Source organism: Bos indicus, chromosome 16 (assembly GCF_029378745.1).
Source record: "Bos indicus isolate NIAB-ARS_2022 breed Sahiwal x Tharparkar chromosome 16, NIAB-ARS_B.indTharparkar_mat_pri_1.0, whole genome shotgun sequence".
In the NCBI taxonomy this organism is placed as follows: domain Eukaryota; kingdom Metazoa; phylum Chordata; class Mammalia; order Artiodactyla; family Bovidae; genus Bos; species Bos indicus.
The window spans coordinates 586,356-647,303 of record NC_091775.1 but is presented as its reverse complement, the minus strand read 5'-3'; the positions used below and the strand labels follow the sequence as shown (position 1 = coordinate 647,303).

General features: G+C 38.0%; 2 protein-coding genes and 2 pseudogenes across 2 annotated transcripts; all 4 read left to right on the top strand.

The window, feature by feature from the left end:
- Positions 1 to 12,560: 12,560 nt before the first annotated feature.
- LOC139176513 (olfactory receptor 8U9-like) lies at positions 12,561 to 13,507 on the top strand (annotated as a pseudogene).
- A 9,468-nt stretch (positions 13,508 to 22,975) lies between these two features.
- Positions 22,976 to 23,976, top strand: LOC109563630 (olfactory receptor-like protein OLF2). Its single transcript, XM_070768836.1, has one exon. It carries the CDS (start codon positions 22,999 to 23,001, stop codon positions 23,974 to 23,976), a length of 978 nt encoding a protein of 325 aa, XP_070624937.1. The 5' UTR covers positions 22,976 to 22,998.
- A 3,064-nt stretch (positions 23,977 to 27,040) lies between these two features.
- Positions 27,041 to 27,980, top strand: LOC139176512 (olfactory receptor 5W2-like; annotated as a pseudogene).
- A 19,499-nt stretch (positions 27,981 to 47,479) lies between these two features.
- Positions 47,480 to 48,418, top strand: LOC139176511 (olfactory receptor 5W2-like). The gene has a single exon (XM_070768835.1). The coding sequence runs from the start codon at positions 47,480 to 47,482 to the stop codon at positions 48,416 to 48,418; it is 939 nt and encodes a 312-aa protein (XP_070624936.1).
- Positions 48,419 to 60,948: the final 12,530 nt, after the last annotated feature.

The following is a 60,948-nucleotide window of genomic DNA, read 5'->3' as shown; positions in this document are numbered from 1 at the left end:
AATGTGAAAGTGAAGTCACTCAGTTGTGTCTGACTTTTTGCTACCCCATGGACTGTAGCCTACCAGTCTCCTCTGTCCATGAGATTTTCCAGGCAAGAGTACTGGAGGAGTTGGCATTTCCTTCTCCTGAAATGTTTATCTACCTTCTAGATACTATATTGAACAGCAGCATGGCAGAAGTGAGACTGATTCAGAATGAAGCCTGACACAAAGATGGGTGTCAATCTCAGAAGTATAAAGATTATACAATTAGCACATTACTCTCCTATAAAAAATGCTAATGTGTCTAAAATCAGATTTCATCTGCATTTAGCTCTTAAGAGCAAATCTAAGGCTAATGAGTGAACTGAAGAAAATAAAATGTTGCATATTAAATGAAGAATTTTAATCTCAAAAAAGGGTGTCTTAAATTGATTGGCTTGTACAATGTGTGAGGTCCCTGGCCCTAAATAGAATGTGGAGGATAAATAGTCATTTAATGTGAACACCCCACAGAATTTGTGATTCAAATAGGGGCTTGAGCTAAGGACCTGTAAGAGATTTCTGGCTTGATTTTCCATAGAAAGGGAAAGCTAGCCTCAAAATATTTTGTCTTGCATGATATAATTCCAATTCTAACCATTTTCTTCACTTTCTATATATTTAATTCATATGCTTTTCATAGTATACTCACTTACCAATTGGTGGCAAATATGATTGTTCATCAACATTAAAGTAGATAAATGATGCATATGCACAAAGAATTAAGATATTTCAATGACAATGAATGTACTGAAACTGCATGCAACAGCAGGGATGGATTGCATGTAATTGAACAAAATAGTGCATGCTATAGACATCTAATTATGTCTGGTTCAAAAAAATACAAAGCTGATCTGTTACAGTAAAAGTCAAGAAAGTATCTACTCTTTGGAGGTAAGAGATTAGCCATTTAGGAGGGAGTTTATAGAAGGCTTTGTTAATTGTAGAAATTGTTACTTCTTGGTCTTACTTACCTAGCTATACAGGTAACATTTTGGAAAAATGTTTATCTATATAGTTATTATTTAAGTGTTCTCTATATAGCATAAGTTTAAGCAAGCTCCAGGAATTGGTGATGGACTAGGAAGCCTGGCATGCTGTAGTCCATGGGATTGCAAAGAGTTGGACACGACTGAGTGACTGAACTGATTTGTTCATGGCACATCAAAAACATTTTCCAAAAGTAAAGTCTGTTTGCCATTACCAGAAACTTCGGAATTATTATAAATTTTTATCCCTAGAAATTCTTTTTTTTTTAAATTTTATTTTATTTTATTTTTTTCATTTTAGCAATTTTATTAGTGTTGTCACTCGGCTAAGTTAATTTTAATTGATGCAAAATGATCAGTCAGATGATACTGGGATATATCTACACAATGCTCACTCCCCACTTCCCCCCACCACCTACCCTCGTTCCCTGGACTGGATTCCTCAGTGGTGTAGGAGACTATGAGACAGCCCAAGAGGGATTGAACTCTTGTACCTGGAAGCAAGAAAAGCTTAAGAAATGCTCTAAATACACTCTGTAGCATGCCTTAAAATAATAAGGTAAGCCTGAAGATGCCTGAGATTGAAATAGCAGACCTTTTAGCCTGGTGGGTGACAGTTATATTTCTTTTTTTTTTTTTTCTTCTTCCCACCCTCTCCCTCTCCCACAGAGTCCATAAGCCTGTTCTATACATCAGTGTCTCTTTTGCTGTCTCGTATACAGGGTTATCGTTACCATCTTTCTAAATTCCATATATATGCGTTAGTGTACTGTATTGGTGTTTTTCTTTCTGGCTTACTTCACTCTGTATAATAGGCTCCAGTTTCATCCACCTCATTAGAACTGATTCAAATGTATTCTTTTTAATGGCTGAGTAATACTCCATTGTGTATATGTACCACCGCTTTCTTATCCATTCATCTGCTGATGGACATCTAGGTTGCTTCCATGTCCTGGCTATTATAAACAGTGCTGCGATGAACATTGGGGTACACGTGTCTCTTTCCCTTCTGGTTTCCTCAGGGTGTATGCCCAGCAGTGGGATTGCTGGGTCATAAGGCAGTTCTATTTCCAGTTTTTTAAGGAATCTCCACACTGTTCTCCATAGTGGCTGTACTAGTTTGCATTCCCACCAACAGTGTAAGAGGGTTCCCTTTTCTCCACACCCTCTCCAGCATTTATTATTTGTAGACTTTTGGATTGCAGCCATTCTGACTGGTGTGAAATGGTATCTCATAGTGGTTTTGATTTGCATTTCTCTGACAATGAGTGATGTTGAGCATCTTTTCATGTGTTTGTTAGCCCTCTGTATGTCTTCTTTGGAGAAATGTCTATTTAGTTCTTTGACCCATTTTTTGATTGGGTCATTTATTTTTCTGGAGTTGAGCTGTAGGAGTTGCTTGTATATTTTTGAGATTAGTTGTTTGTCGGTTGCTTCATTTGCTATTATTTTCTCCCATTCTGAAGGCTGTCTTTTCACCTTGCTAATAGTTTCCTTTGATGTGCAGAAGCTTTTAAGGTTAATTAGGTCCCATTTGTTTATTTTTGCTTTTATTTCCAATATTCTGGGAGGTGGGTCATAGAGGATCCTGCTGTGATGTATGTCAGAGTGTTTTGCCTATGTTCTCCTCTAGGAGTTTTATAGTTTCTGGTCTTACGTTGAGATCTTTAATCCATTTTGAGTTTATTTTTGTATATGGTGTTAGAAAGTGTTCTAGTTTCATTCTTTTACAAGTGGTTGACCAGATTTCCCAGCACCACTTGTTAAAGAGATTGTCTTTAATCCATTGTATATTCTTGCCTCCTTTGTCAAAGATAAGGTGTCCATATGTGCGTGGATTTATCTCTGGGCTTTCTATTTTGTTCCATTGATCTATATTTCTGTCTTTGTGCCAGTACCATACTCTCTTGATGACTGTGGCTTTGTAGTAAAGCCTGAAGTCAGGTAGGTTGATTCCTCCAGTTCCATTCTTCTTTCTCAAGATCACTTTGGCTATTCGAGGTTTTTTGTATTTCCATACAAATTGTGAAATTATTTGTTCTAGTTCTGTGAAGAATACTGTTGGTAGCTTGATAGGGATTGCATTGAATCTATAAATTGCTTTGGATAGTATACTCATTTTCACTATATTGATTCTTCCAATCCATGAACATGGTATATTTCTCCATCTATTAGTGTCCTCTTTGATTTCTTTCACCAGTGTTTTATAGTTTTCTATATATAGGTCTTTAGTTTCTTTAGGTAGATATATTCCTAAGAATTCTACCAAAAATTTAGAGAAGAGCTAACACCTATCCTGCTCAAACTCTTCCAGAAAATTGCAGAGGAAGGTAAACTTCCAAACTCATTCTATGAGGCCACCATCACCCTAATACCAAAACCTGACAAAGATCCCACACAAAAAAAAGAAAACTACAGGCCAATATCACTGATGAATATAGATGCAAAAATCCTAAACAAAATCCTAGCAATCAGAATCCAACAACATATTAAAAAGATCATACACCATGACCAAGTGGGCTTTATCCCAGGGATGCAAGGATTCTTCAATATCCGCAAATCAATCAATGTAATACACCACATTAACAAATTGAAAAACAAAAACCATATGATTATCTCAATAGATGCAGAGAAAGCCTTTGACAAAATTCAACACCCATTTATGATAAAAACTCTCCAGAAAGCAGGAATAGAAGGAACATACCTCAACATAATAAAAGCTATATATGGCAAACCCACAGCAAACATTATCCTCAATGGTGAAAAATTGAAAGCATTTCCTCTAAAGTCAGGAACAAGACAAGGGTGCCCACTTTCACCATTACTATTCAACATAGTTTTGGAAGTTTTGGCCACAGCAATCAGAGCAGAAAAAGAAATAAAAGGAATCCAAATTGGAAAAGAAGAAGTAAAACTCTCACTATTTGCAGATGACATGATCCTCTACATAGAAAACCCTAAAGACTCCACCAGAAAATTACTAGAACTAATCAATGATTATAGTAAAGTTGCAGGATATAAAATCAACACACAGAAATCCCTTGCATTCCTATACACTAATAATGAGAAAACAGAAAGAGAAATTAAGGAAACAATTCCATTCACCATTGCAACGAAAAGAATAAAATACTTATTTTATTTTTAAACTTTACAATATTGTATTAGTTTTGCCAAATATCGAAATGAATCTGCCACAGGTACACCCACGTTCCCCATCCTGAACCCTCCACCCTCCTCCCTTTCCTCCCCTCCCTCTGGGTCGTCCCAGTGCACCAGCCCCAAGCATCCAGTACCGTGCATCGAACCTGGACTGGTGACTCATTTCATACATGATATTATACGTTTCAATGCTATTCTCCCAAATCTCCCCACCCTCTCCCTCTCCCATAGAGTCCATAAGATATACATAGTAGTGTAGTATATTTTTGTGAAATAAATAGTGCAACCTTCATAGATTATTTAGTAATGCAAAAATGTCTTATTTAACCCCCTTTTTAACCCATGTGTACTTCTAATACTCTTCCCAGCAACAAAGAGATTTAATGAATCTTGTACTCCTTGGTACCCCTGTTGGTACACTGAACTTACACACATTGGCCCATGACTCAGTGGCACACAATTATTTTCTAAAGGCAAGTGTTTATATTAATAAATAAACTGTTGCCTATAGAGTATTACAAATAGATGCATAGTGGCACAAGGGAATCATGTAGATATTTCTTTCTCAATTGCTTGTCTCTGATGTATTAAATTTTAACTACATGATTTTCTTCTGTAATGTAAGAAAGTCAACTTCAATTAAATGTAAAACCATTTGTTAAGCTAATTATCCAATTTTTAATAATAATATAGCCACAGCAGCTCATTCCCTCATAATGGCAGGAAGTTATACTAAATGGTCTGCAGAGATGGCCATGTTTAGGAAGCTAAATTTAAATCCTATTTCAACGGAGTGAGATCCTAAGAGATTTTTTATCCCGGGAAATAGAGAAGTGTCTTATGGAAAAAGTGATTTTGCAAAGGAATCATAATGAAGTGAACAAGGACAAACTCCAACCTTCAAATATGTAACTAGATAATGGTAGTAAAGCTCTTGAGTGACACAAACACATTCAGTTTAGTATGTAGCAAATTATTATAATTACTTTGCTTGCACTTGGCCTCAGCAATATCTCCTGTAATGTAAATTAAGTATATTTATATAGACATCATCACTCTAATAATTCCAATAAGGTAACAATTAATATATCATTCAGGTATTCTTTATCACATATCAAGAATATTTTATTTTAATGATTTTAGTCTACAGTGGGTTCTAGGTTTATAGGACCCTAAAAATAAAACTAGGTCTCTATCTAGTTCTCAGTGAGATTTCAGAGGAAAATATTCCCTGGAGCATTTGTAAACATATACTGGCTTGTATTTCTCTTCATAAATTACTTCCCATACACAAAAATTTTGCATTTATCTTTTCTGTGGTAAAGAAATAAATTGTGGTAAGCAAAACTCACAGTAAGAAGACTTTATGTTACATTCAGGAGAAGGATTTAATGAATACATAGAATTTATGCTTGTCAGCATCCTGAAATGATTCATATATTATAAATTATCACTCTGAACACAAAAAATAAAGAGCATATCCCCTAAGGCTGCTATGCTGCACAACTTCAGGGACAATATTTTAGCTATTTCCTTTGCTTCATGAAATTGTGTAGTACAGTATTTATTTAGTAATCTATGAATTAGAACAGGATTACCATTATACCTTTAGCTAACACCTGCATCAGTCATATAATTATTGTTTATTTTTGTTGATATGATCTAGTATCCTAGTAACTTTAAAATATATAATACAGTATTGTAGCTTTAATCCCAATGCTGTACATGAGATAAAGAACTAATTTCTCTTACAATGCAATTGTGTACAATCCCCCACCCCCATCTCCTGGTAACCATCATTCTCTCTGTTCCTATGAGTAACACACAAAGGATATTTTAGAAACAAATGGACATTAGATTTTTTTTGATAGAAGTATCCCAACACATGTTTTTAATAAAATATTATCTTTGTTCATATGAACTGTATTAGTAGAAAAAACTTTCAAATGCTGTTTATTCTTAGTTGTTGTTGAACATCTACAAGCCTTATATCACCAGAGATAAAGAACATTCACCAGCATAGCAACAGGAAAATATTTAAAAACACACATTCATGGAGCAATTACTTATGGAAATCTTCTTATGGATTGTAGGAATGTACACCTACAGACAGACCTTGGAGATACTGTGGGTTGAGTTCCAGCCTACCACAATAAAGTGAATATCACAGTAAAGAGAGTCAAAAGAAATGCTTGGTTTCCCAGTGTATGTTAAAGGAACATTCACATAATATCATAGTCTATTAAATGTTCAGTTGCCTTATGTCTTAAAAAAGCAAATACCATAATTTAAAAGTACTTGATCACTTTGAAAAAAAGAAGAAATGCTAATCATCATCTGAGTTTTCAATGAGCTGTAATAGTAACATCAAAAATCACTGATCACAGATCAACAGAACAAATAGATTAATGATGAGACAGTTCAAAAACTGTGAGAATTATCAACATGTGACATGGAGATATGAGGTGAATAAATTCTGTTGGAAAACGTGTGCTGACAGACTTGGTTGATGCAGAGTGACCACAAACCTTCATCTTGTTAAAAAAAAATAAATAAAAATACAGCTAACCACAAAACAATAAAATGAAGCATGATAAAATGAGATTTATTTGTATATAAACAGAATAGGAAATTAAATAAAGAGTGAACTATGTGTGATAGATATTATGCCATTGAAGGAGAGCAGACTATATCACCCCCAAATATGCTGCTTTGGCATATTAATACTTTGAATTAAAGTTACTTAAGAAAGAGCAGTGGGAAAAGGACACTCTGATTCTCCTTTGTAGCCCTGAAAGCAGGAAATAAATCTCTCATGTGAAAGTTCCCCTCTCTGTACCAGAGGGTAGAAGGCAATTATGTCACAAGAAACAGGGAATTTATGGGCCAAGAAGGCTGCGTGACCAAACCTTGTTACTTTTTTATTGATTGCTTGCTGCTGTTGTTCAGTCTCTCAGTCCTGTCCAATTCCTTGCGACCCCATGGACTGAAGCATGCCAGGCAACCCCGTCCTTCATCGTCTCCCTGAGTTTGTTCAAACTCATGTCCATAGAGTCGGTGATGCCATCCAACCATCTCATCTTCTGTCATCCCCTTCTGCCCTCAGTCTTTCCCAGCATGAGGCTTTTTTACAGTGAGTTGACTCTTCATATCAGGTGGGCAAAGTATTGGAGCTTCAGCTTTGACATCAGTCCTTCCAGTGAATATTCAAGGTTGATTTCCTTTAGGATTGACTGGTTTAATCTCTTTGCTATACAAGGAACTCTCAAGAGTCTCCAAAGAAGACATACAGATGGCTAACAAACACATGAAAAGATGCTCAACATCACTCATTATCAGAGAAATGCAAATCAAAACCACTATGAGGTACCATTTCACGCCAGTAAGAATGGCTGCCATCCAAAAGTCTACAAATAATAAATGCTGGAGAGGGTGTGGAGAAAAGGGAACCCTCTTACACTGTTGGTGGGAATGCAAACTAGTACAGCCACTATGGAGAACAGTGTGGAGAGTCCTTAAAAAACTGGAAATAGAACTGCCTTATGAACCAGCAATCCCACTGCTGGGCATACACCCTGAGGAAACCAGAAGGGAAAGAGACACGTGTACCCCAGTGTTCATCGCAGCACTGTTTATAATAGCCAGGACATGGAAACAACCTAGATGTCCATCAGCAGATGAATGGATAAGAAAGCGGTGGTACATATACACAATGGAGTATTACTCAGCCATTAAAAAGAATACATTTGAATCAGTTCTAATGAGATGGATGAAACTGGAGCCTATTATACAGAGTGAAGTAAGCCAGAAAGAAAAACACCAATACAGTATACTAACGCATACATAAGGAATTTAGAAAGATGGTAACAATAACCCTGTATACGAGACAGCAAAAGAGACACTGATGTATAGAACAGTCTTTTGGACTCTGTGGGAGAGGAAGAGGGTGGGTGATTTGGGAGAATGGCATTGAAATATGTATAATATCATATATGAAACGAGTTGCCAGTCCAGGTTCGATGCACGATACTGGATGCTTGGGGCTGGTGCACTGGGACGACCCAGAGGGATGGCATGGGGAGGGAGGAGGGAGGAGGGTTCAGGATGGGGAACACATGTAAACCTGTGGCGGATTCATTTTGGTATATGGCAAAACCAATACAATATTGTAAAGTTAAAAAAAAAAAAAAAGAGTCTTCTTCAGCACCACATTTCTAAAGCATCAGTTTGGTACTCAACCTTCTTTTTAGTCCAACTGTCACATCCATATGCGGCTCCTGGAAAAACTACAGCTTTGACTGTACAGACCTTTTCGACAAAGTGAAGTCTCTGCTTTTTAACATGCTGTCTAGAGCGTCTGTCTACTGTGAGGGAAACCTGGGTTTGATTCCTGGGTTGGGAAGATCCCCTGAAGAAGGAAATGGCAACCCACTCTAGTACTCTTGCCTGGAAAATCCCATGGACAGAGGAGCCTGGTTGGCTACAGTCCATGGGGTCACACAGAGTCAGACATGACTGAGTGACTTCACTTTTCTTTCACTTTCTAGATTTGTCATAGCTTTTCTTCCAAGAAGCAAGCATATTTTAATTTCATACTTTAGTCACTGTCCACACTGATTTTGGAGCCCAAGAAAATAAACTCTGCCACTGTTTCCATTTTTGCCCCATCTATTTGTCATGAAGTGGTGGGACCAGATGCTTACTAATTACTGTCCTAAGCCTAAACACCTTTGTCTCATCAACCCCTCACAAATTACCACTTTCTTGCCTAAAATGAATAAAAGCTTTCTGCTTTGGTCACTTTGAATCTCATCATTTTTTAGGGGACTTCCATATGTAGAAAAGTAAATTTGTTTTTCTCCCATTACTCTGTCTTATGTTCATTTAACTATTAGGCTAGTCATAACTTAGAAGAAAGGAAAATTATTCTGAAGCCATACACACACACACACACAAAATTATTGAAATAAGGGTGACTGACATGTCCTTGAGGAAAAGGTCTCAGACCATGACTAATGAATAAAGCAATATGTAAGATTGTCATATCTATAAATGAGAAATGAAGGGAATCTTTAAAAATGGAAGAAACTAGATCAGCAATGAGAAAGAGATGAAAATTGTTAGTGAAAAAATCTATTTTAATTTCATTAAGTATCTCTTTTCATGGGAGAAGAATGTAGATTTTTTTGTATCCATAAAGCATAGTACTAAAACAAATTCTGATAAATTTCTGACAGTGATCAATTTTGTGGAAAGAAGGAAGTGTTAAAAGCTCAACCCTTGCTAAAGCTGTTGTGCATCCACAAGGGAAAATACAGAACTAGAGCTCTAATTAACCATGTTCTTATAACATAAAAATATAAAAGCTGAAGCTTTAGAGACTTAAGTCCCAACAGTCGCCAGACAGAAATAAAAAGCAACCTGCCTATGGTACATGTACCAGAGTGAAAAGACTGAAGACTTGTTCATTGCAGGTAGGTTTCTAAATGGATAAATTTAAAGAATACAGAAAGTGGCAGAGAGACTTGCTTTTGTAGAAAAGTGAAGAAGTACTGAAAATTTTCAAATGAGTCATTTTATACTTGCTTGCTCAGTTATATAAACACTGTAATGTAATAACTTAACAAAGATACTTGTTAAACCTGTGTGATTTTGACAAACCTCATTTATAATTTGTAGAAGAATATTAAATATTTTAGTTTTTTTCTATTTTAATCAAGTGTTTTTTTTTTTTTTCTGGGCTCCAAAATCACTGCAGATGGTGATTGCAGCCATGAAATTAAAAGACGCTTATTCCTTGGAAGGAAAGTTATGACCAACCTAGACAACATATTCAAAAGCAGAGACATTACTTTGCCAACAAAGTTCCATCTACTCAAAGCTATGGTTTTTCCAGTAGTCATGTATGGATGTGATAGCTAGACTATAAAGAAAGCTGAGCACCGAAGAATTGATGCTTTTGAACTGTGGTGTTGGACAAGACTCTTGAGAGTCCCTTGGACTGCAAGGAGTTCCAACAAGTCCATCCTAAAGAGATCAGTCCCGAGTGTTCATTGGAAAGACTGATGTTGAAGCTGAAACTCCAATACCTTGGCCACCTGATGTGAAGAGCTGACTCATTGGAAAAGACCCTGATGCTGGGAAAGATTGAGGACAGGAGGAGAAGGGGATGACAGAGGATGAGATGGTTGGATGGCATCACTGACTCGATGGACATGGGTTTGAGTGGACTCCAGGAGTTGGTGATGGATAGGGAGACCTGGTGTGCTGCAGTTCATGGGATTGCAAAGAGTTGGACACGTCTGAGTGACTGAACTGACTGAACTGAACTGAATCAAGGTCGATATGCAAACCATTTTTCACTGTTGCAAATAATATCATTGTACAGGTAAACTTGCTCTTGTCTTTTTAAAATAATAGTAGAGATAACATATTACAACTACCAATATGTATAAATCCAAGTCCATAACACAATATTTATGATATCCAAATGCTATAATTCTTTATTGTTATTTAGTCTCTAAGTCATGTCCAACTCTTTGCCACCCCATGGGTTGTAGCCCACAAGGCTCCTCTGTCCATGGAATTTTCCTGGCAAAAATACTGGAGTGGGTTGCCATTTCCTTCTCCAAGAGATCTTTCCCACCCAAGATTCTTTACCTCTGAACCACCTGGGAAATCCACCAGAATACTTAAGTCTGCTGCTGCTGCTAAGTCACTTTAGTCGTGTCTGGCTCTGTGTGACCCCATAGATAGCAGCCCACTAAGCTCCCCTGTCCCTGAGATTCTCCAGGCAAGAACACTGGAGTGGGTTGTCATTTCCTTCTCCAATGCATGAAAGTGAAAAGTGAAAGTGAAGTCGCTCAGTTGTATCTGACTCTTAGCGACCCCATGGACTGCAGCCTACCAGGTTCCTCTGTCCATGCGATTTCCCAGACTGGAGTGGGTTGCCATTGCCTTCTCCGAATACTTAAGCCTAGAAAGAATAAAAGTCAGACCACATCCCAATTTTCTTATATCAACAGTGCATACACATGCAACTCTACTCTTTGAATATTCTAAAAGAACAGAGGAGAATATTTGTGACATTGTATATAACATAATTTATTGTGTAGAATGTAAGACTGGGGCAGGGAATTCAAGAAACATCAACTCCTTTAAACCAGAGAGAGGCAGATTTCAGAAATACTGAAGAATAGGGATCAAAGAAAACAATAAACCAATATTACAGTTTCCGGGGGATTGGGATGGAGACATCATTAATATGTAAATATTTCTGCATATGTGGGACTGAGGGACATAGGAGAAATTTTACCAAACATCTTACATATCTGATCTATTGGTGAGTAGATTATGTAGATTCTAGTTAATTACGGCCAAACGACTCATGCAGGAAACCATACTGCCTTTTCTGCCTCAGAGTCACCTGTCTTACCAGGAGCTCTACGTTAAGTCCCAAACATTCTTCATAATGTCCCCTGAGCAATAGCTCAGTGTTAGGGGAGTGCTGTCCAGCATGTAACTTATGGAGACACCTCCACCTTCTTCAGTTCCCTCCCTGCTCTGGTTAACTGATACTTGTTAGTGGATACTGGACTTCCCCAGTGGTTCAGTGGTAAAGGATCTGCCTGCCAATGCAGGAGACTGAGGTTCAATGCCTGGATAGGGAAGATCCCCTGAGAAGGAAATGGCAACCCACTTCAGTATTCTTACCTGGAAAATCCCATGGACAGGGAAGCCTGGTCCATGGGATCACAAAAGAGTCAGACATGACTTAGCAACTAAATGACAACAACAGTAAGAATGTACACTGGATACAGGAAAAAAAAAAAGACCTATGGGGACACAAGAGCATGTTATATCCAGGAAAATGGAATAGCTCTGCCTGTTCCATAGTTGTGCATGATGAGAAATAACAAAAGGGACACATCCATTATTTACACCGCTCATTAACTATTCTTCTCTATTTCAGGATAAAACAATATTTCTGCAATACTGAAAAGAGCAACAATCTCAGAATATGTGGGTTATCTGGACAAATTAATTTAAGAATTACTGCCTCAAATCTGAGGACATCAATTTCTTAATATAAGTAAAAGTAGCAAAAATTGTCATACACACTAATAAGGCTGACATGGAAATAATTTAGATGAAAGAATGCCACAAATAGTACAGTGCTATGTAAGTGATATCATTATTATTATTATTGATTTATACTAAAATAGATAAATTTTCAGGGAGTCAGTTTGTCTCACATAGTCCTAGCATTATCTCTTTTCTTAATTACTGAAATACAGAAAGGACCAGCAACTAAAATACTAAGGTAGTAAGATGATAACATCCTCCACTTCCATCTCCTCTTTCATAACCAGGGATTCCCAGATGTGAGTGATGGCTGCAGAGAACTGAACTCTGTTTCCAGAGTTCGTACTGCTAGGACTTTCTGGCAGATGGGATGTGCAGCAGGCGCTCTTCATTCTCTTACTGCTGGTTTTCAGCATAGCTGTGGTTGCCAGTGTAGGGATGGTCCTGCTGCTCAAGGTGGACCCTAGGCTCCACACATCCATGTCTTATTTCCTGAGCAGTGTGTGCTCCTGTGATGTTTGCTGCTCCTCCACTGTCTATCCCAGTATGCTGGCTGATTTCTCGTCTGAGCTAAAGAAGATTTCATTTAATTTGTGTGCTGTTCAGATGTATTGTTTTGGGACCTTTGCAGATGTGGAATGTCTCATGTTGACTATCATGGCTTATGATCACTATGTAGCCATTTGTAATCCACTTCTTTATGCAGTTGTCATGTCCAGGAGATTCTGTACCCAGCTTGTAGTTTTTGTGTACTTAGAACCTTTGATCTATCCAGCAGTTTTTTACCTGTTGCACAATTCAGTTGTCATTCTGCAATTCCAATGTCATCAATCATTTTTTTCTGTAACTTCCCACCCTTATTAGTCCTGTTTTCCTCAGATACAACCATCAGTGAGATTGTGATGTTCCCTTATAGCAGCTGTGTTCTGGGTTGCAGTATCATCATTGTCTTCGTCTCCTGCAGCTACATCATAACAACCATCCTTAGAATGAACTCAGCCAAGGGGAGATGCAAAGCCTTCTCTACATGCGCCTCCCAGTTAACCACTGTGGCTATATTTCTTGGCATGCTCCTGCTCATGTATCTCAGACCCAGCTCCAGTTACTCTATGGACACAGACAAAACCGCCTCTGTCTTCCACACTGTTTTCATCCCAGTGTTAAATCCACTGATCTACAGTTTAAGAAACAAGGATGTGAAAACTGCACTGAAAAGAGCAATTGTCACTAAATTACATTTTTACCCAAAATGATTTATTTAAAGATTTTGATAGCTAATGTTCAGGTACTTTGACTGAGTCTGGTAGTCTCACCAATACAACTTTTAGATATTTTCCATCGCTTATCTTTATATCTAAAATGAATGTGGGGGTCAGAAATTATTTGTCTTCATTGTCTCTCTAAACTAAGGAAGAATAGTAATGGATTCACTTTGCTGTTTTTTAGAAAAGATATATTATATCTCTTCTCTGTTCATGTGTATGCTTCAGAGAGATATCATGGGCAGAGCAATCCTTCTTCCCACACCAACTCAATTTGTGGTCCAAATATTCCAATAATTTTTTAAAAACAATGGGATTAATAAACTTTCTCCCTCAAAAGTGAGAGTTAGTGGGTTAAAAGGTTTGTTTTTGCCTTTCTTGTGTAATAGTAACACATGTTCCATCATGATACTTAGTAGTACTTAACTAATAAAAATAAAGAAAGAAAGAAAGAAAAGAAAAACCTCCTACCTTAACTCAAAGTTTCATTGATGTAAAAATGAGTTTTGCCAATTTTTGAAATTAAAAAAAAATCTATTTTTAATAGGTTATTCCAGAATATCTATTTTAGACAAAATTCACTTATGCTTTTATCTTTTGGCATAGATTAAATATATATCAGAGGCAGGGGTCATTGGATGTAGAGAATTTCTCAATCTTCTATTCTTTGTCATTCTGCCCTGATTACATCAGTGGGAACAACTTTATAGTAACTACATGAATGGGAGTTGGGGGCAATGTACCAGGACCTTCTCTAAAGTTCACTAGAAAAGAAGACTCCATCTCTTTTCATGTGCTCATAGCATTATTCTTCTTAAAATTAGGGGAAAAAACCTGGTTAATATAGTTGCAGTTGTAAAGGAATGGTTATTAAAAAATTTGTGTTCAATGGGGAAAAAAGTAGTATTTGCATTAGTACTCTATTTGTAAGTACTTATATTCTCTCTCTGTATTCATGAAGTAAACAGGAACTGTATCGTTAACAATTTAAATAGTGGTGATTGCCAAGTAGATGGATACTAAGTAATCCTCACTTTGTAACACTAAATTAAGTACTTCAGGTTGTTCTCACAGTAATAAATTAGCAGTTAATCCATTTATGAAACACTTAACATTATATCAGGTTGTCATGACCACTCATTTTATTTTACATCACCAAAAATGAACATGGAATCACTCTTTTCTGATTCCAAGAGGATGGGATAATGAGTTATACAAGGTTTTCAATTTAATTTCTTTTCTAATTCTATATATCTCATTAGGCATAAAAAGTGCTGAATATTATGTACTTTAATATATCATAAGAATAAAGCAACACATTAAAACATAATTATCAGCAGGTTATTTGCTTTCAATTACTGATTGAATTGAGTTTTAACACAAAAGTATATATTACTCTAAGATATTTTATTTTATATTCCAGATAATATATTTGCTGTTCATAGAATATTTCACATATCAGGAAATTAATTACAGTCCAACTCCTTCCACATTCAATTTACTTTAATAAAAACATACTAAACATATTCATGTCTATAAAAATTAAACCTTTCTGTTTCATAAAATTAGATTCAATGACTATATTTCACATATATGTATAAGATAAAGAGACATCTCTTAATCTCTTTACCATTGTATTTTTAACTCTTTTCTTTAAAGACTGCTTTAATAGGATTTTCTGGTTCTATTTGTGTTTAATCTTAAGAAAATTATCAGGCAGTAAACACTCAATGTTCTGTCTGATTGACATTTTTAAAGTATGAAAATATAGTGTGCATATCTGTGCCTGTGTATGTGTGATACTTCTTCTGGGTGTATTAATACTCACTACATCAATAAGTGTGTGGCTTGATCTTAAGAGGCAGCAAATTTAACCTAGTTTGAAGTCATCTTCTTCAGCATTCTATGAACTGAAAAAACCATAACGGAATTGGGTCTGAATTTATATTTCAGCTCGCTAGCAAAGTGACCTACAACAAATCATTTTTTCTCTTTGGGATATAGTGTCTACTCTGCTAAAAGATGGGCTTAGACAGAATAATCTTTCTTGTCTATTCCTGCTACCACATTCTGTAGCTACATTGGTATGAACCTATCAAGACAATAGCCAATTCTTTTGGTGTGCGTGTTTTTTCTCTTTAAGCATATTCATTACAATAGACCTTGGATGAAAGTGGCAATCATAAGACAGCATGTGTTTCAGGAGTCCTAATGCCATCAAGCTGGACCCATTAAACCATTATTTCATTCTGCCTTTTTAAAATGGGTAATCAAATGTATTAGTCATGAGAAAAAAACTACACAGTAGCTAAAATTAAAGTGAAAGACATCACTGGTATTGATGTTTAATAACCAGAGGATTCACAATGATAGTGTGTTAGTGGAGGTGGGTATTGACATATTTCATATAAAATTATATGATGATATAAAAACACTGTTGATATTTATTAACAGAGCAACTATTTATGATAATACCTGAAGACTGGAAGAAAAGATTTCCACACCTAAAGATACAGAGAAGGACCACTGTGAAATGGGGAGGAGGGACGGAGACATGGCATGGTCAGACCCACACCCCAGGCGGGCAGCTCACAAATGGAGGGATGGAGACAACTGCAGAGTCTCTCCCCAAGGGAGTGAAGGGGCTGAGCTCCCATTGGACTGCCTCGCCCAGGGCCCCTCCACTGCAAAACAAGCCCAGAAGGTCTGGCTTTGAAAGCTGGAAAGGCGTGCCTATGAGAGAGCTGGATGGCTGTAGGAAACAGACTCAATTCTTAAAGGGTCTGCACATGATCTCATGCATTCTGAGTGTGAGTGTAAAGGCCTTAATTTTAAGGGAGCCCAGATCAGATCCATTTGCTGATCTTGGAGAGCCTTTTGTAGAAGCAGCAGCCAAGTGGAACTCCTGTGGAAACACAGATGCTGGCAGCAGCCACTTCTGAGATCTCATTTGGGCACTAGGACACTCTTATGACAACCAGCATTGCCTAGTCCTCACTCTGCTCTGTTAGTGCAAAGTGCTTACTCATCCACTAGATAGTTGCCATCAGACCCAGAAGCCCCAGGTGCTGCAGCTAGATGCTCAGGGACCAGAACTCTCCCAGCAATGGGCTGAAATGAACCCCAACCTCTCCAAGCCTCTGACCAGCCACAGGGACCCCAGTCCTGTCCACTAGCAGGCCTGGAACAGTCCTAGCCCCTCCATGCCTGTAGCCAGTCACCTCAGGACCTAAGCCTGTACAACAATGGGCCAGGAGCCACTGTATCAGGCAGAACATTTTAGCCAAACTGGCCAGAGGGCAATTCACCTAGGAGTACTTCCACAGTAGCTGGCTCCATCACAACACAAAGGCTCACACAGCTCACATACAGGAACCCTATGTGGTGGAAAGATAGGAAACATAACTGACTTACCTAGTACATATACATAGCTCAGCTGGTAAAGAAGCTGCCTGCAATTCAGGAGACCCTGGTTCAACTCCTGGATCAGAAAGATCCCCTGGAGAAGGGATAGGCTATCCGCTCCAGTATTCTTGGGCTTCCCTGGTGGCTCAGCTGGTAAAGAATCCACCTGCAAAGTGAGAGACCTGGGTTCAATCCCTGAGTTGGGAAGCTCCTCTGGAGAAGGGAATGGCTACCCACTCCAGTATTCTGGCTTAGAGAATCCCATGGACTGTGTATCCATCGGGTTGCAAAGAGTCAGACATGATTGAGTGACTTTCACTTCACCTCACTTCATGTAAAGTGAGGAAGCAGAGAAATAAATTCCAAACAAAAGGACAAAATAAAACCTCAGAAGAATAACTAACCTAACTGGTGATAAGCAACTATGATAAAATTTCAAAGCAGTCATCATGAGGATGATTCAATTTTCAAATTAATCAGTGTGATACATCACATTAACAAGTTAAAAAAATAATCTCATATGTTCATCTTAATAGATGAAAATAAAGCTAATGACAAAATTCAACATATGATGTTGAAGTTGATATAAAGAGAGCATAGCTCAAAAAACAATAAAGGATATATATGACAAACCTATAATCAGCATCAAACTCAACAATGAAAAGCTGACAGCATTTTATCTAAGATCAGGAGCAAGACAAGGATGCTCATTTTCATCAATTTTATTCAGTATAGTGCTGAAAATCCCAGTTTCAGCAAGAAGACAAGGTAAAAAATAAAAGAAATCAAAATGGAAAAGGAGACAGTTTTAATAAAACTATCATTACCTGACCTGGAGAAGGAAATGGCAGCCCACTCCAGTGTTCTTGCCTGGAGAATCCCATGGACAGAGGAACTTGCCAGGCTACAGTCCATGGGGTCACAAAGAGTCAGACACGACTGAGTGCACACGCGTGTGCACGCGCGCGCACACACACACACACACCATTACTTGAAGATTCATGATATAGTATCTAGAAAATCCTAAAAACATTGGCAACAAATAAAACTATTAGGACCCATCAATAAATTCAATAAAGCTGCAGAATAAAAGTCATATACAGAAATCTGCCCTACCTTCAGCTATATATTGAGTACTATATATGTTTCTGAACAGCTATTGTTGTATCACCCTTTGATGTAGAGATTAATAAAATGATTAAGGGAACTTAAATGCACATCACTTCATCAACATTTTTATTTATAAAAATATTTTGGTTTTGCTTCGCTAAACATAGTGGAAACTATAAGATGAAATATGATAACTCTTTAATACCATCATAATTATAAACTGAAGATAAACCTCTGGTGTAAGATCATCAAAGAAACTAAGTAACTGAGGATTTCAATGCTGTCCTGATGAATCAAATTAGTTTAGAACTGGATCTAAAAATTCACTTTTTTTGTTCCTGCAGAATCCATTTAGAGGGAAAAAAAATAAATGATTTTGTATGTGTGAAATTATACAAATAACTGAAATCTTGTTGGATAACATGTGACTTCAGAAATGAAATCACAGACAGTTAATGAGGAAAAAAAGGTATTGGTTAGTAACATATCATTGAAAAACTGTTATATTCCAAAGTAGGAAGGTGAAGGAGATTGTTTCAGCAGTAAAGAAACATTAAAAATAATTAAGGGTAAACAAACAAACAAATAAATAGTCACTATATTTAATAAATCTATTAATTTCAAGGGAAATAACAGATAAAATAATTAAGTGGAGAGTCCATTTCAGTTTCATTATATGTCTGATTTGACTGGAGGAAGATGATGTAGACTCGGGGTCACAATAAATCATACTGAAAAATCATTTAACCTTCCTGATATGATCAATTTTCTTCAAGTGTGAAGAATTAAAGTTCAGCCTTTTCTAAAGTTGTTGCAGCATTCATGGGGGAAAATACAAAACTAGATATCTAATTAATCACATGCTTGCATAACACAGAAGAGTGAGGGCAAATGCCTTAGAGATTTAACTCCCAACTGTCACTAAGTAAAAATTAAGTGTGATCTGTCTATATTGTTCACCTGCCAGAGGCAAGCTCAGCAGAACTTGCTCATCGTAGGTAGGTTTCTGAGTTGCCAAATTTGAAGAATGAAGAATAAGAGCCTTAAATTTCAAAAACTAAGGAATCAAATATTTGGAGACTTGTAAATGAACACTTTATTTAGTTATTTCCTTTGGTTAATAACCTGTAATCTAATGGAAAAAACATTGTATTTTTTAAAATAATTTGTTTAATTGGAGGCTAATTATAATATTGTGGTGGTTTTGCCATACATTGATATGAGTCAGCCATGGGTGTACGTCTGTCCTCCACTGTATTTCTTATTAAAGCAAGACAAATCAGATTTATTTTGATTAGCAAACAATTTTACATATGTATATCTTAAACAAAATTAAGGGGAAAAGCTGGATTTTTTTTTTTAATTTTTTAAAAAATTTTATTTTATTTTTAAACTTTACATAATTGTATTAGTTTTGCCAAATATCAAAATGAATCCGTCACAGGTATACATGTGTTCCCCATCCTGAACCCTCCTCCCTCCTCCCTCCCCATACCATCCCTCTGGGTTGTCCCAGTGCACCAGCCCCAAGCATCCAGTATCGTGCATCGAACCTGGACTGGCATCTCATTTCATACATGATATTTTACATGTTTCAATGCCATTCTCCCAAATCTTCCCACCCTCTCCCTCTCCCATAGAGTCCATGAGACTGTTCTATACATCAGTGTCTCGTACACAGGGTTATTGTTACCATCTTTCTAAATTCCATATATATGCGTTAGTATACTGTATTGGTGTTTTTCCTTCTGGCTTACTTCATCCACCCCATTAGAACTGATTCAAATGTTTTCTTTTTAATGGCTGAGTAATACTCCATTGTGTATATGTACCACAGCTTTCTTATCCATTCATCTGCTGATGGACATCTAGGTTGCTTCCATGTCCTGGCTATTATAAACAGTGCTGTGATGAACATTGGGGTACATGTGTCTCTTTCCCTTCTGGTTTCCTCAGTGTGTATGCCCAGCAGTGGGATTGCTGGTTCATAAGGCAGTTCTATTTCCAGTTTTTAAAGGAATCTCCACACTGTTCTCCATAGTGGCTGTACTAGTTTGCATTCCCACCAACAGTGTAAGAGGGTTCCCTTTTCTCCACACCCTCTCCAGCATTTATTATTTGTAGACTTTTGGATCGCAGCCATTCTGACTGGTGTGAAATGGTACCTCATATGGTTTTGATTTGCATTTCTCTGATAATGAGTGATGTTGAGCATCTTTTCATGTGTTTGTTAGCCCTCTGTATGTCTTCTTTGGAGAAATGTCTATTTAGTTCTTTGACCCATTTTTTGATTGGGTCATTTATTTTTCTGGAGTTGAGCTGTAGGAGTTGCTTGTATATTTCTGAGATTAGTTGATTGTCAGTTGCTTCATTTGCTATTATTTTCTCCCATTCTGAAGGCTGTCTTTTCACCTTGCTAATAGTTTCCTTTGATATGCAGAAGCTTTTAAGGTTAATTAGGTCCCATTTGTTTATTTTTGCTTTTATTTCCAATATTCTGGGAGGTGGGTCATAGAGGATCCTGCTGTGATGTATGTCAGAGAGTGTTTTGCCTATGTTCTCCTCTAGGAGTTTTATAGTTTCTGGTCTTACGTTTAGATCTTTAATTCATTTTGAGTTTATTTTTGTGTATGGTGTTAGAAAGTGTTCTAGTTTCATTCTTTTACAAGTGGTTGACCAGATTTCCCAGCACCACTTGTTAAAGAGATTGTCTTTAATCCATTGTATATTCTTGCCTCCTTTGTCAAAGATAAGGTGTCCATATGTGCGTGGATTTATCTCTGGGCTTTCTATTTTGTTCCATTGATCAATATTTCTGTCTTTGTGCCAGTACCATACTGTCTTGATAACTGTGGCTTTGTAGTAGAGCCTGAAGTCAGGTAGGTTGATTCCTCCAGTTCCATTCTTCTTTCTCAAGATCGCTTTGGCTATTCGAGGTTTTTTGTATTTCCATACAAATTGTGAAATTATTTGTTCTAGCTCTGTGAAGAATACTGTTGGCAGCTTGATAGGGATTGCATTGAATCTATAAATTGCTTTGGGTAGTATACTGATTTTCACTATATTGATTCTTCCAATCCATGAACATGGTATATTTCTCCATCTATTAGTGTCCTCTTTGATTTTTTTCACCAGTGTTTTATAGTTTTCTATGTCTAGGTCTTTAGTTTCTTTAGGTAGATGTATTCCTAAGTATTTTATTCTTTCCATTGCAATGGTGAATGGAATTGTTTCCTTAATTTCTCTTTCTGTTTTCTCATTATTAGTGTATAGGAATGCAAGGGATTTCTATGTGTTGATTTTATATCCTGCAATTTTACTATAGTCATTGATTAGTTCTAGTAATTTTCTAGTGGAGTCTTTAGGGTTTTCTATGTAGAGGATCATGTCATCTGCAAATAGTGAGAGTTTTACTTCTTCTTTTCCAGTTTGGATTCCTTTTATTTCTTTTTCTGCTCTGATTGCTGTGGCCAAAACTATATTGATCTTTTTAAGCAGTATGAAAAGGTATAACTAAGATTTAAGATTTTTTTTGAATATTTTAACAGTAAAAAGTATCATATTGTTCATGTTGTGTGTGCTCAATTACTCAGTCATGTCTGACTCTTTGTGACTGCAAGGACCATAGCCCAATAGTCTCCTCTGTCCATGGGATTTTCCCAGCAAGAATACTAGAGTAGGTTGCTATTTCCTTCTCCAGGGCACCTTCCTGAGCTCCAGATTGAAGCCGTGTCTCCTGCATTGCAGGCAAATTCTTTGCCACTGTGCATAATGACTTGTTACAATACTAATACTATTAATAAATTGTGCAAATTCAATTCCATAAAAACCACATACCATATTTACTCAAGTCTAAAGCAAAATCAGTTCATCATTCATACTCCAATTCTCATATATCAACAGAGTGCATGCACATACAAGCACACACGTGCACATACATATAAACATACACACAAATAGAAGCTTATATCAAATATATGTTTGTTACTTTTGTCCCATCTATTTTTAATGAACAAGCCAGGTTAAAATCTAAAGGGTTGAAAATGCATTAGCTAAAGTTTCTTGTTTCTGCTTGTTTCCAGAATTTTTCTTTATCTGGTCAAGAGACATGTCTTTTGGCACCAGACTGCTCCTGCACATGAGTAATAATAATGTGGCAAAGCAGTAAAATATTTCTAGAGACAATTTTACTAAAATATATCTAATGCTCAATATCTACATTAAAAAGTAGAGCAGAGACAGTAACCATATTGTTCATTCTGCAGAGATAAGTTCATTCTGTCATTATTTAATACATAATAATAAGCAAACTAGGCTCCCCAGGTGGGTCAGTGGTAAGGAATCCACCTGCAGTTCAGGAGATGGGGGTTTGATCCCTGATTCAGGAAGACACCCTGAAGAAGGAAATGGCAACCCACTCCAGTGTCCTTACCTGGTAAATCCCATGGACAGAGGAGCCTGGTAGGCTTCAACACTGAGTTGAAAGAGCCAGACATGTCTTAGCGATTGAACAAGCAAACAAACAAATAAACACATTACGATTCTTAAGTACTCAAGAAGTGCAATCACTTGTATTCTTAGTTGGATAGGTATCTGTAAAATATAAGGTTGAATACTCCAACCTTGTCTTTAATTAAGGTGTTACTTTCATATTATGTTTGACATGCAATGAGCTTTCAGTAAAGAACTGATTGCTGAGATAAAGCAGTGAATGTTCCAACTAGTCACATACATCATAGATGACATCCAAATTTAGAGTCAGACTTTCTCAAAACTCCTATCCTACACTTAACCTTTTAAAATCAAATAGTGGGGAAATTTGTATGGGCTATTTTCTCAGAATAAAATGTACTGGAATTAATTTTATCTGATTTACAGGTAATATTTTGTCTCAAAAAGAGTGAAAACATTGATCTGTCATTGTCTCAGTCATTTCTGGAGCATTTTTACAAGAAGAATAAAGAAGAATGGATGGGGAAAATTGCACTTCCTTGAAAGAATTCCTTCTCTTGGGAATTAGTAGTAGCCCTATAATCAAAGTGACTCTATTTACCACGTTTCTGGTTGTTTATCTCATTGTTCTTGTTGCAAATCTCGGGATGATCGTTTTAGTTAGAACAGAGCCCCAGCTGCACACACCCATGTACTTTTTCCTCAGCTATCTCTCCTTCAGTGACTTCTGCTATTCCACAGCCATTGGACCTAGGATGCTGGCAAGCTTCCTCATCAAGAACAAATCCATCCCCTGCTATGGCTGTGCTCTACAATTCCTGATCTTCTGTACCTTTGCAGATTCTGAGTGTCTACTGTTGGCAGTCATGGTCTACGATCGGTACATGGCTATTAGCAACCCCTTGCTTTATACAGTCAAGATGTCTGGCAAGGTGTGCTCCCTGCTGATGGCGGGGGTTTATATGGTGGGAATTATGGATGCTTCGATAAATACAATATTAACCTTCCACTTATGTTTCTGTGGGTCAAACGAAATTAACCATTTCTTATGTGACGTCCCTCCTCTCCTCTTGCTATCTTTCTCAGATACACAGGTCAATGAGTTAGTGATATTTATCATTTTTGGCTTCACTGAACTGAACACCCTCTCAGGTCTTTTTGTGTCTTACTGTTACATCATCCTAGCAGTGATAAAGATCCACTCTGCTGAGGGGAGGTTCAAGGCTTTCTCTACCTGCACCTCCCACCTAACTGCTGTGGCAATTTTTCAGGGAACTCTGCTCTTCATGTATTTCAGGCCAAGTGCTTCCTACTCTCTAGATGAAGACAAAATGACCTCCTTGTTTTATATCCTTGTGATTCCCATGCTAAATCCTCTGATTTACAGCCTATGGAACAAAGATGTGAAACAGGCTCTCATGAAATGTGAAAATAAAAAACGGTTCCATCGAAAATTTGCTCGTATACATTTTCCTCCCAATGTTACACAATGATTTATGAAAATCAAAATTGGTTTGACTAATGTTGTATGATTCCATTTGTATTTATACTATCTTCCAATCCTAGCAATATGTATGATTTCCTAAATGCCACAGGTTTCATTTTATATCTTAAACTTCTGTTTAATATTCCTTATTTGTGGAAAATTTTCAGAGTCTTCATTTGTCAAATTTGTGTTTCTTAAGTCTTTATATGTGTTAAATTTTTTTTTAAATTTTCTGAAAATTAGTGTTTTCTAAGTTGCTGTTGCACTCTATGTGGGCTTTATTTCATCACAACTCCATCTGCTTTTATACTAATGAATCTTGCCATATAATGGAAGTGACTAATGTCAATTAAATAATTATTAAAATTATTTCTAACAGACTGTAATTATGATATAATATAAAAAGCCTTGTTGTTGGTCAGTCATTGTGTCCAACTGTTTGTGATTCCATGAATTTAAGCACATCAGGCTTCCCTGTATACACACATAATCCTAATATCATTTTTATTTAAAAACTAAAAGCCAAATAGTGTAGAAAACAGCTAGTTGTCCCTATGGAATGTAAATATGTTGAGATTTTTGATGTTTTTACAAAATCTTTGTTTCATGAATGTGTTTAATGGAGAGTGTTTGTGTTTGTGTGTCTGTGTAAGTGTGTGAGGGTGAATGGGCATGCATTTGTTTTCTAATGTATTGAATGATAACAAAGTGGCTACATAAGGATTGGTGAACTGGAAATTAGGAATGCTTGCAGATCAGAGGCATTCACTGTTTCTGAATAAGTATAATATTGGGCATTAAGGTACAGGGGGACCAAAGGCAAACTATTCTAAAAGTCTATATTCCATGTGCAATCAGCTTACTTGTATGAATTATCAGATGATAAATTACATCATATCTGTTACTTATTCCTGAGAGACTAGGGGTTCACCACCCAGGGACCAGACACAGGGATGATTATATAATCCGGGTCAGGCAGGAGGCAATGCTGAATCCTCCTGCAGACAGAACTGCGTGCAACGAACAAGCCAGGAGTTCTGGGACAGGCACTGATATCTTTGCTGTTCCTTTGATTTATATTTGAGATTTCCTTATGTTTTAATGCTTTTTTGAAAGAAGGTATTTTATATAAACAAAGGAACGTATGAAATAGTACACACATTTTTATTGTAGTTAGTTGTAGTTGTTTATTTTAAATACATATAAATAGGGAATATAAAAGGAGCAAACATACATTATGGAAATGGTCAGATGTTTTTTAATATTTTAAATATTTATCAGTTATACTATGCATTATGTGTAACATACATATTAGATTTCTATAAATGCTTTAAGTTTTAAAGGAAAGTATTTTTTCTTAATTATGTCTTTCTAAGCAGATATACAAGTTAAGTTCTAGGGTTGAAACTCTGCACAGTGATCACTAGACCACTGTTCCAATGCTCTTCTGTATCCCTCATCTGCATTCAATTCCTGTGTTTTAAATTCTCCTAGAACATAAGAGGACAAGTGGAGGAGAAGGGAATGACAGAGGATGAGATGGTTGGATGTCATCTCTGACTCAATGGACATGAGTTTGAGCAAGCTCTGGGAGTTGGTGATGGACAGGGAAGGCTGGTGTGCTGCAGTCCATGAGGTCACAAAGAGTCAGACCCAACTGAGTGACTCAACTGACTAACTGATGACATTATGTATCACATAATTGGTTTGGGTAAAATATAACAGGGGGACATAGAATTCCATTGTCCTTCCAAAGACAAGTAATTCTTAAACCAAAGAAAGGCAGAACTCAGAGATACTGAAGAGAAATCTGGCTCAAATAAAACATTCAAACAATGTTAAAATGTTTAGAGAATTGGAGTGGGGCCACAGCTCAGATGTGAATGTCTCTGAGGTTACAGAAGTGTGACCATGAGAGTATTTATGTTATGTGTCTTATGAAACCGTTATGGCAGAATACAAAGTGTGGAAGAGAGTAGGTTAGGGCAGAAAGGACTCATGCAGCAAACCAGGCCTTCTTCCTTGCCTCTATGACCCTTGCTACCAGCATCTCTGCAACTGGATCTCAAATGCTCTTCATCATCTCCCTGGTATAACTGCAACTTCCAAGCAGAAGAATGGTCAGCACTGGCATGTTACTCTATGTGCATCTCAGCATTAAGTTCATAGAGCCCCTTCCACCCTCTTATCCAAAAATCACCAACCTCTCTGTCCCAGCGGGTCCTGAAACATGAACCATCTATCCCTCCTATGATGAGGTTGGAGGGACTTGAGAGGTTAATGGGGAAGTGAGGACTTCTTATATTCAGAACTGGCTATAGTTCTGCCCTCTCCACAGGGGGAATAAGAAAGCAATATATTCATCACTTGTGCTTCTTATTTACTACTCTTCTCTAACACAGGGTATAACAACATTTCTACATCATTGAAAAACAAAACAAACCAAAAAACACAGCAATCTTGTCAAAAGACAAGTTATGTGAACCACCCAATTATCAGACCCTTGCTTCACCCAGAGTATATCATTTTGTTAGTGTTAGACAGAAGTAGCAAAGTGTTAGTCACTCAGTTGTGCCTGACTCTGCGACCCCATGGACTGTAGAGCCCACCAGGATCTTCTGTTTATGGAATTCTCCAGGCAAGAATACTGGAGTGGATAGCCGTTCCCTTTTCCAGGGTATCTTCCTGACCCAGGTATCAAACCCAGGTATCCTGCATTGCAGGTTAATTCTTTACCATCTCAGCCATCAAGAAAGCCACAAACATGGTCATAAATACTACACAAGTTGGATTGAAAACAGTCTGATTTAGTTCGATGAAAGGGCACTGCAAAACTATATAGTGCTTTGCAAATGTATTGTTGTCAATTTTTTTTTCATTTAAACAAAATTGGAGAATATTTCTCAGAGTCTGTTGGCCTCATGCAGTCCTAGGAAGGTTTGTCTCTTTTCTTGATTACTTACATCTACAAAAGGACCAGGGGGTTAACTATAACGATAGTAAATTGACATATTTACCCTCCATTTCCATTTCCTCTTTCACAACCAAGAATTTCCCAACAGATCTGAGTGATGACTGCTGAGAACTGCAGTGTGGCTGCTAACTTCACATTCCTAGGACTTTCAGACAGAAAGCACGTGCAGCAGGGGCTCTTTGTGCTCTTCATGCTGGTTTATGGGGTAACTGTGGTTGCCAGTGTCGGGATGACCCTGCTGATCAAGGTGGACCCAAGACTGCACACACCCATGTATCATTTCCTGAGCAATCTTTCCTCCTGTGATGTCTGCTACTCCTCTGCTGTCTCTCCCAAGATGCTGGCTGATTTCCTATCTGAGCATAAAAGGATTCCATTTGACTTGTGTGCTATGCAGATGTATTTCTGGGGGGCCTTTGCAGATGTAGAAAGTCTCATTGTTGGCTGTCATGGCTTATGACCATTATGTAGCCACTTGAAATCCACTTCTTTATAGAGTTTCCATGTCCAGAAGACTCTGTACCCAGCTAATATCTGTTGTCTACGTGGAAGGTTTGGTAGATTCAGCAATCCACACCTGTTGTACATTTCGACTATCATTTTGCAGTTCTAATGTCATCAATCACTTTTTCTGTGACTTCCCGGCCTTGCTAGCCCTCTCCTCCTCAGATACATCCATCAATGAGATAATGCTGTTCATATCCAGTAATTGTGTTGTGGGGACCAGCATTATCACTGTCCTCCTCTCCTACAGCTACATCATAGCAACCATCCTTAGGATGAATTCAGCCGAGGGGAGACGCAAAGCTTTCTCTACATGTGCCTCCCATTTAACTGCTGTGGCTATATTTCATGGCACGCTCCTGTTCATGCATTTCAGACCCAGCTCAAGTTACTCCATGGACACAGACAAAATAACCTCTGCCTTCTACACAGTTGTCATCCCCATGTTAAACCCACTCATCTACAGCTTAAGGAATAAGGATGTGAAAGTTGCCATTAAAAAAGTAATCAGTACTAAATTGTGTTCTGAGTGATATAGTGTTTTCAACCAAAACTACATATGTAAAGATTCTGAGAGCTGAAGTTCAGGTACTGATAGATTCTTGTAGTCTCATCATTACAGTCTTCTGGATATTACCCATTAGTTACCTTTGTGCATAAATTGAGTGTTGAAAGTAGTCATTGGTGATCTTAATTTGTCTCCAGACTAAGAAAGGGGAGCAATATGCTGTTTTGCAGAGAGGATCTTTTTTAAACCTCTTTCCTTGGGTAAGCCTCCTGTGAGATAGCATTCACCAAGCTATCCCTCCACCTATGTCAATTCAACTTACCATCCTATGATTCCAGTACATTTTTTAAACAATAGGTTTAATAAAGGTGCTCAGCAATAAGAGAATATTAGTGAGTAAAATAGCATGTAAAATTGTAGAGGCAGTGAATAAATACTTTCATATACAAAATAAATTCATAAATAAATAAGAATAAACATAAAACCATGTGTTGTAATTAAAACCTCGATAGATGCAAGTTCCTTTCCTTTCTTGTTCACCCATTATCTATTTTGATATTTATATTTCTGAGCTTCAGAATGCCATTCAAAAACACTTACTGAATAAATGAATGAGGACCCCTTGTATTATTAAGCAAAGGAGTCCTTGTAAATTTACCAAATACACTAGAAAGAACCCCTCCCTTTATTTCACTTTATTCTAGTATATTTACTGTGCCTTCCACATGGTAAAGAACCTACCTGCCAATGCAGGGGAAATGAGATGTGGGCTTGATCCCTTAATGGGGAAGATTCCCTGGAGGAGGGCATGGCAACCCACTCTAGTATTCTTGCCTGGAGAATCCCATCGACAGTCAAGCCTGGTGGGCTTTAGTTCATGGGGTCATTAAGAGTCAGGCACAACTGAAGTGACTTAGCACACATGTGTACTCAGTGTAAAAGAAATATGTCTCTGTTTTGTACCTCCAGACTCAGTTGAATAACAGACACAGGGATCACAGGGATTGACAGAATTTCATGAATAGTCTATTCCTTATACTTCTGCCCCAATAATATCACTAAGTAATCATAGAATCATGTGTACTAGATTGCTATTACACTTCAGAGACTGGTTATCATCCTGTGGATGTTCTATCTTGCCAATATTGCAGAGACCAGATATGGTGCTATTCACAGATGTACAGAAACTCATGATTAGAAGTTGGGGGATGAAGAATCTGGGTCTTCTTTAAAGGTCACTGGAAAAGACAACTCCACCTCTTGAGGTGTTCCTAGCATTTGCCTTTTGCTGTCATTGTTTTTAGTCACAAAGTTGTGTCTGACTCTATTGTAGCCCACCAGGCTCCTCTGTCCATGGGATTTCCCAGGCAAGAATACTGGCGTGGGTTACCATTTCCTTCTCCAGGGGATCTTCCCTACCAAGGGGTTAAACCTGCATCATTTGCATTATTAGGCTGATTCTTTACCAGTGAGCCATTACCTCAGTTAATATTTAAAAAAAAAAAAAAAGAAAAAGGCCAATTGCTATCTTTTAAATGAAAGAGAAAGTTTTCATTTTAAGTATTGGTATACAGGAAGATAAGAAACAAACACAAGGTAATGTTTAGAATTGTTTATATTTGCAATGATTGATATTGGCTCCCTGTGTATCTGTGGCATGTACTGGAACTTTTATTCTAAACAGAATTTTAGTAGTAGTCATCAAAATATGGCTTTTCCAGTCGTCATGTACAGAGGTAAGAATTGTACCATAAAGAAGGCTGAGTCCAAAGAATTGATGTTTTCGAACTGTGGTATTGGAGAAGACTCTTGAGAGTTCCTTTAACAGCAAGGAGATCAAACCAGTCAATATTAAAAGAAATCAACCCTGAATATTCATCGGAAAGATTGATGCTAAAGCTGAAGCTCCAATATGTTGGTTACCTGATCCAAAGAGCCAAATGTTTGGGAAAGACCTTGAATTTGGGAATGACTGATGGCAGGAGGAAAAGGGTACAAGAGAGAATGAGATGGCTGGATGGCATTTCTGACTCAATAGACATGAGTTTGAGAAAACTCTGGGAGATGATGAAAGACAGGGAAGCCTGGTGTGCTGCAGTCTATGGGGCTGCAAAGAGTTAGACACAACTTAGTGAGTGAACCATGATCTTAGTGTTTTGAATGTTGAGTTGTAAGCCAGCTTTTTCACCCTCCTCTTTCACCTTCATCAAGAAGCTCTTTAGTTCCTCTTCACTTTCTGCCATCAAAGTGGTATCATCTGCACATCTAAGGTTGTTGATATTTCTCCTGGCAAATTTGATTCCAGCTTGTGATTTATCCAGCCCAGCATTTCTTATGGTGTATTCTGCATATAAATTAAATAAACAGGATGACAATATACAGCCTTGTCATACCCCTTTCCCAATTTTGAACCAGTCATTTGTTCTATGTCCAGTTCTAACTGTTGCTTCTTGACTCATATGCAATTTTCTCAGGAGACAGTACATGAATACTGGTACTCCCATCTGTTAAAGAAAGTAAATAAATAGTCTTGTTTAGGCTTCAGAGACAAAGCAGAGCAGGCCTGTGACCTTGCTTCTAACCTACCTGGGCACTGCCCTGACTGGGAGTGACCGCTGTGACTGCAAGACTTGCAGCCCCATAGATAAGATGGGGGAGGAATCCTGAGATAGTTGAGCCCCTGGAGGGGTCCTGGCCAACCAAGCCCCTGGAGGGGTCCTGGCCAACCAAGCCCCAGGCTTTGCCATGTTCCAAGTTTTCCATGGCAAAGCCAACAGCATTATCTTGAAACCAGGCTTGCAATTTGGTCCCAGATTGATGAATGTATCCGTTTGAGTCTGTCCTGGGATTATAAGTCAAAATCAGGACAGTCTTTGAAGTCTCACCCACAGAGCAGAGTGGAGGTACTTCCTGGGACCTTTTCCCAGTTGGGACTCCAGATGTCCGTGACATGGAACCTCCCAGCGCTGTTTAAGTCTGGATGTTGGTCAAAACCCAGTTTGGTGATGTATCCTTTGCTCTATTAATGTTAGTATCTTGAAAGTAAGCTAGATAATTGTCTATTAAATATCTGCATTATGTATTTGTATATAACGAGCGGGTTACTTTGTTAACAAATCCTTTGAACCTGAGAAGGAAATGAAAACTTTTGGCAATAAAACAAAAAACAAAAAACTTTTGGCAAAACACCATCATTTCTAAGATTTTTCCACAGATTTTTGTAATCCACACAAAGACTATAGCACCGCCAGTGAAGCAGAAGCAGATGTTTTTTTTGGAAATTCCCTTGCTTTCTCCATGACCCACCTATTTTCTTTTATAACTTCAAATAATGGATTTTTTTCTCAGTATATTTTATATATCAGTACCTCTTAATTATTGTCCAAACCCCTTCCACATTCAATGTACTTTGTTAAAAACCTATTAAATATAGCCATGCCTATTAAAAATAAGCTTATTTGTGTTATGTAAAATTGGATTCTCTGGCCATGATTTACATATAAGGTGCTGAAGTGCTTAGTCACTCAGTAGTGTGTGACTTTTGCTGAGCCCATGGACTATAGCCCACGAGGTTCTTCTGTCCATGTAATTCTCCAGACAAGAATACTGGATTTCCTTCTTCAGGAGATCTTTCTAGCCAGAGATTGAACCCTAGTCTCCTTCATTGCAGATGGATTCTTTACCATCTACCCACTGTATGTTTAAGGAAAAAAAGATATACTTTACTTTGTTCCTTTAACTTTTTATCTAATGACACTGTATTAATGCCTTTACATATGATAAGGAAACCAGGGTTTTTTGTATTTGCTTCTGTTTATTTTTGTTTTAACATAATGATTAAGATGTGAGAGAGGTGAGTATTCAATCTGGACTTTTTTTTTAAGTTGGGGTACAGTTGTTTTACAATGTTGTGTTAGTTCTGCTGTGCATTAAACAAATCACCTATGTGTGTGCATGTATCCCCCCAGCCCCGACCCTCCGCTCTGGCACCGCACCCCTCTAGGTCACCGCAGGGTACCACATTGAACTCCCTGTGCTGTACAGCAGCCTTCAACTCGCTATCTGTTTTACATAAGGTTACACAATCATATAAAGCTTCATAACTCCCTCAGGAACGAGCCCTGAAAAGAGATGGCAAAAATTCACAGCACCAGGCCATGAGTGGCGTCTTCAGGATCCATCTTTATCCACTTCAGAGGCAGGTCATCCAGGGTTTCAGATCTCACCACACATCCCATCATCATATCATGTTTGGAATTCTTTGCCCTTAGGACTGGTTTTTCAGGACCCTGCATTCATTCATTGTCCGAGTTGAGCAGAGGTCTCTTCACAGTGATCTATGTTGGACACACCATTCCCAAATCAGTTCAAATGCCTGAAACAACCCTAATGATGCAATTCTCTGGTTGCACCTTGCCAAGAAGTAATTTGGCTAATAAATCCCAGAGTACTTTTCTTATGTAATTCTCTGGTCCTGCCCCAAGGGCCATGGTTGAAATGGCACATTTAGCTGCAAAGGAAACAATGTCTATCTTTTGTGATGAACTCGTACACTTAGGACATTTCCTGTTCCATATTTAGGACAAGATACTTGATTCTCATCATAAGGCTACTATTCCATTCTTCCCCACCGAAAGCCAGCATTGCCCACACCTTACCTTCACAGTGATCTGTATTGGCAAAATTTTACTTTTAATTTCTATTTTATATTGGGTTAGAGTTGATTAACATTTTGTCTTAGTTTCAGTTGTACAGAAAAGTGATTTGTAATACAAGTCCATGTATCTATTCTTTTTCAGATTATTATCCCATATAGGTTATTGCAGAGTATTGACTTCCCTATACTATAGAGTAAGATCTTGTGGATTATCTACTTTATACCTAGTAGTGTGTTTATGTTGATTCCAACCTTCTAAATTATCCCTTCCTCTGAAAAAACTACTGTTAAAGATAGTTTCCACTGCAATAAATGCAACTCTGATGTAATTTATTACACAGCATACATTTTCATTATTGAAGGCTTTCTTCTCTCTTGCTAGTTAACCCTCTCCCTGACCACTTAACCTCAACTTTAGGTTTAACACTTTCTTTATATTGTCCAGTCCAATTTCCTCTCTTCATTATTTGTCAGCCTCTCATTAAGGTATCATCCCAACAATTTTAGGCTTAATTTACCATCTCTGACTCCCATTGCATGGCCTCCTTCAGTAGCCGTGTGTAATGAGATTGTAACTTAGGTCAATTCTTTTCTCACAGTTCTTTCTTTCTACTCTGCAATTGGTATCCCCACAAATAAGCATAACCAGGGAGGGTGGTTAGGTCATATACAGAATGATAGAAGCCATGAGCTCATACTGGTAGAAAGTTAGTTAGCAGAGTTTGTTGAATCAAAATTGTAACAGCTCTTATTGATTTGATAAGTATGTGATTCTTTCTTCAGAGGCAGCAAATTTAACTTAGCTTGAAAACCTCTCTAGAAATAAGCTATGAACTAGAGAAGCAGTTTCAACAGCATTGTGTCTGTATGAACACTCAATTTACAGTAACTGTCACCTTCAACAAATCACTACCTCCATGGGCCTCATTTTCCACTGGTCAAAAGAGAGTTATGAATGCAATAATCACTACTGAACATTCCAGCTACCACGTGCTGTATCTATATTGATATGCCTTTATCAATAATTTCTATTTAGGATGATTTTAGAGGGATGGGATTCTCTCTCTAGAGAGAGAGAGAGAGAAAGAGAGAGAGAGAGAACCATATACGTGTCACACACATATATGGCAAATTTGGCCTTGGAATACGGAATGAAGCAGGGCAAAGACTAATAGAGTTTTGCCAAAAGAACGCACTGGTCATAGCAAACACCCTCTTCCAACAACACAAGAGAAGACTACACATGGACATCACTAGATGGTCAACACCGAAATCAGATTGATTATATTCTTTGCAGCCAAAGATGGAGAGGCTCTATACAGTCAGCAAAAACAAGACCAGGAGCTGACTGTGGCTCAGATCATGAACTCCTTATTGCCAAATTCAGACTGAAATTGAAGAAAGTAGGGAAAACTACTATACCATTCAGATATGACCTAAATCAAATCCCTTATGATTATACAGTAGAAGTGAAAAATAGATTTAAGGGGCTAGATCTGATAGATAGAGTGCCTGATAAACTATGGAAGAAGGTTCATGACATTTTACAGGAGACAGGGCTCAAGACCATCCCCTTGGAAAGAAAATGCAAAAAAGCAAAATGGCTATCTGGGGAGGCCTTACAAATAGCTGTGAAAAGAAGAGAAGCGAAAAGCAAAGGAGAAAAGGAAAGGTATACGCATCTGAATGCAGAGTTCCAAAGAACCACAAGAAGAGATAAGAAAGCCTTCCTCAGGGATCAATGCAAAGGAAATAGTGGAAAACAACAGAATGGGAAAGACTAGAGATCTCTTCAAGAAAATTAGAGACACCAAGGGAATATTTCATGCAAAGATGGGCTCAATAAAGGAGAGAAACGGTATGGACCTAACAGAAGCAGAAGATATTAAGAAGAGGTGGCAAGAATACACAGAAGAACTGTACAAAAAAGATCTTCACGACCAAGATAATCACGATGGTGTGATGACTCACCTAGAGCCAGACATCCTGGAATGTGAAGTCAAGTGGGCCTTAGAAAGCATCACTATGAACAAAGCTAGTGGAGGTGATGGAATTCCAGTTGAGCTCTTCCAAATCCTGAAAGATGATGCTGTGAAGGTGCTGCACTCAATATGCCAGCAAATTTGGAAAACTCAGAAGTGGCCACAGGACTGGAAAAGGTCAGTTTTCATTCCAATCCTAAAGAAAGGCAATGACAAAGAATGCTCAAACTACCGCACAATTGCACTCATCTCATACGCTAGTAAAGTAATGCTCAAAATTCTCCAAGTCAGGCTTCAGCAATACGTGAACCATGAACTTCCAGATGTTCAAGCTGGTTTTAGAAAAGGCAGAGAAACCAGATATCAAATTGCCAACATCCACTGGATCATCGAAAAAGCAAAAGAGTTCCAGAAAAACATCTATTTCTGCTTTATTGACTATGCCAAAGCCTTTGACTGTGTGGATCACAATAAACTGTGGCAAATTCTGAAAGAGATGGGAATACCAGACCACCCGACCTGCCTTTTGAGAAACCTGTATGCAGGTTAGAAGCAACAGTTAGAACTGGACATGGAACAGCAGACTGGCTCCAAATAGGAAAAGGAGTTTGTCAAGGCTGTATATTGTCACCCTGTTTATTTAACCTATATTCAGAGTACATCATGAGAAACGCTCGGCTGGAAGAAACACAAGCTGGAATCAAGATTGCCGGGAGAAATATCAATAAGCTCAGATATGCAGATGACACCACCCTTATGGCAGAAAGTGAAGAGGAACTTTCCTCTTCATGAAAGTGAAAGAGGAGAGTGAAAAAGTTGGCTTAAAGCTCAACATTCCGAAAATGAAGATCATGGCATCTGGTCCCATCACTTCATGGCAAATAGATGGGGAAACAGTGGAAACAGTAACAGACTTTATTTTCTGGGCTCCAAAATCACTGCAGATGGAGATTGCAGCCATGAAATTAAGCCACTTACTCCTTGGAAGGAAAGTTATGACCAACCTAGATAGCATATTCAAAAGCAGAGACATTACTTTGCCAACAAAGGTTCATCTAGTCAAGGCTATGGTTTTTCCTGTGGTTATGTATGGATGTGAGAGTTGGACTGTGAAGAAGGCTGAGCACCAAAGAATTGATGCTTTTGAACTGTGGTGTTGGAGAAGACTCTTGAGAGTCCCTTGGACTGCAAGGAGATCCAACCAGTCCATCCTAAAGGAGATCAGTCCTGGGTGTTCATTGGAAGTAATGGTGCTAAAGCTGAAACTCCAGTACTTTGGCCACCTCATGTGAAGAGTTGACTCACTGGAAAAGACTCTGATGATGGGAGGGACTGGGTGCAGGAGGAAAAGGAGATGACAGAGGATGAGATGGCTGGATGGCATCACCGACTCAATGGAAGTGAGTTTGAGTGAACTCCGGGAGATGGTGATGGACAGGGAGGCCTGGCGTGCTTCAGTTCATGGGGTCACAAAGAGTCGGACTGAGCGACTGAACTGCACTGCACTGAATACACACATATATACCAATGGATGGAAAAAATTACATCTCTAGTCCAGTGGGTTACAGGAGGCCCAATCCCATCAATCAAGCCCAATTAACTGACCTTTACAGAATTTTGACTTTAAGAGACATTTCGTTAAAAGGGATATTCATGTAAGTTTATTTCCAGCTTTTGTGTCATCAGGGAATCAGATATTCTACACAATGGACAAGGATTGAAAAGACAGACAACAATAAGTGTTCTTTAAGATGTGGAAGGGCTTCCCTGGTGACTGAGATGGTAAAGAATATGCCTGCAACAGACCTGGGTTCATTCCCTGGGTCAGGAAGATGCTCTGGAAAAGGGAATAGCATCCCACTCCAGTATCCTTGCCTGGAGAATTCCATGGACAGAAGATCCTGGTGGGCTACAATCCATAGAACTGAAGAGTCGGGCACGTCTGAGCGGCTAACACTAGATGTGGAAAACCCAGATGATTCACATTGAAAAGTCATAGTGGAAGTGTGAATTGACATACTTTATAGAAAACTATATGAATATTTACTAAATCTAAATTTTATTTTTAAATTTTAAATAGATAGTTACCTATACAGTATTATGTTTAGGGACATCATTGGCATCAAGGAAGTTTGTTTAGATACAGATTTTTTATCTCAGTTGTTTGTCTCCAAAGTCTTGCATTTTATTTTATTTTATTTTGTGTGTCCCCATGCCATTTTTATTTTGTCCCTCCCCATGCCATCCCTCTGGGTCGTCCCAGTGCACCAGCCCCAAGCATCCAACATCATGCATCGAACCTGGACTGGCGACTCATTTCACATATGATATTATACATGTTTCAATGCCATTCTCCCAAATCATCCCACTCTCTCCCTCTCCCACAGAGTCCAAAAGTAAATAGTCTTTATTTCTTTGAGCTTAGGAGAGCATAGATTTGCATTTTGTTTTTCACAGGAAATTTCTCTATTTGAATACTGTTGGCATGTTTATAATAGCTATAAATTTTGGATAGCTCACCCTTGGCTTCTGTTTCTCAGGTATGGTTTGATTTGCAGTCAGGATCTACATGCAGAGACTGACCTGCAGGAGTGTAGTGTTCCTCCTAGAAACATGATTCCTTCCCTCTTGTTTGTGCCCTCCCCTGACTTTGCTGCACTTTTCCTGTGGATTGATTTTGCTCAGAGAGACACCTGTCATGTTGTCAAGGTACTTTGAATGCAGAATCAAGTTTTTATCTCCCCCATAAATGCCTCTACTGTTTATTTATTATTGTAGTATTCATAGTAATAGTAATTACAGTGTTGGTGACAAAATGGGAAAACAAGCATGCCTTCCTATCCTTGGCAACATTAATACTTAAAAATTAACCTAAACTTGACAATCCTATTTAAAATTTAGATGTTGGTGATTCTTGGAAATAAAAATAAAGGAAGGTTGCATAATCAAAGGAAATGCTGGTAGTTCTCCCAGGGAAGAGCATAAGAAAAGGAAGAAGGACTCCTTTTGAAGCACACTGGTCTCCAAGAGGAGATTCTTTCTTTATAGAAATGTGACCAACTGGCCATTTGCTCCTTTCATGGTGTGCTCTTATCAGTTCAGTTGCTCAGTCGTGTCCAACTCTTTGCAACCCCATGCACTGCAGCATGTCAGGCCTCCCTGTCCATCACCAACTCCCAAAGTTTACTCAAACTCAGGTCCGTTGAGTCAGTGATGCCATCCAACCATCTCATCCTCTGTCATCCCCTTCTCCTCCTGCCCTCAATCTTTCCCAGCATCAGGGTCTTTTCAAATGAGTCAGTTTTTCACATCAGGTGGCCAAAGAATGAAGTTTCATTTTCAGCATCAGTCCTTCCAATGAATATTCAGGACTGATTTCCTTTAGGATGGACTGGTTGGATCCCCTTGCAGTCCAAGGGATTCTCAAGAGTCTTCTCCTACACCACAGTTCAAAAGCATCAATTCTAAGGCACTCAGCTTTCTTTATAGTCCAACTCTCACATCCATACATGACTACTGGAAAAACCATAGCTTTGACTAGACGAACCTTGGTTGGCAAAGTAATGTCTCTGCTTTTTAATATGCTCTCTAGGTTGGTCATAGCTTTTCTTCCAAGGAGCAAGCGTCTTTTAATTTCACAGCTGCAGTCACCATCTGCAGTGATTTTGGAGCCCAAGAAAATAAAGTCTGTTACTGTTTCCACTGTTTCCCCATCTATTTGCCATGAAGTGATGGGACCAGATGCCATAATCTTAGTTTTCTGAATGTTGAGTTTTAAGCCAATTTTTTTCACTCTCTTCTTTCACTTTCATCAAGAGGCTCTTTAGTTCCTCTTCACTTTCTGCCACAAGGGTGGTGTCATCTGCATATCTGAGGTTATTGATATTTCTCCCAGTAATCTTGATTCCAGCTTGTGCTTCATCCAGCCGAGCGTTTCTCATGATGTACTCTGCATATAAGTTAAATAAGCAGGGTGACAATACAAAGCCTTGACATACTCCTTTCCCTATTTGGAACCAGTTTGTTGTTCCATGTCCAGTTCTGACTGTTGCTTCTTGACCTGCATACAGATTTCTCAAGAGGTAGGCCAGGTGGTCTGGTATTCCCATCTTTTTCAGAATTTTCCACAGTTTGTTGTGGTCCACACAATCAAAGGTTTTGGCATAGTCAATGAAGCAGATGTTTTTCTGGAACTCTCTTGCTTTTTTTGATGATCCAAAGGATGTTGGCAATTTGATCTCTGGTTCCTCTGCCTTTTCGAAATCCAGCTTGAATGTCGGGAAGTTCACGGTTCACATACTGTTGAAGCCTGGCTTGGAGAATTTTGAGGATTACTTTTGTAATTGTATTGTGCTCTCATCAATAGCCACCATATCTGCTCCAGAACTCTCAGTTACACAGTATGGCTCTTTCTGCCTGCTTCTATGCAGTGTTTAAGCCTTGTAGACCTTTATTCATGGAAGTGATTCTATGTGGAGGTTGAGGGTATGATCTTTGCTGCTGGCCTGGTTGGGCTTGAATCTGAGCTTCACTACTGACTAGCCATATGCCTTGGCAAGTTACTTAACCTCCTTGTGCTTCAGTTTCCTAATCTGTGAAGCCCTGCCTAAGTAGGCTACGGGGATGAAAGTCATCTGCAGCAACATTGGAAAGGTATCAGGCAGCAAGACATGAACCAAGTAATGGAGATGAAGAATTATAAATGCCAGCAAGACCAATGTGAGTAGCCAGGCTCAAAAAGAGATCAGCATCATAGACAGCTCTATGTGAGCCAGCTCTGAATTCCTTTTCCAGAAAAGAATGGTTGCCTTTATGACTTACCACTGCAGTGATTTCCTTCTAATTGATTAGGCCTCACCCTGTCCATGGTTGGGCTGTTTGAGATCTTCCAACTTGACAGATGTTGCTGAGGGTCCTGTAAGGAGGGTTTAAGTTTCCTCAGTCGGGAGTAGGAATAGGAAGGCAACTCTTTTTCCCCTCAGAAAATTTATTTTGGGGACTTATGTTGCTTTTGCATTAAACAATAGAGGTCTGAATCAAGATTGGAGCCTTATAAGGAACAAATTCAGTTCTTGACCATTTCTAAGAAAGTGCATATATTACCTATTATTAATCTGTGTTATAAAATTTATGTATATGTAGATTTTATAATTGCTATATCTTTAAGTGTAGCATATTTTTAAGGTTAATGATTGTAATCTAATGAATTCAACAATGAAAATTACCATCTCCTACTTTTCTTCTTTCTTAAGCTAGATTTTTATTATCTCAAAATATGGAAAAACGCATAAAGCTTATGTTTCAGATCCTGGTTCACCCTTTTATTAGCTGTGTGACCTGGCCATGCTACTTAACTTTTCTGTTTATTGGAGGCTAATTACTTAACAATATTGTATTGGTTCTGCCATACATCAACATGAATCTGCAACTGGGGTACACGTGGTCCCCCTCCTGAACCCCCCTCCCACCTCCCTCCCCATACCATCCCTCTGGGTCATCCCAGTGCACCAGCCCCAAGCATTCTGTATCGAACCTGGACTGGCAATTCATTTCTTATATGATATTATACATGTTTCAATGCAATTCCCCCAAATCATCCCACCCTTTCCCTCTCCCACAGAGTTCAAAAGACTGTTCTATACATCTGTGTCTCTTTTGCTGTCTCGCATATAGGGTTATCGTTACTATCTTTCTAAATTCCATATATATATGGGTTAGTATACTGTATTGGTGTTTTACCTTATGGCTTACTTCACTCTGTGTAATAGGCTCCAGTTTCATCCACCTCATTAGAACTGATTCAAATGTATTCTTTTTAATGGCTGAGTAATACTCCATTGTGTATATGTACCACCGCTTTCTTATCCATTCATCTGCTGATGGACATCTAGGTTGCTTCCATGTCCTGGCTATTATAAACAGTGCTGTGATGAACATTGGGGTACACGTGTCTCTTTCAACTCCGATTTCCTCGGTGTGTATGCCCAGGAGTGGGATTTCTGGGTCATAAGGCAGTTCTGTTTCCAGTTTTTAAGAAATCCCCACACTGTTCTCCATAGTGGCTGTACTAGTTTGCATTCCCACCAACAGTGTAAGAGGGTTCCCTTTTTCCCACACCCTCTCCAGCATTTATTGCTTGTAGACTTTTGGATTGCAGCCATTCTGACTGGTGTGAGATGGTGCCTCATAGTGGTTTTGATTTGCATTTCTCTGATAATGAGTGATGTTGAGCATCTTTTCATGTGTTTGTTAGCCCTCTGTATGTCTTCTTTGGAGAAATGTCTGTTTAGTTCTTTGGCCCATTTTTTGATTGGATCGTTTATTTTTCTGGAATTGAACTGCAGGAGTTGCTTATATATTTTTGAGATTAGTTGTTTGTCAGCTGCTTCATTTGCTATTATTTTCTCCCATCCTGAAGGCTGTCTTTTCACCTTGCTTATAGTTTCCTTTGTTGTGCAGAAGGTTTTAAGTTTAATTAGGTCCCATTTGTTTATTTTTGCTTTTATTTCCAATATTCTGGGAGGTGGGTCATAGAGGATCCTGTTGTGATCTATGTCGGAGAGTGTTTTGCTTATGTTCTCCTCTAAGAGTTTTATAGTTTCTGGTCTTAGGTTTAGATCTTTAATCCATTTTGAGTTTGCTTTTGTGTATGGTGTTAGAAAGTTTGGTTGACCAGTTTTCCCAGCACCACTTGTTACAGAGATTGTCTTTTCTCCATTGTATATTCTTGCCTCCTTTGTCAAAGAGAAGGTGTCCATAGTTGCATGGATTTATCTCTGGGCTTTCTATTTTGTTCCATTGATCTATATTTCTGTCTTTGTGCCAGTACCATACTGTCTTGATGACTGTGGCTTTGTAGTAGAGCCTGAAGTCAGGCAGGTTGATTCCACCAGTTCCATTCTTCTTTCTCAAGATTGCTTTGGCTATTCGAGGTTTTTTGTTTTCCATAAAAATTGTGAAATTTTTTGTTCTAGCTCTGAAAAATACCGTTGGTAGCTTGATAGGGATTGCATTGAATCTATAGATTGTTTTGGGTAGTATACTCATTTTTACTATATTGATTCTTCCAATCCATGAACATGGTATATTTCTCCATCTATTAGTGTCCTCTTTGATTTTTTTCACCAGTGTTTTACAGTTTTCTATACATAGGTCTTTAATTTCTTTAGGTAGATATATTCCTAAATATTTTATTCTTTTCATTGCAATGGTGAATGGAATTGTTTCCTTAATTTCTCTTTCTATTTTCTCATTATTAGTGTATAGGAATGCAAGGGATTTCTATGTGTTGATTTTATATCCTGCAACTTTATTATATTCATTGATTAGCTCTAGTAATTTTCTGGTGAAGTCTTTAGGGTTGGCAATTTATGTTATTCAATTGTTAGTAGCATGCTGCTATCCATGTTACAGATTTAGGGAGAATTAGTCCTCATGGCCTGGATGGGCAGTCAGGTTTGTGAAGATAAGATGGGGTTCTGTCTAAACAGAGTGTAGCCTGAGGAAACATGGTATTCTTAGAGAAAGAGAAGCATCTGAGAAAAATATGTCTGGAAAGAAATCAGGTTATGGTGATGATGATTGACTTCACTCCCTCCAAATATACACCAGAGAAATAGAGAATGGAAATAAATTATTAATGACCACAAATATATCATCATCTTATACATACATGCTGAAATACTTTTCACAATTACATAGGGTTTTTGAGATTTTTCTTGTCAATATCTGCCACAGAAGTACATTTGGTATTCTCATATTGAAGTCATCACATAAAGAAGAGAATACACTAAGGAAAAGCATTAATAATTGTAACAGAAATCTCTTTTATGAAAATTATTAATTTAATTGAATTTTGTCTGAAGGATATTCTAGCTTTATAGACATCCAGGGGAAATACTATAACAGTAAACAATATGAAGACATAAACAAAAATAACTGAAAGTAATTTGTTTTGTATGTATTCCAAGTTAGAGCTCAGAAGAAATATGAAACTTACTGAATTACTGGAATGCATAAACTGGTACATGTCTTGCACATCTTTTCTTGTTTGCTTACATTTTGCCTTTACACATCTGTGACAATTAAATTAACTGCATTAAGACTGAAGTTGTAGAGGTAATATACATGATTATAGTACATTTAGGAAGAATATTTATCACTTGCTGCTGCTGGTAAGTCACTTCAGTCGTGTCCGACTCTGTGCGACCCCATAGACGGAAGCCCACCAGGCTCCCCTGTCCCTGGGATTCTACAGGCAAGAACAATAGAGTGGGTTGCCATTTCCTTCTCCAATGCATGAGGTGTCTAAAGAACAAGTAGCAACCTGTGCTCAGAAGTATACAGCAATGATTCACACGTGTGATAAAATACTACAAGAGATGGATAATGCAGAGATCACCTCCTCAAAACTGTCAGGTTGTACAATGTCAAAGGACACCACTTTCTTTACTTCCTATTCCTTCCTGAAACTGCAACGAAGTGGTCCCCCACATCACTTTCTCTTCACCCCAACATTGATTCTGTTTGAGTCCATGTGATGTAACTAAAACAGACACCCTCCCAGTGTGACAGGACTTCTTAGTTGCCCCTCTGCTCTCGGTCACTGCTGGATCCCTCCTTGGTTTAGAAATGGGACTTGTATGATCCACCAGTCCTCCCAGAAACCTAGGAGCCATATGTCATTGTTTTGTGAGTTTTCAAGTGTCACTTTAACATAAACAAGCCATAACATCTGAGAGACTACTTAGTGTTATATTTTAAGACAAATTTGTTTCATTGTGCTGTATTCAGGAATATATTTTTTGAGGTATTTCTATGGAAGTAAAGAAACAATGTCTACAGAATTGCAGAATATTATTCCCTCTGGGCTTCAATTTCTGTTTCATATTATAAGGCTATTAGGTCAGGATATATGTGATAATATGTCAAATCTATAATAACATGCAGTGAAAATTAGATAATATAAAGTGAGTATAGGTGAAAAATAAAAAATTGCAAGTTTTAAGTCATTTTAATACTCTTTGCTCCTAAACATCATTTATAGAATTTATTTATTTATTTTTATGATTTTAATTCTATTTATTTATTTATTTGCTTGCCATGTGGTATGTGGGATCTTAACCCACACCAAGGGCACCAAGTGGAACCCTCCCCCTCTGCGGTGGAAGTGCAGGGTCTTAACCACTGGACCCCCAGGGAAGTTCCCACATAGAATTTATTTTAAGAAATATCTGACTTTGATAAACTATGTTGTTGTTGTGCAGTTGCTAAGTCATGCCAACTCTTTGTGACCCCATGGACTGCAGGATGCCAGGTTTTCCTGTCCTTCACCATCTCTTGGGGTTTGCTCAAACTCATGTCCATAGAATCAGTGATACCATCCAACCATCTCACCCTCTGTTGTCCCCTTCTCCTCCTGCCTTCAATCTTTCCCAGCGTTAGGGTCATTTCCAATGAATCATCTCTTCCCATCAGGTGGCAAAAATATTGGAGCTTCAGCCTCAGCATTAGTCCTTCCAATGAATATTTAGGACTGATTTCCTTTAGGATGGACTGGTTGATTTCCTTGCTGTCCAGAGGACTCTCAATAGTCTTCTCCGACACCACAGTTCAAAAGCATCAATTGTTTGATGCTCAGCTTTCTTTAAGATCCAACTCTCACATCCATACATAACTATTGAAAAAACCATAGCTTTGTTTATACTAACCTTTGTCAGCAAAGTGTTGTCTCTGCTTTTTAATATTCTGCCTAGGTTGGTCATATATTTTCTCCCAAGGAGAAAGCATCTCTTAATTTCATGGCTGCAGTCACCATCTGCAGTGATTTTGGAGCCAAAGAAAATAAAGTCTGTCACTATTTCCATTGTTACCCCATGTATTTGCCATGAAATTATGGGACTGTATGCCATGATCTTAGTGTTTTGAATGTTGAGTTGTAAACCAGCTTTTTCCCTTTGCTCTTTCACCTTCATCAAAAGGCTTTTTAGTTCCTCTTCACTTTCTGCCATAAGAGTGGTGTCATCTGCATATCTGAGGTTGTTTATATTTCTCCCAGAAATCTTGATTCCAGCTTGTGCTTCATCCAGCCCAGCATTTCACAGAGTATATAAATTTAATAAGCAGAGTGATAATATATAGCCTTAAGTTAACTCCTTTCCCAATTTTGAACTAGCATGTTGCTCCGTGTTTGGTTCTAGCTGTTGCTTCTTGAGATGCATACAGGTTTTCTTGGAGGCAGGTAATGCGGTCTGGTATTCCCGTATCTTTAAGAATTTTCCACAGTTTGCTGTGATCCACACAATATGAAAATGCAGAAAGATGATAAATTATATATATTTAATTTTCTCACGTCACAGGTTTTATGGTATTAATAGTTGAATATACACTAAGTGGTGTTATATGTATAATTAATTACATAATTCATTGTAACATCATTTTTATTTAAAAATTAAAAGCCAAGTGGGTGTAGAAAACAAAATCTAGTTATCCATAGGTAGTATATATATATGTTCAGATATTTGCTGTTTTTACAAAATCTTTACTTTGTGGATGCGTTTAATGGGATGTTATGTGTCTGTGTAATTATCTAAGGGTGAATGGTTATGCATTTGTTTTGCAATTTATCAAATGAAAATAAAGTGCCTGTATAGGGATTTGTGAACTGGATATAAAGAATGCTTGTTGATTCGTATCATTTAACTGTATTTGTATTCCATTCACAATCAAGTTACTTGTATGAAATGCCAGATGATGAACTACATCATGATGTCTGTTAATTATTCCTGAGAGACCAAGGGTTCACCACCCAGGGACCAGACACAGAGATGGTTATATAGTCTAGGTCAGGCAGGAGACAATGCTGAATCCTCTGGCAGATACAACTGCATGCAACAAACAAGTCAGGAATTCTGGGACAGGTACTGATATCTTTCTTGTTTCTCTGATATATATTTGAGATTTCCTTAGGTTTTAAATCCTTTTTTGAAAGAAAGCATGTTATATAAACAAAGGAAGATATGAAATATACACAAAACTTCATTTTACTTACTTTTTACAATCTTTATTTCAAATCAATATATTTGTTATTGTTGATCAGTTGCTAAGCCATGTCTGACTCTGCAACCCGATGGACTGTAGCACACCAGGCTTCCCAGCCCTTCATTCTCTCCTTGAGTTTGCTCAAATTCATTTGCACCAAATTGTGTTGGTGATGCTATTTAACCATCTCATCCTCTGCTGCACCTTTCTCTTTTTCCCTAAATCTTTCCCAGCATTAGGGTCTTTTCCAAAGAGTTGGGTTTTCCCCCCAGTGACTTGGCTCTTTGCATCAGGTGGCCAAAATATTGGAGCTTCAGCTTCAGCCCTTCCAGCAAATATTGAAGGTTGATTTCCTTTAGGATTAACTGGTTTGACCTCATTGCAGTCCAAAAGGACTCTCAAGAGCCTTCTCCAGCACCACAACTGGAAAGTATCAATTCTTCAGATATACACAGATAAATATACATAGTCCAACTCTTTTGTGATCCCATGGACTGTAGCCTGCCAGGCTCCTCTGTCCATGAGATTTCCCAGGCAAGAATACTGGAGCGAGTTGCCATTTCCTCCTCCAGGGGATCTGCCTGATCCAGGGAGCAAAGTCATATCTTTTGCATCTCCTGCACTGGCAGGCAAATTCTATATCACTGAGCCACCTGGGAAGCCCTATGTTCAACTCCACTTTTCTTATGAGGGCGGGTATGACATTGTGTATCACACAGTTGGTTAGGGCAGAGTATAACAGGGGGACATAAAATTCAATTAGCCTCCCTAAGACAAGTGACTCCCAAATCAAGGATGACTGGCCTCAGAGATATTCAAGATAAATATGGATCAAATTAAAGAATGAAACTATTAAATTTTTTAGAGACTGGGGTGGGAACACAGTTCATGCATGATTGTCTCTGAGAATCTGGGACTGTAAACATATGAGTATTTGTATCATGTGTCTTACATAACTGAAATTGTGTTAAATATATCATATTAAGAAGAGTAGACTTGGTCAGAAGGATCCACACAGTAAACCACACTGCCTTTCTTGCCTCTCTGTCATCTGTGCTATCAGCATCTCTACAACTGGGTCCCAGACATTCTAGCAGCAGCTCTCAGAGGTGAGAATATCAGCCCTGGAATATGACTGCCTCTCCCCTCTAACATTTCATACATAGGCACCTTTCCACCCTCTTACCCAAAAGCTATCACCTTTCTGCTCCACTGGGTCTTCGCAAACTGTCTATCTCTCATATACTAAAGTTGAACAGACCTGAGAGTTTAATGGGGAAAAAAGAGTTCTTGTTATGTCCAGAAACTTGCCATAGCTCTTCCTGCTCCACACTCCACACTCCACACACACATTGCATTTCTTTGAAGAAATTGCAAAGCAATATGTTCATTATCTATATAACTCATTAACTGTATTTTTCTATTACAGGATATGATAACATCCGTACATCATTGAAACAAAACAAAGCAGAGATCTTGTCAGGAATCTTGCCTTCAATCTGAGGACATAAATTCCTTAATATTAGATTGAAGTAGCAAAAATGGTCATAAATGCTATACAAATTTATGTGGAAATAGCCTGATTTAGCTTAGATGAGTTTGTGCTGCAAACACTACAGTGGTTTACAAGTGTATCATTATTATTATCATTTTATCAGTTATATCAAATTGGAAATATTTCCCAAAGGGTCAATTTAACTTCAAGGCATCTTAGCATTATTTATCTCTTCTTCTAATTACTGAAATATAGAAACAAATGGCAGTTTAGCAATTAAGACAGTAAGATGATATTAACCCTCCACTTCCATTTCCTTTTTCATAACTAGGAATTTTCATGTGTGAGGGATGACTGCTGAGAACTGCACTGTGTTTGCTGACTTCATATTCTTAGGACTTTCCAGTAGACAAGATGTGCAGCAGGGGCTCTTTGTGCTCTTCCTGCTGGTTTATGTCATAACTGTGGTTGCCAATGTGGGGATGGTCCTGCTGATCAAGAGGGACCCCAGACTGCACACACCCATGTATTACTTCCTGAGCAATCTGTCCTTCTGCGACATTTGCTATTCTTCTACTATCTCTCCCAAGATGCTGGCTGATTTCTTATCTGAGCAAAAAAGGATTCCATATGATCTATGTGCCATCCAGATGTACTTTTTTGGAGCCTTTGCAGATGTGGAATGTCTCATGTTGGCTGTCATGTCTTATGACCGTTATGTGGCCATTTGCAATCCACTTCTTTATACAATTGCCATGTCCAGGGGAATCTGTACCCAGCTTGTGGTTATTGCCTACATCGTAGGCTTGGTTGATTCAGCAATCCATACCTGTTGTACATTTCAGTTGTCATTCTGCAATTCCAATATCATCAATCACTTTTTCTGTGACATCCCACCCTTATTAGCCCTCTCCTACTCAGATACATCCATCAATGAGATTGTGATGTTTACTTTTATTGGCTGTGTTGTGGGGACCAGCATTATCACTGTCCTCCTCTCCTACAGCTACATCATAACAACCATCTTTAGGATGAACTCAGCCGAGGGGAGATGCAAAGCTTTCTCTACATGTGCTTCCCACTTAACCGCTGTGGCTATATTTCATGGCACACTCCTGTTTATGTATTTCAGACCTAGCTCCAGTTACTCCATGGACACAGACAAAACGGCCTCTGTCTTTTACACAGTTGTCATCCCCATGTTAAACCCACTGATCTATAGCTTAAGGAATAAGGATGTAAAAGGTGCCCTAAAAAAAGCAATCAGCACTAAATTATGTTCTGGGTGATACAGTACTTTCATCCTAAAGTATTTAAAGATTCTAAGAGAAGCAGTGCAGAAACTTTGACATAGATTCTTATAGTCTTACTAGTACAGTTTCTGAATATTTTCCACTACTTACACTTTGACCTAAATCAGTTTAGGGAACAGTCATTACACTAAACTCTCCCAACTAAGGAAGAGTAGTAGTAGGATCACTCTTCTGTTTTGCAAAGAGGGTTTTTTTACACCTCTTTTTTTCTTTTCTTGGAGAAGTCTCAGAGAGATGACATGCACAGAGCAACCCCTGACTCATGTTAATTTGACTTACCTTCCTAAAGGCTCCTATTTATTTATTTTAACAACAGGCTTAATAAACTTGCTGAGTCAGATGGGAGTGTTAGTGGGTCAAAATAGGTTTGTTTATATCCTTTTCATGTATTTGTTTCACCCTAAAAAAGCTCCATCCTAATATTTAGAAGCAAATAATTTGTAAGTAAGACTGAATGAGAAATTTCTGTCTCTAGACTAAATATTCCATAAAAGTTTGGTCCTTCCTGTCTAATTCACTGTTGTCTACATGTACAATGCTTAGCCTCAGGATGCAATTCAAAAATATTTATTGAATAGATGAATGAATTAGCCTGAAAAACTAATTAAAAACTTGAACCTTTGTAAATTTATAAAAAAAAATAATAATTTCCTTAATTTCATTCTAGTCTGTTCACTTTAGGTGAAATCCATCTGCACTGTTATCTTTTGCAAAAATGAGAATCTTGGACAAGAATTATTTGATGTAAAAATCTGCTCAGTTTCTCTTCATTTTGCTTCAGTTATTATCACCAAACATCCCCTGATTTTCCAGAAACCATTGGAGAGGACTTTGTTAATGAAAACTATTGCCTGCCACATCAGTAAACAAAGGAGGTTGTAGTCCTGAAGCCTGGTCAGAACACCCTGAGGGAACTCAGGATGAGAAAGCACAGAATAGGCTTTCTTAAGGTCGGCTGGCCCCAGATAGCTAAATTCAGTTCAGTTCAGTTCAGTTGCTTAGTCATGTCCAACTCTTTGCAACCTCATGGACTGCAGGACACCAGGCCTCCCTGTCCATCACCAACTCCTGGAGATAACTCAAGCTCATCATGAGTCGGTGATGCCATCCAACCATCTCATCCTCTGTCGACCCCTTCTCCTCCTGCCTTGAATCTTTCCCAGCATCAGGGTCTTTTCCAATGAGTCAGTTCTTTCCATCAGGTGGCCAAAGTATTGGAGCTTGAGCTTCAGTATCAGTCCTTCCAATGGATATTCAGGCTTGATTTCCTTTAGGATGGACTGGTTGGATCTCCTTGCTGTCCAAGGGACTCTCAAGATAGCTAAGGTGCATATCAAAGGAACAGTGTCAGAGATCCCAAACTGTTGCATCTTCCCATACACAGAAAAAGTGCTAAATTCTTTAGTTTATCTGGTTTTCTTTTATCAACAATAATCTTTTGGTGTTCTGATTATCTGATCTTTTGTTGCAAAATCTTCTATCTCTTGTGGCTCCCCCTTGCCTCTTCAGAACTTACCTCTGCAGAACAGATTCTTAGCACTTATCTGAGATGCTGCGTCCCAGGCTTGAAGTCCTCAGAATGTCTGCCAAATAAAATATAACTCTCAACTTTTAGTGTGTGCATTTTTTTTTCAGTGAACAATTTCATCTCTCCAGTAGGTTTAGAGCATTACACTAGTTAAAATTGAAAAAAAAAAAAAAAAGAAACTGAATGCCCTGTTGATATAATTTAAGTTGTAAAAGAAGAGCTATTAATAAAAATATATTCCCCTTGTAGGGGGTGGGCTGGGGAGAAAGAAGCAGTAGTTATGTTAGCATGCCATGTGTAATGATTTATGCCTTCTCTCTACATAACTATGAAAAAAATTGGAATAATAGTCTAAACAAAATTTTAAAGTTCTGTTCTCCTGGTATCCAATTAGCAATTAATCTAGCTGTAAAAATGAAACACAATTTCGGGTTCTAGGAAATCTATTTTTTTATTAAAATATAGTTGATTGACAAAGTTGTATTAGTTACAGGTGTACAGCAAAGTGATTCATATCACTCTTTTTGCATATGTTTGTTGTTATTTAATCACTAAGTCACATGTGACTCTTTTGTTACCCCATGGACCACAGCCATGTTTCTTTGTACATGGGATTTCCCAGGCAAGTTTACTGGAGTGGGCTGCCATTTCCTTCTTCAGGGGATCTTTCTGATCCAGGGATTAAACCAGTGTCTCCTGGTGACTAAGAAGGTAAAGAATCTGCCTGCCAATGCAGGAAAAAACAATTAATTTAGCACACACTTGCATTCCCAACGCCATTTTATGCTGTTTAAGACAAAGCATTTGGTTCTCATCACCCTCAGGCTGTCATTTTCTTCTTCCCCATTGGAAGCCCGCATTTGCCAAGGCCTAAGTCACCACTGATCTGCATAGACAGAACCCTCTCTGTGGTGTAGTTTGCACTGCCATGGGTGAGTTGAGGGCTGTCTTTATAGACAGTGCACCATCCACTGTACAAGGCTCCCCTCTGCCCCATCTGGAGTAATGGGGGCACACTGACTGCTCCTCCGACTTGTCTGTAAAGCAAACACAGAAAGGCTCTTCTGTATTTCTTTACGTGGTTTCACATAAATAATCTGGCCACTCTCTTACCTGCAAATTGTAGGAATTCGTGTGAATTTCTCATTTGTTTATAATTTTATTGTGTTTCATTTTACTGTGTGTGTGTGTGCTCACTCAGTTGTGTCCGATTCTTCGTGATCCCATGGACTCTAACCCACAAGGCTCCTCTGTCCATTGGATTATCCAAGCAAGGATCCTTGAGTGGGTTGCCATTTCCTCCTCCAGAGGATCTTCCCAACCCAAAGATCGAACCCCTGTCTCCTGTGGCTCCTGTATTGGCAAGTGGACTCTTTATCACTGAGCCACCAAGGAAGCCCATACACACACACACACACACACACAGAGGCAACATTGCTCTAAATCTCATGTCAATCCTTCGATCACGCCATGAAATTTTCAATCTCCAATCAATTTCTTATTTTTTTTTCCTGTTTTGTCTCTCATTCAGTATTCTCTGTTTGCCAAATTCTTCATATACAGTTCCATTTATCCTCCCTTTCTCTGTTTTGTATTCAGAACACCAGCTGGCACATATACATAGAGTAAATGTTTGTACTGAGTTAGGATTATCAGGTCAATTCTGATCTTGGATGGCCAAAATTCCACTTGAACTTGATGCACAGATAACACATATTGGAGTCAATTTCATTCATCATTGACTTTCTCATGTGATGAAATTAAATGTCTGCTGTCATATCCATAAACAAGAAATGTCACAGCCATCCGTGATTTCTGGTCTCCAAATGTGAATGAGGGCTCCCAAAACAGAGCCAGCAGATGCTGCCACCCGCATAGCTGTTTGCTGAGAGCTCAGGGAATGCAAGCAGCAGCCATCTGCCACATCGGCCACGCCTTAAGGTGAGCGAGGAATTAAGGATGCAAACAATCAGGAGACAGAATTTGGCCCCAGATAGTAAGCTCCTGGAGCTGGTGATGGACAGGGAAGCCTGGCGTGCTGCAGTCCATGGGGTCTGGACAGGACTGAGGGACTGAACTGAACTGAGCTGAAGTGCATATGAAAGGAATGAATTCAGTGAGCCCAGAGGCTTGCATCTTTCCATATGTAGAAGAAAAATAAACTTCTTAACTTGATAGCTGATTTTCTCTACCTCACAATGATCTTTGATGTTCCGATTCCCTGTCCCCTCCTTGTAAACTTGTATATAGCCTGACTCCCTCTCCTGCCTCCTTGAGTGGTTTTCTCATGACTACTGAGATGCTGCCTCCTGGTCTCAGAGTCCTTAACATTCCCATCAAGTAACATCTCTACTTTCAGGTTGTGACTATATTAATTTTTAGTTGACAATGTTTATTTAAAGGCCTTCTAATTCTCAATTCGTGTATGGGTATATTTGGCTTCATTTCAGTTCACCACTGTCCTGTCACATAGAACTTCTATTAATTGATAAATTGCTTTGAACAAGTCAAATCAGATAGCAACAATCATCCTCCAATTTTATGCATAACAATCTACCATTTTGAAAGTCATAATATATTTTTTGCTTGAGATGTTCTTAAGATATAGAAAAACACATTACATCATTTCCTTTGTGTGTACTCAACCCTTCAGTAGAGCTCTAATTGCTCAGGTAAGTTTTCCCATTGGGATTTGGATATCAGAGTGTGTGATCATGAGATCTGAGATTAGAAAGCTAATCTCAAAAGCTTAAAAGCAATATATAAAAGATCTTGCATTACCCTAAGAAACTGCAGCCTTCCTAAGGAAAGCACAGATTTCTTCTATGAACACAGAAGACCCGCCCAAATGGGTTGCAAAAATTAGACAATGGATCAGCTTTTCTTTTTAGATCTTTAAGTCCTAAAATTGACTTTTCCAGTGAAAAATGAACTGATACTGACAACAGTGTAGTAAGAAGGTGAATGAAAAAGATAACAATCTGGTAAGTGTTCTTACCTTAATCTTAGGCTATTAGAACTTGATGGGATTTTAAGTGCTTATCTTACTTTCTTCTTTTTTTTTTTTTTTTACTAACAGCTCAGTCATGTCCAACTCCTTGAGACCCCATGGATTATAACTTGCTAGGATCCTCAGTCGATGGGTTTGGTCAGGCAAGAATACTGGAGTGGGTTCCTATTTCCTTCTTCAGGGGATCTTCCCAACCTAGAGATCGAACCCAAGTCTCCTGTATTGCAGGCAGACTTTTCTCTGAGGCACTAGGGAAGCTCACTTATTTTACACATAGAAATTGATATTTTGAGGATAAACGTACTTAGGGTAATGCAGGTTTTAAATTCTGAAAATATAGCTAACAAAAACAACAGCAGAAACAAAAACCTAATGTTTGACACATGATAGTGTTAAAGAATCTGCCTGCCAATGCAGGAGACATGAGTTTGATCTCTGCATCAGGAAGATCCCCTGGAGAAGGAAATGGCAACCCACTCCAGTATTCTTGCTTGGGAAACTGCAAGGACAGAGAAGCCTGGTGGGCTACAGTCCACGGGGTCACAAAAGAGCAGGACAAGACTTTGCAACTAAACAACGACAACAGCAAACCTTAAAACAAACCTCACCATTACTGAACTCTGACTAGGAATCAGAATTAAACACTGTGCTCATTATGTATTATTTATTTTTAAGAATGGATGGAGCTATATATCAATTACAGCTGAACTGATTTTTATATTATTTGTCCTATCTTATGGTAATGCATTGATCCCAACAACTGTCAATACACAAGTAAAAGGATTCAGGCAGATAAGAGGGCTGACTTTAAGGGAGAAAGAAAAAAATGTTTTAAAAAATAATGATATTACTCAGCCATTAAAAATAATGAAATAGTGCCATTTGCATCAGCATGGATGGACTTAGAGAGTGTCATACTGAGTGAAGTAATTCAGACAGAGAAGGAGAAATATCATATGACATCCTTATATGCAGAACCAAAGAAGAGTTGATACAATGAACTTATAAAAACAGAAAGAGACTTACAGACTCAGAGAATGACTTTATGGTTACCAGTGGAAAAGAGTAGGGGGAGGAGAATGGGACCTGGGGGTAAGCATGCGCACACCGCTGTAGTAAAAATGGACAATCAGCAAGGACCTACTGTATAGCACAGGGAACTCTGTGCAATGTTACGTGGCTGCCTGGATGGATGAAAGTTTGAGGGGGAATGGACACGTGCATGCGTACGGCTGAGTCCTTCTCTGTTCACCTAAAACTACCACATCATTGTTTGTTAATCGATATACCTCAATACAAAATAAAAAACTTAAAGAAATTAAAATAAAAAGAGAAAAGAAAAAGTGACTAAGGACTTCCCTGGCAGGTGAGCACATTTAGTTTTGGGGAAATAACTATATTATTTACAGTGATCTTCTAAGCTCCACCATTTCTAACATTTCCATTTCTGGGAAGGTAGTGTTTATTGAAGGATGTCCAGTGTACAGAATGTCCAAACTCTGGACCTGTTCTTTGATTGCAAAGCTATGCAGTACTGGACTATTCATTGGGCTGAAATAATCAGTTCCTTCTCAATAAAACTGAGAGATGATCAGTACTGTTTAAAGAACTATGAGAATTAAACTAGATGAGAAAATTTGAAAATTATAAGATGCAAATGTATTAATGTCAGATACACACATTTACCCAGAATTTGCTTAATCTACCTAGAAACAGAAGAGATGCAGAAAAATAGGTGTTGAGCAACGCAGAATCTACAATTATTATTGTGTCTGTAGTTCATTTTCTGTGCCCCCAAAATAGCTTCACAGATAGTTGTGCTTATTAATTTAAATGTATACAAAGTTTTAATAAGACATTTAGTTTTGTTAAGAACTTGGAACAAATTGAGGATAGGACGGGAGGTTAAGATTTTGGTAATGTGTTTAGATTATGCTCTGAGACAGAGAATATGAGATCACAATGAAAATGTTTTCAAATCTGAAGTTATTTAAATACTGAGTTTGTAAGAGCCATGAATAATTTAAATTGTTAAAGAAAAATATATATGTGTATATAACATATATGCACACATATTTAACTTATCTTTAACTTTTATAGGCAGGAACAGTGAGGTACAGGGAGGCCTGGCATGCTGCAGTCCCTGAAGTCCTAAAGAATCAAACACTTATTTAACGACTGAACAATAACAATGCATATATCATGTAGAGGCATCAAAGATTTTACTTACCTTATTCAATACTTAATATGTTATGAAATGTACACAACATATTTCAAAGAACCACAATACTGTAAATCAGGAATTCACAAATAAACTGACAAATAGATGTAAAGCTGGATTTTTACCATCAGCAGGGAGAGAAATCAATCATCTCTATCCTAGGCAAAATGTGCCTGTCTATAGACAAGTGTCACTTGCATTGCTATGGGTTATCTACAATTTACAGAGCTGTGGGCTAAAGTAATGACAAGGAAGTGCAGAGATAACAGAGAGGTGGGTAGGTGAGCATTTATAACATCTTTTATCATTTTAATCAAAGGGGCCATCCAATATTCCTGAATATTATTATTGCATTGCCTAGATGAATTTAATAAATATGCAAGCATTTGGATTTCTCTAGTTGTATTTCATAGCTTGGATTTCAGATGACATAAAGTAGATATATGGAATTCTGCAAAATTACTATGTTGCCAACTTTTGAACAGTGAATGAACAGATGGTGAAGATATTGAGCCTAGAAGGAAATTTAATATTATTTGATGAGGAAGGTACTGTCCTTTTCATTTTATAGGTGATGAAGCTAAAATTCTGTGATTACTTGGCTTGCCGAAGACTTTATAATTGCTAAGTGGCAGAGTTAGGATTTAGTTACTTACATAACTAATTCTGAATCTTACTTCCTTCTATTTCATCAGTGGATTTCAAGAAACTTTAACTAGTTTCTTTAGTCCTCAGAGGCAAATTCTCAGCTCAAGGTGAGAAATAAAGAACTTCTACTCCTCTACATGTATAGGCTTCAACTGAAATAAAAATGTATCTATTTGTTGTGTAAATAAAAATACCACAAAGGGAAAGAGAGGCTAGTTACTCAGTTTGCTATGTATCAGTGTAACTAACCTCAATCACTTGAAGTTGGTGACAGATGAGAGAGTTGATGAAATTAACAAATTCAAAGTTCACCGGCTGGTTTGATGGTGTCTCATTTAATGGGAAAAAAAAAATCTATCTGGTTATATATATATCTTTAAGAAATAGAAGTATAAACAATCAATTCAATTAAATAAACTATCTCACAGAATTCCCTGGCCATCCAGTGGTTAGGACACTGTGCTTTCAGTATAAAGTAGATGCGTTCCATTGCTCATAGAGAACTAAGGTCCTGAAAGCTACATGTCTCTGCCAAACATTAAAAAAAAAAAAGCAATTAACTAATAAAAAAAAAGTATTTCAGTTCAAGAGCTATGCTTATACTAAACTTACTTTATTTACGCCTAAGTGTTATGAGGGTGCCCAAGTGGATTTAGAATTACTATTGTTTTCCTTTGTAGCCACTCTTCAGGTTATTATCAACATCCCCATTGGTTCCCTGCTGAAATTCCAACCTCCAGGAACCCTGCAGAGAATGGAGGTGGAGAATAGCTCTGTGAAGATGTTAGGGGAAGCACACTGATTGAAACCGCCCACCCTGGCCAGGCACCATGGTAACCATTTGCATGAGTTGTTTTATGACAGGAGATCCTGATAAGGAATACAGAAGTAATAAGCCATCACCAACTGGAAGAGTTTGGGAAAGGTCTACAGGAGACACCGTGTGTCCGTCCACTTCCCAGAATCCCTCTCACTAGCATCCATCTTGGCTGAGTGATGCATGGCCCACCAGGAAAGACTCTGAATTAGAATGATTGGCCAAAGATCACCTGGAAACTAATCCATCACCGTAAAACCCGAGACTGAGAGCCACGCAGCAGAGAAGTTCTCCTGGGTTCCCTTACCCTACTGCTCTCCACCCGGGTGCCATTTCCCAATAAAATCTCTTGCTTTGTCAGCACGTGTGTCTCCTCAGACAATTCATTTCCGAGCATTAGACAAGAGCCCAGTTTTGGGCCCTGGAAGGGGTCCCTCTTCCTGCAACAAATGGAAACTCTGGTGGGATTCTTCTTCGCTGAGACTGACATCCTGACTACTCGGGGTACTCATGGGCTAGCTTGCCTGACAATGGACCAGACCCAGCGGCCGCAATGGGGACCCTTTTGTCCCTGGTCTCCTGATGCGGACAACTCACCAGAGTGCCCCGAATGGTAATGAACAAGAGACTTTATTGACCTCTCTCCCCTTCCCTCTCTCTTTCCTCTCCTTAATCCTTCCTATCCTTCCCCATTTTTCTAGTCCCCCAGTCCTGGATGCAGGAACCTGGTTGAAGGGCCCTCAGCCTGAGCTGAGGATTGGAGACTGATCACCTCCTCTTGGCAGAGAACTTGAATTCTGTTTCCGGTCTGGTCTGATTTCTGGCAGGGCTGAGTTCCAGTTCTCCCTTCTCTGGAGGCCAAGGGTAAAGTCCCATCTGCCAGGTTTATATGTGTGTATTTTAACTCTGTGTTCTGTGTTGTGATTTTTGATGAGCATTTTGCTTTGTCTGGCCACCATTTGGTTTAGACCTGCCACCATTTTGTTAGAACTTGATTTTCTTTCCCTGTGCCTTGAGACCAAGGCTCTCAGGAACACTTATCTAGAACATCTCTAACTTCTGAGACTGAGGGAAAAGGGGAAAAAGACTTAAACATTTTTATTTATTTCAACTTTTTTTAAAATAAACTAGTAAATTTTATATTGTAATATCTAATTCATGACTAAACTTAGAAAATGAAGCTAGATCTTGCACTGTGTCTGTCTAAATATGTCTTGGTATGTCTTTGTCTCTGGGTAATATTTTTGAGGTTAATTTGTAAATGAGCTCTATTTATTTGGCTTAAAAAAAGGTAAGCACTTACAAATCAAATAATTCTAAATTAAGCAATAAATTCCAGGTTCATGTGAACTGGGAAATATTCAGTATTAAATACCTGATATTAATGTTTGTTCGTTGACCTATCTAACATAGACATGTCTTAGAGTAATTAACATTAAGTAGAATATTTTCAACAAGGAAATTACCTTGAGTGAAGAAACTTCTAAAAAATGTAAATGAGATATGAGTTTTTATATAAACTCTATTAAGAATAATTATTCTTTAGAAATATCTGTCTAAAATAGTCTCTCCAGATTGGCGTAACTTAAATTCCTAAGGGTTGTGCCACGTGTGCTAAGTGTTGGAAGTCTGTTGAATAGTTATGTCATTTCCAAATAAAATAAGATTTTGAAACATTTACTACTAAATACTAATTTCCTTTTACAGAGAAACTAAAGAGATTTGGGACTATAAATGAATGATGTTTGGTGCCATCCTAAAATGTTCTAGAAATCAAGGGTTTTAGAAATTATTACTGGTATTTATGCTCACCAATCTATAAAATGCTAATATAAAAGTTAGTTCTTGGTTGCTAAAGGAAAGTAAGAAGTGTTTTCAGTAAAAAAAAAAAAAAAGAAAAAGAAAAAGGTATGAAAAAATACTAAAAAGAGTTATGCATCATCAGGATTTTCTCAAATTGGATTACAATTAGTTAGACAAATGGATTTTGTTAGAAATGACACAGCCATAAGAAAACTGGTTAGAGTCAACTAGGTCCAAGATGGCAGAGCTGACTTTCACTAGACCTTGAGCCTTGGTATTTAGGCAAATTGTGACATATCAACAAGCTAAATGATACACCCATCAACATTGACTAAATCTGACCAAATGTTCTAAACCCTTTTAATTGATCTTTTCGATAAAACTTCCTAAATAGAATTCTTTTTGAAGTTCTTTTGACCTCTAGCTAACTTTGGGGTGCTTCAGAGGGCCCCTGAAACATCCCAAAGAGAGCTATTAAACTGTGTTTATTTGATTGGTTAAATTACATGAAAAAGATTATCAAATGAGTAATAAATCAGCTCATGTTATGATGTATGGTAAAATTACTAATACAGAAATTATATGGAGTTCTTAACATTATGATATGTCCTGGTATTCTAATGGAAAACCTGATAACTTCACAATAGTTAACAAAAGGACTGAATGAACCAGCGAATGTGCTTATAATTTTTATGGTTTCTATCTGAAAAATTACGGGTTTTCAGGGAGTAGGGAAAACCTTCCTCTCAAACTAATTATGACAATACTTTGGTAAAATTAAATGTTATAAACAAAACTATTACATTTTCTCTCTGACTCCTCCAAAAATTGGAAATTCTTAGGTTTCCAGTAAGTTTATCAAATGAGTTAGGAAATTTATCTCACGGGTTCAAAAATCTCAAGAAATTTTTGAGACCTTAAAAAGGGAAGAATTCACCTAGATTTGTTAGGTAAAATCTGTGATAAGCCTTTGGTGTGAGTTTCCCAGCCCTGTTTTATTTTAAAAGTTCAGTCTGAGACTCTATAAATGTTTCAGCAAAATAAAAAGTCTATAATCAATTACAGTTATATAAATCATCAGACAAAAATTAGTGAGAACAGACCTATTTTGTAAACAAACTGCCTTAATTTGGTTATATTTGATAAAAATGAGGGTAACTTTAGGGAGAAAAAGATATTTCAAAAAATATTAAATCCCAGTTTGTTAATGGAGGTCTGCATCTAGTAAGACTTATCTCTTAGATAGTTCTTTGCTGTTATGTGATATTTAATGTAAAATTTAATTGCATTATTAAAGAATACTTTGTTTCTGAAGCTCATCTCAGTAATCTATCCTTGGATGAAAATCAGATGTCTCATGACCTGCAACCAGGACTAGAAAAAGACATAATTTAAGGGACTGTCTCCAACCTGGATGGAAGGGCTTTTTTTATCAGGAGAAACTACACTACACCAGGATGAGAAGACGACGACATCAGAGGTAGACAGCTTCCCCAAGATGCTGGACCTGATTCGTATGATCATTTATGTTTTCTTGACTTCTTAGACCTTTGCATATAAATAAAATACTTTTCTATCATAGGCCTGATTCTATTCTAGTTTTAGAAATCAATTCAGTTGTTGGGTTTATGGCCAATTATCTGTGTCTAGTTCTGGGTTACCATGGTAAATTTCTCTACTACAAGACTCTAACTGGTTGGCCCTGAGAAAATTTACTTAAAAAAATATTATAGTCATATTCAGGTCACTGTGATATTACTAGATAGGATCCACACACCGGGCCAATTAATAATGCCTGCTCTGACTCAGGCCATAAATTTCAGCTTTTTTCTATTACTCAAGCTCAATCAGAGCAACAAGAAAAGTTTCAGCAAAGCAGGAAAAAATCTCCAACAATTATGGGATGGATTTATACAGATAACACCAGGCTATGGTAATTTAGGCTTAAAGTCTCCTCTGTGTTGGAAACAATTAAATCATACCAAGGACAATCAATCTAGTAACACTAGAAAACTGGGCTATGTGCCTTATAGACAGTGCCAATATATAATTTCCCTGGAAGATAGATTCTAGAGAGCAGACTAAGTCAGATGGCCTGAGATATACTGGGCTACATCTAATGGAAGCTCTTAACTTAAGTTTTATTTGTGACTTTACTAATACTGCTGGCTGTGTTATTTGTATTTCAACTGTTTTACAAAATTGCTGTTTCTTACACCATCTAATGTGTGTCTGAGGCCTCTTATAGAATAATATATAGTCTCATATGAGATCGATGAGGGTAACAGTGTAACTCTAGATATGGGAAGAAGCAACAAGAGGGAATATTTTCCTAGACCATGAGGCTAGTAAGACAGATGGTCCAGAGAATTTTGGATACTGTTTTATGGCCTAGTCCAGTAACAGCACATTGAGTGGCCTGTCAACAAAATGTTTGCCAAACCTGAGAATGGACATTCTCAGCACCATGGGATAAAAT

Bases quoted from the DNA above. Each gene is read 5' to 3' on its own strand.
- LOC109563630 (XM_070768836.1), top strand. From the start codon at position 22,999: ATGGATGGGGAAAATTGCACTTCCTTGAAAGAATTCCTTCTCTTGGGA.
- LOC139176511 (XM_070768835.1), top strand. From the start codon at position 47,480: ATGACTGCTGAGAACTGCACTGTGTTTGCTGACTTCATATTCTTAGGA.